The 72,089-nt window shown below is 46.5% G+C and overlaps 1 protein-coding gene and 1 long non-coding RNA gene across 3 annotated transcripts; both read right to left on the bottom strand.

Annotated features, from left to right (window-relative positions):
• Positions 1-17,527: 17,527 nt before the first annotated feature.
• On the bottom strand, positions 17,528-36,923 carry LOC120935855 (zinc finger protein 84-like). 2 transcript variants are annotated; one of them, XM_040347902.1, is made up of 2 exons: positions 36,856-36,923; positions 17,528-18,945 (listed from the first exon to the last, which is right to left on the bottom strand). In XM_040347902.1, the coding sequence occupies exon 2, from the start codon at positions 18,615-18,617 to the stop codon at positions 17,655-17,657; it is 963 nt and encodes a 320-aa protein (XP_040203836.1). In that variant the 5' UTR covers positions 18,618-18,945; positions 36,856-36,923; the 3' UTR covers positions 17,528-17,654. The 2 variants fall into 2 exon arrangements, with proteins under 2 accessions (XP_040203836.1, XP_040203837.1); XM_040347903.1 differs by lacking the exon at positions 36,856-36,923 and adding an exon at positions 30,008-30,091.
• Positions 36,924-56,774: 19,851 nt separating this feature from the next.
• Positions 56,775-58,996, bottom strand: LOC120935861. Its single transcript, XR_005748545.1, has 3 exons — positions 58,967-58,996; positions 56,894-56,991; positions 56,775-56,814 (listed from the first exon to the last, which is right to left on the bottom strand). It is a non-coding gene; the product is annotated as an uncharacterized LOC120935861 (long non-coding RNA).
• Between the last annotated feature and the right edge of the window lie 13,093 nt (positions 58,997-72,089).

Below are 72,089 nucleotides of genomic sequence, written 5' to 3'. Positions count from 1 at the left end.
GGGATTCCACACAGGAAGGTCACACCATCCCCCACCATCATCAGGTAGATGAGGAACAATCACTGATAGTATCATTAGGATCTGTACATTATCTGCATTGTTACCATTGATGTCATTTTTATTCAGAGTGGAAACCTCGGGGATGATAATATTGATGTTAAAGAAGAGTATAAAGAGGAGGATGAGGAGTATGGAGTGATGGGGGAACTATTAGATGGACACAAGGATATGATGGAGCCACCTAATACCAGGAACCCCCCAGAGAGATGTCCCCGTCCTCTGTACTCCCGGGATTCCACACAGGAAGGTCACACCATCCCTCACTGTTACAAGGTTGGTGGGACGGAGCATCTAGAACATGGACTCATGGAGAAAATGTGTGGAGTGATATCAAGATATTAAAGCTTTTATTTTACCGATGATATTTCCTTGGTTTAGGGTGAAGATCTGATGGATATAAAAGTTGTGGTTAAAGCAGAAGAAGAGGAAGAGAGGTATGTGAGGGATGATAAGCAGTCTATGGAGGAGGATGGAATAACGGGGACATTTATAGAGGAGGACACTCCTACAGAGATCAGCACAGGTGGGTCATTAACACTAAATACATTCCTCCACCCATACTGCTCACTGATTGGTCCAGAGTAGGGCGGGGACTGGGGTATATCAGCCTGTAATCCCCTGGTCACTTTCCTGAGCTGTGTTCCCCGTCCTGTATTCCTGTATTTCTCTCGGATAATCTTCCTTCTCTGTGCTGCAGACACAATTTATGTATCTAGACTGGATTTATGGAGATTCTAGGATTCAGCTGGCAGCAAAATGTTGATTTATGGGCATTACTTGATCTTGGTACCAGGTTATGTGATGTGGGTCTTCTGCCCCATGCACAGGTCTAGTGAGATCTCTGACAGAACAATTCTCCCAGGGTTACTTGCTCTGTAATTTGCTGGCTGTGTTGGGTGGAGGGATATGTCTGTATAGTGTCAGACCCAAGTCACTGAGTGCAGTCTCAGGAGATGGGAGGCAGCGGTGTGGGATCTCTGCAACTTGTCTCATGTAAAAATTTTAAGTGATACAAAAAGTAAAAATTAAAAAAAAATAACAAACATGTTCTAATTACCTGCTCTGTGCAATGGCTCTCTTCTTGGGTCCTGCGAGTGCACTCCTGGCTATTCCCCACTGCGGTGTGCCTTCATAGCAAGACACTTGCTATGGGGAACTCGTACTTGCTCGCTCCAAAGCTTTGCTCTGTCCATAAAACACATATAGGTGGATTATGGACAGAGCACAACATCCCTTGTAATAGGAATGGTGTGTGACAGGTCCTCTTTATGGAGAGATGTGGGGTCAATAAGATCCCACATCTCTCCTCCAGGCTGGAAAGCATGAGATTGTGAAAAATTCACCGATCTCATGCTTACTAGACGCAATCGCTGCTTTGTTTACTTCTGGGTAGAAGAATCGTCTGGCGCCGGATGGGAAGCATAGAGATGACTGGCGACCAGAAGGTCACCAGTCATCTCTATGACCGTCGGAAGCCCGTGCGCGATGTGATGACGTCATGCCCGAGCCTCTGATGGTCATAGAGATGACTGGTGACCATCATCTCTATGCTTCCCATCCAGTGCCGGACGATTCTCTCTCCGGGCCCCCGATGGCACGGGAGAGCCCGGAAAATCACTGGATGGCAGTGGGAGGGGGGTTTCAAGCGGTGGAACCGCCGCTATGATCATTCTTATGGTGCGCAGAATCGCCACTGTCAAATAATGATATCTGAATGATGCCTTCAGATATCCCCTCACAAAGCCCAGGACGTCATATGACGTCCACCCAGGATGGGAGATCCCATCTGTGGACGTCGTATTGCAATGGGCCAGTATTGAAGTGGTTAAATATAACAAAATATAAAATGTTATAAAAATAAATTTACATAATATACCTAAAACGCTGTACCTGGTGGAGTTATGGACAATACAGCCCTAGGGAAAGAACTGTACTTTGCATGATTAGTGTGTGTTTTTAAGTGTTCTAATATCTTTTGTCTGATGGCAACGGCACAGACACACTATAACCTGGGTGGGTTGGATCACCATTAATAGCTTTTGCCCACTTTTTTAATCATCTGGCATATGCAGTGTCCAAATTTGGTAACTCCGTACCTATGATCCTCTGTGCTGTTTTTACCACACGAGACAGGCACTTCCTATCCTCTGCCCTGTAGCTGGCATACCGCAGTGGTACAATGATTGAAATTGACCAGAAGCTTTGGGGGCAATCAAGTTGGCAAAAAGCCTCTTGTTAAACCTATGTCAGATGTCGCAGCTGCCGTCGGTTGCTGTCTGGTTGAAAAAAATAGCCAAAATCAATGCAATGGAGGACTTAGTGACCACGGAGAAGGGCCTTTGTGAGAAGTTCCTCCAAAAATTGTTATTGGCACAAGTTAATTTATTCTGAGGAGCATGCAGAGCTAGTGACTTCACTTCCCTGAGTGGAGATAAATGAGAAGGCTCCCTAGGCATAGATGGAGTGATTGGCTGGTGGCCCCCCCCCCCTTCCTTCCTCTTTCTTTTTTCTTTTGCTGCTTGGCCCTTTGGGTCATACCTGCTCTTTCCACACTTGGAATTGCATCCTGTCAAAATACTGTGCGGGATGCAGAGACTTCCTAGACCTTGAAGTCCACTATCTGGTTTTCAATTATTTGTTTATCATTTACTAAAATGTGCTGTTTGTGCATATGGTCTTGTTCATGGAAGAGATCCACTGTATGCTCACCAATGCTGAGGTTTCTGTGTATGCCTTATCTAAATAAAGATTTAAAAAAAAAAACGTATGACAGATGGAGAGTTCACACACTCCAGCAAACAGCGGCCATCCTTGGGGTGCGGGCGAGTGGCTGGGGGATCTGTCACACGGTGGTGATCAGCGAGGGGCCAAGGGCAGATAGGCCTGAGAGCCAGGACTCGGGAGAATAGTTTCACTGTGGCTTTCTCCTCATTGACCCACCCCCCTGAAGAGGCGAGAAGCAGCAGGCGCAACATCTCCCATTGTTAGATTTTAAATTCATCAATATTTTTATGTAATAAATGTATCTGAATCAATTCTTAAGACATGGTAGCTTTGAGGGCAAACAAGGTTAGTTATAGGACAGAACAACTGGTGTAGGTTAGGCCACATCTATTCTTGAAGCATACGTCAAGAAAGAGGGTGGAGATGTTACTTAAATACACACAAATGGGTGTATGCATTTGTGACAGAAGCTTGCCACCATCCTTGCAGCTAAGCTATATATGAATTATCCTAAGTTTGGCTTTTAAATCGGTATATAAGAACACATGGGTAGTATAGTGAGGTAGGATCTTCAGGGTCACCCGGCCCGACGGGGGTCTCGGGGTCATCGGACTCTGCAGAGAGATGGGGTTGGAACCCAACATGCTAGGAGGGACTCTATCCAGCAGAGAAGATGTAACATCTATTTCCTCCTTCTGTAACTTCTGAAGTATCTACCTGCCATGATGTTTGACTAAGCTGTAACAACGTAAGCATTAATCTGTTTGCTGTCATATCTTTGGAGAATAAACATTGTATAATGAAGGAACATATGTCTGTATTTTGGAAGCAACGCCTGGAGTAGGAGAGGTTTTGACACATAGCATGACATGTGTTAGAGGAATATGTCCCCTCTGTCCTCTGTGTTCTCTTTTCTATCTATCTGTCTATATCTCTCCCTCCCCTACATTTTTACACCCATGCATCTAGAGCAAGGACTGCTCAAACCTCCTCTCCACAGTAACATGAGGCTCGGAAAACAGGCTGACGTAGAGGATGGGCGGGAAGCGCACGGTGCCAGGGAGCCGCTGGAAGGATCAAAGCACCCCCAGATCAATACATACAGAGACTGGAACAGAGGAGGGACTGCAGATAGAAATAGAACTAGAGGTCTCTCTTATCTCCCCCTCATGCCCCTTTACCTTTCTCTCTCGCCCGTCTCTCAGCTCCCTGCTCTCTCTCTCGCCCATCTCTCAGCTCCCTGCTCTCTCTCTCGCCCGTCTCTCAGCTCCCTGCTCTCTCTCTCGCCCGTCTCTCAGCTCCCTGCTCTCTCTATCTCTATCGCCCGTCTCTCAGCTCCCTGCTCTCTCTCTCGCCCGTCTCTCAGCTCTCTGCTCTCTCTCTCGCCCGTCTCTCAGCTCCCTGCTCTCTCTCTCGCCCGTCTCTCAGCTCCCTGATCGCTCTCTCTCTCGCCCGTCTCTCAGCTCCCTGCTCTCTCTCTCGCCCGTCTCTCTCGGCTCTCTCTCTCTCGCCCATCTCTCAGCTCCCTGCTCTCTCTCTCTCGCCCGTCTCTCAGCTCCCTGCTCTCTCTCTCTCGCCCGTCTCTCAGCTCCCTGCTCTCTCTCTCTCGCCCGTCTCTCAGCTCCCTGCTCTCTCTCTCTCGCCCGTCTCTCAGCTCCCTGCTCTCTCTCTCTCGCCCGTCTCTCAGCTCCCTGCTCTCTCTCTCTCGCCCGTCTCTCAGCTCCCTGCTCTCTCTCTCGCCCGTCTCTCAGCTCCCTGCTCTCTCTCTCGCCCGTCTCTCAGCTCCCTGCTCTCTCTCTCGCCCGTCTCTCAGCTCCCTGCTCTCTCTCTCGCCCGTCTCTCAGCTCCCTGCTCTCTCTCTCGCCCGTCTCTCAGCTCCCTGCTCTCTCTCTCGCCCGTCTCTCAGCTCCCTGCTCTCTCTCTCGCCCGTCTCTCAGCTCCCTGCTCTCTCTCTCGCCCGTCTCTCAGCTCCCTGCTCTCTCTCTCGCCCGTCTCTCAGCTCCCTGCTCTCTCTCTCGCCCGTCTCTCAGCTCCCTGCTCTCTCTCGCCCGTCTCTCAGCTCCCTGCTCTCTCTCTCGCCCGTCTCTCAGCTCTCTCTCTTGCCCGTCTCTTTTACCCCTCTCTCAGCCCTCTCCCTTCTCTCCCATCGCCCCTCTTTGTGCTGTATTAGTGTCATCAGTGTCAGCGTTAATTAACCACTTTATGAAGGCCAGTGGCCACTACACTGCGAGTGGCCACTAATGCAGCACAAAGGATTTAATTAACTCCACCAATAGGGTGAGTTTAAAGTCGAATTTCCAGTTCAAAACTTACTAGCCTTAAAAATGTTCCCATCCCCCCTGTTCATGCCTATGATGGCTAACCTATGTTGAAAAGATGTAAACACCTCTTTTCAGGCTGTCCGGTCATGTTATCCCCTGTGTGAGCCAGTGGTGTATGCAGGGGAGAGGAGGGAGCATTAACAACAGATGGGACATAGGAATCTATAAGTGATGTCACAACTCCATTGCCAAGCACGCTCTCCTCTCCCCTGCAGCCACAGCTAACTAACATAAGGTATCATGTGACCAGACCAGAGCTAGCTTAAAATAGGTAAGTCTATAGGTTAGGAAGGCACAAATTGCCTGACTTGCCCCTGGCGCTGACAACCCACGCTACTTCACTATATGTTGTAGCTTATACATTACATAGGCCTGACTTCTGCTCTCTCCCCTCTGCTATATATACACATAATATGTATTCTCTTTTGTTACACCCATTTTCTATCAAGTGGTAAGATGGCAATGAGTGATAGAGGGGGTGGGGACACTCATCCTATAATCCTCTCATCACTGTCACTCCTATAATAGACAGTTCTCATTGTCTCCTCACTCTCTGATTGATTAAGGTCCATGAATAAAGAAATGAACTGGAAGGAGATCAGAGGACCCATTTACTAGTTACCTTGAGGGGGGAATTGTAAGATCCTCAGAGACAAAGCTGCCTGATGTGGGCGGAGTCCTGGTTTAGGGGAACCAATCAGCTCATGTCTAGTAATAATCTTTTTATCTCTATTTTAGTAGATGGACGGGAGGTGAGGAAAACCTCAGAGGATTGTCTCACTTTGTCTCCAAACTGTAAAGTAGAAGATGAGGACATCACACAGTATAGTCCAGGAGAAAACCCGACTACCTCAAATGTCCATCCGGGACCACACAGTGTAGATGGACCATCGTATTCCTCTTATCCTGAGGAGCCTCAGACTGTGAGGGACGGTGCCGGACCATCGTATTCCTCTTATCCTGAGGAACCTCAGACTGTGTGGGACGTTGCCGTCCTTCCAACAGAGAAGAGGTTTTCCTGTACTGAGTGCGGGAAGCGTTTCCGTTTTAAATCCCATTTTAATGTACATCAGACATCTCACACGGGGGAGAAGTCATATTCCTGTCCTGAGTGCGCTAAATGTTTTGTAACAAAAACAGATCTTGTTAAGCATCAGAGATCTCACACACGGGAGAAGCCGTATTCTTGTCCTGAGTGCGGGAAATGTTTTTCAAGCAAGTCCAATCTCTACACACATCAGAGATCTCACACAGGGGAGAAGCCATATTCCTGTCCTGAGTGTGGGAAATGTTTTTCAAGCAAGTCCGATCTTTCCAAACATCAGAGATCTCACACAGGAGAGAAGCCGTATTCCTGTCCTGAGTGTGGGAAATGTTTTTCAGACATATCCAATGTTTACAAACATCAGAGATCTCACACGGGGGAGAAGCCGTATTCCTGTCCTGAGTGCGGGAAATGTTTTACAGTGAAGTCCACTCTTTACAAACATCAGAGATCTCACACGGGGGAGAAGCCACTTTCCTGTCCTGAGTGAGGGAATTGTTACTCACTGAAGTCCTGTCTTCCTGTACATCAGGGATCCCACACAACCCTCGAGGTGTATTGAGTTGCCTTGAGTGCGGGAAATGTCTTCTATATGAATGTTGCTGGACATCACAGCTCTCATGTGGGGAAGAAGCACACCCTGATATACACCTCAGATATATTCCATGGCTGATCTTCATCATGTAAGAAACAGTTCATAAGGAGATCAGAGATCTCCATAGACATGGATGAAGTGTTTTACCGTGTTGGCCATTGATAGCAGTAGAAAAATAAAAATGGAGTCACATTACCTTTCATTGGCTGAGCACATTTTGTGGTGTAAGATTTCACAAATGCTTAGAGGTCTAGTTGAATAAATGTGAGCAGCATTCACCCAACCAATATGAATTTTGGTCATATTTTATTTTATACCATGTTTTATTTGGCTCCATCTAGTGGCCATAATGCAGTATTGTGCTATATTTACTGATTAAGGCAGGTATGTCCAAAATCCGGCCCGTGGTCCGGTTTTGAACGGCCCGCCTGGTTATCTAAACATATATATATATATATATATATATATATATATATATATATATATATATATATATTTTGTGGCCCCCGATGGTCTCCCAGCGCCGCCGCCACACAAGATATATAGGCTGGCTTCCTTGGAGGAGGTGGGACGAGGGCCGTGCATACAGGACTTTCTCTTAAAGAGGCCGCTGTGTAAACAGGAGATTCTCCTGTAGGTAATCTTTGGCGCCCGTCTCGCCCCCTCCAAGGCTGCACTGATGGCAATGGTGGGTGCTGCATTCATGGCAATTGGGGGTCGGCAGATGGGCACTGACCCTTATTTTGCTTTACAGTATTTTATTTATATATTTTTTTTCCTGAAACTTCCTTCTTAAAGTGAAGGTGCGTCGTATACGCCAATAAATAAGGTATATCTAAATAGTACACCTGAGCTAATCTCTTTACTCACACACAGCCACAAAGGCAGGATAATTCTTGTTGGGCAGTGTATTAGTGCTCAAACCAACACACTTATAGGTAGATTCAGGTACATTGGAATAACTTTAGGGCGGCGTAGCCTAGCCTGTTTAGGCTACACCGCCGTAAATTAGCTAGGCTAGTAGTCATTTTCAATCTATTTACCTGCTAATCTAGCCTCAACATGCAGAGAAATTAGTGGATTGGATGACCAAGCCGTCCTCATCCTCCTCATCCTCTCTCACACAGACTGATCATAGTTTGTCTGGCAAAGCAGCTGCCAAGGCGTCCTCTTCCCTCTGCACAATGGCATCACACAATCCTTCCCTAGTCCCACCGTGTCCTCCTGAGGAGTCCCCCGAACTGTTCCAACACAGTGTTGGGTACATGCTGCATGAAGATGCGCAGCGTTTTGAAGACTCCGATGACGGAACACAGATAGAGGAAGGCATTGATGTGAGCCCAGGGAGAGGGGGTGGCCGAGAGGAGTGATGTTCCCCCAGCTGGAGCATACTGCCAGGTTGTCGACAGTGATGATGAGGAGGGAGGGGATGATGAGGTCACTGACTCTACCTGGGTGCCTGATAGGAGAGAGGAGGAGGCACAGGCACATCTCCAAAGAGGCAGGATGCCCTCCAGGGGTCAGCTTAAGGGCAGCACACCAACTGCATTACGTGGCACTGCTGTGTCTCAACGGTACAGCAAAAGTTCTTTGGTGTGGGCCTTTTTTGAAACATGTGCATCAGAACGTACCTTTGCTGTTTGCAACATATGTCTCAAGCGTATCTCGCGTGGCCAAAACATCACCCGCTTGGGCACCACATGCTTGTCCAGACATATGTCGAGCTGCATGCAGCTCGTTGGCAAGCATACCAGAAAGACCCACACAAAAGACCAAAGCGTACCTCCCCTTGCCCTTCTGTGACCTCCAACCCCACTAGACCCCCAGTCCTCTCTGAAGCCTGCACTGAAGTTGTAGAAATAGGCGTGTCACAACCTAGTAGTGGTAGTACGTGCGGGCAATCTACTGATAGTACCAGACAAATTTCCCTGCCCCAGCTGCTGCAGCGCCGAAAAAAGTACACTCCCAGCCATCCTCATGCCCAGCGGTTGAATGCTAGCTTAGCAAAATTACTAGCACTTCAACTGTTACCTTTCCAGTTGGTAGATTCTGCCCCCTTCCGTGAGTTTGTGGAATGTGCAGTACCTCAGTGGCAAGTACCCAAACGCCACTTTTTCTCACGGAAGGCGATTCCGGCTCTCTACCGGCATGTGGAAGGCAATGTCCATGCCTCGCTGGACAGGGCGGTCAGTGGTAAGGTGCATCTTACCGCTGACTCATGTTCCAGCAGGCATGGACAGGGACGTTACCTGTCTTTTAAGGCCCATTGGGTGACTCTGCTGGCAGCTGGGAAGGACGCAGGACAAGGTACAGTAGTTTTGGAGGTTGTTCCGCCACCACGCCTCCAAAACACTACTACTGCTTGTGACACACCTCTCTCCTCCACCCCCTCCTCTTCTTCTTCCTCTGTGGCCTCTTCCTGTGGTGATGTTTGCTCAGAAGCAGCCGTGCTCCGTAGGCGTACGAGGGGCGAATGCAGGCCAAGAGATGCCATGCGGTGCTAGAGCTAGTGTGCTTGGGAGACAGGAGCCACACTGGGGAAGAGGTTCTTTCAGCTCTGCAGGGGCAGGCTCAGAGGTGGTTGACGCCACGCCAGCTGAAGCCTGGAATGGTGGTCAGCGATAATGGCACCAACCTCCTCTCTGCCCTGCGACAGGGAAAACTCACCCATGTGCCCTGTTTTGCGCATGTTCTCAATTTGGTGGTGCAGCGGTTCTTGGGCAGGTACCCGGGCTTACAGGATGTCCTGAAGCAGGCCAGGAAAGTCTGTGTGCATTTCCGGAGGTCATATAATGCCACTGCTCGGCTGACAGACCTCCAGAGGGAATACAACCTGCCCAAGAACCGCCTAATCTGTGACATGCCCACCAGATGGAACTCTACGTTGGCCATGCTGCAGCGGCTGCACACTCAGCAGAGGGCCATCAATGAGTACCTGTGCCAATATGGCAGCAGAACTGGCTCAGGGGAGCTTGGTTTTTTTTCACCACGCCAGTGGGCCTTGATCAGGGATGCATGCACTGCCCTGTCACCATTTGAGGAGGCCACGAGGATGGTGAGCAGTGACAGTGCATGCATCAGTGAGACTGTCCCGCTTATTCACATGTTGGAGCACACCCTACATGGAATAATGGACAGGGCCCTTGAGGAAGAAGAGGACTTCCTTACCTCTCAAGGCCCCCTTTATCCAGACACTGTTCCTGCTTGCCCACCTAGAACACAGGAAGAGGAGGAGGAGGATTGTATCAGCAGCATGGAGGTGGAGCCTAGCACTTAGCATCAACAGCAGCAGTCTTCAAGGGATCATTTACAGTCCCAAGGAACACGTGGACTTTTACGTGGCTGGGATGAGGTGGCTGCGGATCCTGTCATCCTCAGTGACCCAGAGGACTCTGCCCCGAATGCCTCTGCAAACCTACGCTGCATGGCCTCCCTGATCCAGCAAAGCCTGCGTAAGGATCCTTGTGTACGTACTATCAAGGAGAGGGATCATTACTGGCTGGCAACTCTCCTTGATCCACGTTACAAGAGTAAGGTAGCGGACCTTATGTTGCCATCGCAGAGGGAGCAGAAGATGAAACTTCTGCGGGAGGCCTTGCAGAAGGGTCTGTGCAATGCGTTCCCAGAACCGGGGGGATTACCAAAACCTGGCCCTGGACAACGTTTTGCTGAGGCTTCGGTGAGTCAGAGAAGGAGCGGTGGAGAAGGTGGCCATCTGACCGATGCGTTCAGACAATTTTTTAATCCGCAGCCCCAAGGTCTGACTGGTTCCAGCAACCATCGCCAGCGTCTGGTTTACATGGTCCGGGAATACCTAGCGGCAAGATCCGACTTGGACACCTTCCCCACGGAAAATCCTCTGGCTTACTGGGTCTTGAGGATGGATCACTGGCCAGAGCTTGCACAGTACGCAATTGAGCTACTGGCTTGCCCTGCATCCAGTGCTCTTTCAGAACGCACATTCAGTGCTGCTGGAGGCTTTGTGACCGATCACAGGGTGCGCCTCTCCACCGACTCTGTTGATCGACTGACCTTCATCAAAATGAATCAGGCTTGGATCAACACCAGCTACCAAGCACCTGATGCTGATGTTACTGAATAATAATTTTTTGTTGAAATGTCAGATCCCTTTGAGACTGCTGATGCTGAGTGACTGTCCTGTTATGCTGCTGATGGAATATCCTTCTCCTCCTCACTTTTCTTGCTGATAGCTAGTAAGAAATTTTGTTTTTCTGTGCTCCGCCACCAGTGCCTAAGGCCTAATTTTTCACCTAATAACAATTTTTGATGCAAAACTTTGCACGTGGCTCCTTGTTGCACTCCAATTAAAGATATTGGGAGGGGTTGCAGTGTTGTGTTGTGCCTAAGGCCTAATTTTTCTGTCCCTGTGTAACAGGGGCGTCTGATACCAATTTTTGATGCAATACTTTGCACGTGGCTCCTTGTTGCGCTCCAATTACAGATATTGGGAGGGGTTGTTGTGTTGTGCCTACGGACACATTTTTGTGCCCCTGTGTAACAGGGGCGTCTAATAACAATTTTTGATGCAATACTTTGCACATGGCCTAAGGCACAACGTTTGTGCCCCTGTGTAACAGGGGTGCCTAATAACAATTTTTGATGCAATACTTTGCACGTGGCTCCTTGTTGTGCTCCAATTACAGATATTGGGAGGGGTTGCAGTGTTGTGTTGTGCCTACGGACAAATGTTTGTGCCCCTGTGTAACAGGGGCGCCTAATAACAATTTTTGATGCAATACTTTGCACGTGGCTCTTTGTTGCGCTCCAATTACAGTATGTTTGAGGGGTGCCCTTTTTTCTACAATTTTGCTTTCACAAAAAAATAATGGCCCCCCCCCACCACCCCTAAAATAATCGAGATATTGTTGCCACACAGCACGTGCGCAAGCAGTGTTAAATTACTTTGTTCTTATAATAATTTCATGTTGTGCAGGGACATTTCTAAACACGTGCCACTACTATAGACACACAGCAGGTGTGATATTTGAAGGAATTTTTCATTTTTTTTTTCACTTTAAGCATCATTTAAATCGCTGCTCCGGAAAAACGGCCGTTTTAAAAAAAAAAATTTCCATTGATACATGTTCCCTGGGGCAAGACCCGGGTTCTGGACGACGTTTTCCAACATTAAATTGAATATCGGTCTTTAAAATGAGCGTTTTTGAATTTGAACGTTCGAATGAACGAATGTTCGGCTCATCCCTAGTCCAGAGAGAACCAATGCCAGAGAGTCCGGAGACCACTGGTGAAGTGTATCTAAAGAGATGGACACCCAGGAAAAAAATCCTCCAGCCAGTGTGAATGACCTAAAATGTAGTGCTTCAATGTTCGGTTTACATTGGGAAGGTAATAATGTCACACGTGGGGTCAAGACATCACATTCCATACAGGATAGGGACAGATCTGTTCTTCCTCCCACTGTAGCAATAGGTCACTTCTAGTTGCAATTAGCAATAGTCAATTATTAGAAGTGACCTGCTGCTGCACAGATTTCTAATATATACAGTATATTACATACAGTAAAACCTTGGTTTGAGAGTGTTTTGCAAGACAAGCAAAATGTTTTAATAAATTTTGACTTGAAATACAAGCAATGTCTTGATATAAGAGTAGCATCATGTCACAACGAAGTATAAGGCCCCTTTCACATTAGCGGACCGTTCGTCCGCTTTTTACAAGTCTGTTTCCCTATGGGATCGCGTCTGTTAGCGGATGGAGCATCCACTAACGTCCGCAACCATCCGCGTCCGTCAGGATCCGGTTTTTCGGACGGAAGAAAACCCTATTTTTCTTCCGTCCGGCGGAACGGATCGGATGAAGATGGACAGACGGTCTGTCTTCATCCGATTCTCCATAGGGGAGAGCGGAGAAGAGACAGGGCGGTCTCTGCACAGTGTGCGGGGACCGCCCTATCCGCCGACATCTCAGCGGGGATTACGGATGATCCCCGCTGAGCCGCCGGACACACACGGAGCGCACACAAAAACGGTCCGCTCCATGTGAAAGAGGCCTAAAAGAGAAGAGAGGCGCCTCTAAGTGTAGCAATATGGTTACATTTAATGAAGGTACAACATTTAGCAACTCACATTGTTGATTATTAAAAGAGGCACATCTAAGTACACAGGCATCCGGGGTAAAGATGTCCACATAAACCATCCTCCACACTGCCATCAATGTCATCTCTTCCACTCTGTACTCAACAAGTGCTTCAAGCCTCACTTTCAGATCGCTCTACTGCAGGGTTGTCTTTATGATCACGATTGCAGACAAATAGTGGTGAGAGCCGGAAGATATCATTTAAAGCCCCAAAACCTCCCCCCCTTCTATCCATTTACAGGGATGGAGGCCTATGGTTGTTTATCATATGCCTCATGTAAAGTCTCAACCTTATCCCCCTCTTTTTTTTACATTATCCAGGGATGGAGATGCGTTTCAGGAGTGGAATAAAGTGCCTCCACAGATTTACCACTGACAGTCGATTGTGCATTGTCATTTATTGACTAGCTGACCCAGGTTGATGTGGTCCGCTTCTAGTTCGGTGGTGTTTTGGTTTGGAAGGCATGAATATTTTTACTCCTGTATTTCCTTGTGATATCTTCGTATATACACATACGTTTTTTTCAGTGCGCTTAATTGTTAAACCAGCCATAGGTAGTGGCATGGTCAGGTAGCACGCCAGCACCTTTGCTTCTATGCGCTGGGTGTGCACCTGCCCCTTTAGGGGGGCTGGGTTACCCCCAGTCACCTGCCCCTTATCTATTGATTAGCACACCTGTGCTCCTACTAAGGAGACTTTAAAATTCATAGTTAGGAACTGCAGTACACAGAGAGCCTTGGTGGGGCCTGCAGCTTACACAGGTATTTGCAAATGCGTGCAACTAAACCCCTGTTTTTAATGCTTACAGTTAGACAGGTTCATTTGGTTTGTTGCTTTTTTGTTTGGTTAACTTTAAACCTGGTTATTATAGAAACGTTTTTTATATTTCCTATATATATTTAATTATTTTTGAATAATTGCATATTGCTAAAAACGCATCTCATTTAAAGTCACAAAACCCTCCTTCTATTGAAATACAAGCAATGTCTTGATATAAGAGTAGCATCATGTCACAACGAAGTATAAAAGAGAAGAAAGGCACCTCTAAGTGTAGCAATATGGTTACATTTAACCACTTCCCGGACCGCCTCCTGCACATATACGTCGGCAGAATGGCACGGCTGGGCACATGTACGTACAGGTACGTCCTGTACTAGTACCCAGCCGTGGGTCGCGGGCGCGCTCCCGCGACCCGGTCCGAAGCTCCGGGACCGCGGGTCGAGCGGACCCGATCGCCGCTGGAGTGCGGCGATCGGTCCCCGGAGCTGAAGAACGGGGAGAGCCGTGTGTAAACACGGCTTCCCCGTTCTTCAATGTGGCGGCTGCATCGATCGTGTGATCCCTTTTATAGGGAGACACGATCGATGACGTCACACCTACAGCCACACCCCCCTACAGTAGTAAACACACACTAGGTGAAACGAAACTCCTTCAGCGCCCCCTTGTGGTTAACTCCCAAACTGCAACTGTCATTTTCACAATAAAAAATGCAATTTAAATGCATTTTTTGCTGTGAAAATGACAATGGTCCCAAAAATGTGTCAAAATTGTCCGAAGTGTCCGCCATAATGTCGCAGTCACAAAAAAAAAAATCGCTGATCGCCGCCATAAGTAGTAAAAAAAAAAAATTATAAAAATGCAATAAAACTATCCCCTATTTTGTAAACGCTATAAATTTTGCGCAAACCAACCGATAAACGCTTATTGCGATTTTTTTTACCAAAAATAGGTAGAATACGTATCGGCCTAAACTGAGGAAAAATTTTTTTTTTTTATATATTTTTGGGAGATATTTATTACAGCAAAAAGTAAAAAATATTGCATTTTTTTCAAAATTGTCGCTCTATTTTAATTTATAGCGCAAAAAATAAAAACCGCAGAGGTGATCAAATACCACCAAAAGAAAGCTCTATTTGTGGGAAAAAAAGGACGCCAATTTTGTTTGGGAGCCACATCGCACGACCGCGCAATTGTCTGTTAAAGCGACGCAGTCCCGAATTGTAAAAACCCCTTGGGTCATTTAGCAGCATATTGGTCCGGTCCTTAAGTGGTTAATGAAGGTACAACATTTAGCAAACCCATATTGTTGATGATTAAAAGAGGCACATCTAAGTACACAAGCATCCGGGGTAAAGATGTCCACATAAACCATCCTCCACACTGCCATCAATGTCATCTCTTCCACTCTGCACTCAACAAGCGCTTCAAGCCTCACTTTCAGATCGCTCTACTGCAGGGTTGTCTTTACGATCACGATTGCAGACTGACAGTGGTGAGAGCCGACGGTGGGGAGGACAGTCTATGTGGACAGTTTTTCTCAGGATGCCTGCATACTTAAATGTGCCATTTGAGTTGCTAAATGTTGTACCTTCATTAAATGTAACCAGATTTGCTGAACTTAGAGGCGCTTCTCTTCTCTTTTATAGTCTGTAGCTCCTGCTGGATTTTGCTTCTAATCCCCTTGTGGATGGACATTTTATGGTTACACAACCTGGTCACATTGCTATAATCTTTTTATATGGACTATAAACTGAAGGACTTATGAATAAATGGTTGTGGAACGAATCATTTGATTTTCCATTATTTCTTATAGGGAAATTCGCTTTGATATAAGAGTGCTTTGGATTACAAGCATGCGTCCGGAACGAATTATGCTTGCAATTTAAGGTTTTACTGTATGTGTAATCTATAATGCAATCACAATCCCATGGTTGTGCCAAATTGTGTGCATAGCAACAAAACTTAATGTTATATTAACAATCTAACAACTTACACAGACATTGTGTGCCTCACATTGTAGTGTTGAAAGGTAGCTCTTCTAAAGTAAAATGCAGACATTCACTTCTAGCTACACTAACAGATGTGATATTATTGTAATCCACAGATTTTGTTTATTATATTTTGCAAAAGTGCACAAACTAAATAAATGCTGAATTTGGATAAATTACAGGAAAAGGCTTAATTTTTTATTATGTATTCCCAATAAAACAAAGGAAATAAAAATATATCTACCCAGATTTCCTACAAAATGAAAGCTCTATCTGTTCCGATAAGCTGATGTATAATTAATTTGGATAGACTACAAATGTTAAAGGTATAATGTGTAGAACTGATTTATGGATAAAATAAAAACAATCTGGGACTCAAGGGGCCAGATTCTTGTATAATCTGCGGCGGCGTAGCGTAAGCCATTTACACTACGCCGCCGCAAATTACTGGAGCAAGTGCCGTATTCTCCAAGCACTTGCTCCGTAATTTGCGGCGTCGTTGTGTAAATGGCCCGGCGTAAGGCCGCGTAATTTAAAGGGGGCGGCTTGTATTTAAATTAAGCGCGCCCCCGCGACGATTAAACTGCGCATGCGCCAGGCATAAAAATAGCCCCGTGCGCATGCTCCAGCTCACGACGGAAAACGTCAATGACGCCGACGTGAGCGTCATTGACGTAAAGTCGTATTCGCGAACGACTTACATAAACGACGTTAACAACGGAAAAAGACGACGCTGACCCGACGCCATACGACGGACCTACGTATATCCTCATATAGCAGGGGCAAGTTTACGCTTACGGAAACGTTGTAAATTCACTGCGTCGTCTGCGCGTACGTTCGGGAATCGTCGTAAAAAGCTAATTTGCATAGACGACGGGGAAAACGACGAGGCAACACCTAGCGGCGGGAAAAAAAATTGCATTTAAGATCTGACAGCGTAAGAGCCTTACGCCTGTCAGATCTAAGGGATATCTATGCGTAACTGATTCTAAGAATCAGTCGCATAGATAGGCCGGGCCAGATTAGGACTTACGACGGTGCAAATGGCGTTTTGCTCCGTCGTAAGCCTTTTAAGAATCTGGCCCAAGGAGTTTAGTGAGAGAAAGGCCCAGGGACTAAAATGGTTAATGTCAGATTTAAGCTTTGATGCCATTATTCATTTTCCCATAGTTACACTTTAAGGCCAACATTATAATCGAAACATTGTAATGATTCCAGGGTCAAAAAGTGTTCTTCACAAAGTTTACTCAAAAATGAGATTTGTCTGCTCAGAGTCATTAGAAAACCTAAATCAGAAGAATTTCAGTTACCCAGAAGTTCATCAGTTTTTAAGTTCAGATCTCTTACAGTTGTATTGTGTGATTGGACTATGGAGATAAGCAATAGCTGGACAAAAAAATAAGATAATACGAACATCCAATCTTTACCTGGTGGAATCTCTTATGCCGCGTACACACGACCGTTTTTCGGGTTCTAAAAAATTACTTTTTTTTAATCTCATTAAAAACGATCGTGTGTGGGCTCCAGAGCATTTTTCACGATCTAAAAAATGGGCATTAAAAATTTCGAACATGCTCTATTTTTTCACAACGTTTTTAACGTCGTTGTTTTTAAGGTTGTAAAAAATGGTCGTGTGTGGGCTTTAACGACGTAAAAAAAACATGCATGCTCAGAAGCAAGTTATAAAACGGGAGTGCTCGTTCTGGTAAAACTAGCGTTCGTAATGGAGATAGCGAATCGTCTTTTACAAACACAAAATCAGCTAAAGCAGCCCAAAGGGTGGTGCCATCAGCATGGGACTTCCCCTTTATAGTGCCGTTGTACATCACCACGCTTTGCTAGAGCATTTTTTTTTCATGATCGTGTGTAGGCAAGGCCATATATAGTTTTTTCTAGACCCTTAAAAACGTCATTTTTTACAACCGGAAAAATGGTCATGTGTACGTGGCATTAGACTTGTGGTCAAGTCAAGGTTCCACAAAAAAAAGATAAAGATGAAAATCATAAAGAAACAGTTCAGTCGTTAATGATTGTCTGAAAAAATAATCAAATTGTCATTCGTGTGGACACTTTGGTGTGTAACGAGCTCTCTCTGGCTTGGCAAAGCTTTGTTATATTCTGAACACTGATATGGCCTCTTTTTAATGTGAACCCACTGGTGCGAGTTAAGATCGGTCTTCTGTTTAAAAGCTTTATCACATTCTGAACACTGATATGGCCTTTCTCCAGTGTGAACCCTCTGATGTCTAATAAGGATTGCCTTCTGTGTAAAAGCTTTGTCGCATTCAGAACATTGATACGGCTTCTCCCCAGTGTGGACCCTCTCGTGTTTGATAAGGTGTTCTCTTGTTGTAAAAGCTTTGTCACATTTTGAACACTGATATGGCCTTTCACCAGTATGAATCCTCTGATGTCTGATAAGGTGTGACTTATCTGAAAAATCTTTATTACACACAAAACACTGGAACGGCTTCTCTCTAGTGTGCACCCTCTCATGTTTGATAAGGTGTTCTCTCACTGTAAAAGCTTTGTTACATTGAGAACACTGATATGGCTTCTCTCCAGTGTGAATCCTCTGGTGTTTGTCAAGCCTGATCTTGGTTATAAAAGCTTTATCACATTCAGAACACTCATACGGTTTCTCTCCAGTGTGACTCCTCTGGTGTCTGCTAAGCTGTGACTTCGATGTGAAAGCATTCTCACATTCAGAACACTGATATGGCTTCTCCCCAGTGTGAATCCTCTGGTGTGTGATAAGATTTGCCTTCACTCTAAAATCTTTGCCACAATCCAAACACGGATACAGCATTGCTCCAGTGTGAATGCTCATGTGTAAGTTAAGATTACTCTTCTGTGTAAAAGTTTTGTCACATTCGGGACACTCAAATGGCTTCTCTCCAGTGTGAACTATCTGGTGTTTCAAAAGATTTGACTTGTTTTTAAAAGATTTGCCACATTCAGAACACGGAAATGGTTTCTCCTCCATTGTGAGCCAGATGTGTGATAAAATTTCCCTTCACGGTAAAACCTTTATCACAATCCAAAGATGAAATGACTTCTCCTGCGTAGAAATGTGTTGGACTTTACTATAAAGCCGTAGTCACTTCCAGAACATTGAAATTACTTGTCTGCCGTTGTCCCCTGAGACTGAATCAATTTTTAAGAGTATCCAAACTATTTACAACCCCAATATTTCTTGTGTCCTGTGTGAATCCTCCAGTGAACTGCAATAAACTCTTTTAATTACGTAAGACACCCATATGGCTCGTTTCCCATGCGACTTTGTTGTGTTTATGAAGACAAATATAATCCACCTGTAAAAATAAATAAAAGTCAGAATTCTATGTAATTCTATGTAAAGGACTGAATAAAGTTGGTTTCTATTTCTAACAATCATTATTAGATACGGTATCTCACAAATGTAAGTACACTCTCACATTTTTGTAAATATTTTATTATATCTTTTCATGTGACAACACTAAAGAAATAAAAACATTGGTACAATCTAAAGTAGTGAGTGTACAGCTTGTATAACAGTGTAAATATTCTGTCATCTCAAAATAACTCAGCACACAGCCATTATTGTCTAAACCACTGGAAACAAAAGTAAGTACACCCCTAAGTGAAAATGTCCAAATTGGGCCTAGCCATTTTCCCTCCCAAGTGTCATGTGACTCAGTGTTACAAGGTTTCAGGTGTGTTAAATTTGGGAAGGTGACGTGCTGATGTATGACGCGACGGTCCGAGCGGACGGGCGTTCGAGTAAGCCGGCCGGCTTTACATTTTCCTTACTTTTTTGTAAGTGCAACTTATTTTTATTAAACATGGCAATACTTTTACGTACTTCACTATGTGAGCCCTTTTTGGTATACCATCGATGACAGGTTATCAGGACATCTGAGTCTGCTGCTGGTTCATACAAAGGCCCTGGCTTGGGTTATAGCCACAAGCTGGTTATATTTGCCTTTTGGTAAGCCTCCAACTTATAAGGTGTTTTCTGGTGGTGGTTATCTACATCCAAGTCACGACTGTTTGTATTTGCACCCTTTGCCTGCTGAACTTCACTATGTGAGCTTATTGTTGTTTTTTGGGCATACATAACTGCTGACGACCTACCTGGAGGATCCTTAGTGTATCCGTGTCTGCTGCTGTTTCACATAAAGGCCCTGGCTGGGGTTTACAGCCGCAAGCTGGTTACGCTTGCCTTCCGGTAAGCCTCTACTCTACAAGGTGTTTTTTGGTGGTGGTAATTGAATTTGCACCGTCTTGCTGAACTTTAGTGATCATCAGGATTATTTCTAATGCCTAGGATGTATTTACTTTTCATCAGATTTGATTTTCTGGACTCAACTGGACTAATAATCACAAATGTGTTAATTATTCCATTTTTTTCACATGGTTTATCACCATTTTATATTTTAGTAATATATCTTAGCTTTTATTATTTTTCACACAGCGCAACTCTGTTTTTTTCCTTTGCAATTTTGGTGTGTATATCACTTTGTTGTTGCAGCTTATGTTAGTTTTATTTTTAGCACGGTAATTCTTTTCCTTTTTTACATTATCACTCTAATGCCGCGTACAGACGGTAATTTTTTGTGATGAAATAAAATGACATTTTTAAAAATGTCAATTAAAATGATCGTGTGTGGGCAAAATGTCATTTTATGTCTTCTGAAAAATGACAAAAAAAAAATTCGAACATGCTCGAATTTTTTGTGTCGTTTTTCAAAATGTAATTTTTTGTGTCAATGAAAATGATAGTGTGTGGGCAAAACGACGTTTTTAAACCCACACATGCCCAGAAGCAAGTTTTGAGACGGGAGGTAAAACTACCATTCATAATGGAGTAAGCACATTCATCACGCTGTAACAGACAAAAAAGCACGAATCGTCTTTTACTAACAAGTAACCAGCTAAAAGCAGCCTCAAGGCGAATAGAACTTCCCCTTTAGAGTGCCATCACTTTGTTCATCACTTTTCAAAATGATGGTGTGTATGCTACATCGTTTTTGAAAATGAAGTTTTCATGACATCGCTGAGAGCCCTGCATTGGCTACCCGTGAAGGAACGGGTTCTGTTTAAGACTGGATGCATGGTGCACAGGGCTACCCATGGCAAGGGGCCAGTGTACCTGCAGGAAAAATTCACCAAGTATGTGCCCAACCGTACCTTAAGGTCGGCTAATTTGGAAACTTTGGTGATTCCTAAATTTCGTAAGAAAAAATGCGGAGGGAGGACGAGTGCGGTCCAGGGAGCACAGTTTTGGAACTCCCTGCCTCTAAAATTAAGGCTTGAGAATGATCTTTTTAAGTTCAGGAAGCTTTTAAAAACTGAGCTTTTCAGTCTAGCCTATGGAATTACATAGGTTTTTATAGTTCTTTGATCTGCTACTATTTTAAATTTGATCTGTTCCGCTGCCTGTGTGTGTTTTTTTGGTTGTTGCTGTATGGTTGTTCTCGGCGCATCGAGGCCTACGGGTAACTGACTGCGTTTTGTACTTTTTTGTACTTTTAAGAATTTTAATAAATAAATAAATAAATAAAAATGTCGTTTTTTTTCATCACTTCAAACGTCATTTTTTTTTCATCACAAAAAATGACCCTCTGTATGCGGCATTACTCTCTCATACTGGTCACTGGCAGTTCAACAAGGCATCTCATGGCAAAGAACTCTCTGAGGATCTGAAAAAAATAAATGAATGGTTGCTCTACATAAAGATGGTCTAGGCTATAAGATGATGGCCAAGGCCCTGAAACTGAGCTGCAGCACAGTGGCCAAGACCATACAGCGGTTTAACAGGACAGGTTCCACTCAGAACAGGCCTCGCCATGGTTGACCAAAGACGTTGAGTGCACGTGCTCAGCGTCATATCCAGAGGTTGTCTTTGGGAAATAGACATAGTGCATAGTGAGTGCTGCCAGCATTGCTGCAGAGGTTGAAGGGGTGGGGGGTCAACCTGTCAGTGCTCAGACCATACGCCTCACACTGCATCAAACTGGTCTGCAGGGCTGTTGTCCCAAAAGGAAGCCTCTTCTAAAGATGATTTACAAGAAAGTCTGCATACAGTGTGCTGAAGACAAGCAGACTAAGGTCATGGATTACTGGAAACATGTCCTGTAGTCTGATGAGACCAAGATAAACTTATTTGGTTCAGATGGTGTCAAGCATGTGTGGCGGCAACCAGGTGAGGAGTACAAAGACAAGTGTGTCTTGCCTACAGTCAAGCATGGTGGTGGGAGTGTCATGGTCTGGGACTACATGAGTGCTGCCGGCACTGGGGAGCTACAGTTCATTGAGGGGACCATGAATGCCAACATGTACTGTGACATACTGAAGCAGAGCATGATCCCCTCCCTTAGGAGACTGGACCGCAGGGCAGTATTCCCACACAATAATGACCCCAAACACACCTCCAAGACGACCACTGCCTTGCTAAAGAATCTGAGGGTAAAGGTGATGAACTGGCCAAGCATGTCTCCAGACCTAAACCCTATTGAGCCACTGTAGGGCATTCTCAAATGAAAGGAGGAGGAGCGCAAGGTCTCCAACATCCATCAGCTCCGTGATTTCATCATGGAGGAGTGGAAGAAGACTCCATTGGAATCCTGTGAAGCTCTGGTGAACGCCATGCCCAAGCGGGTTAAAGCAGTGCTAGAAAATAATGGTGGCCACACAAAATATTGACACTTGGGCCCAATTTGGACATTTTCACTTAGGGGTGTACCCACTTTTGTTGTCAACAGTTTAGACATTAATGACTGTGTGTTGAGTTATTTTGAGGGGACAGCAAATTTACACTGTTATACAAGCTGTACACTCACTACTTTACATTCTAGCAAAGTGTAATTTCTTCAGTGTTCTCACATGAAAAGATAGAAGAAAATATTTACAAAAATGTGAGGGGTGTACTCACTTTTGTGAGATACTGTATATCTAATATATAGAAAGAATATGTACAATATTATACATGTTTGTATTTTAGTTTGATTGAGGACACTATATTATTCCCATTGACTGGTAAACTTGACAGTTTATTACAAGCTTTAAAGCGAAACATTGAAAATACCTTTGAACAACACGCTTGGGTGATGCCTAAAACCTACCTGTGAAAAAGGCGTATGGTGTAAAATGTAGAGAAGCGAGTGACATAAAAAAAATAAAAAAATACAAAGCAGCAGGGATTTCCCTCAACATCCATATCAGTTCCTTATCCTTGATGAGGGTCTATTATGAATTGTAAGAGAGACCCCCCAGAAATCCATAGCAGATCCCAATCTATGCATACAATCAGCAAGCATTCACCCTCCACCTAAACCATACAAGGCCACTTGCCCTCAGCATGGGAAGGGTACACTTCCAGAAGCCCCGTAGCAAAGCACTATGCTCCTGTGTTCATGGGGACAAGGTATCTTCCCCACAACTCTGTGAGGGGGGGATTTATCAGAATCTGGGGGGGGAAGCTCCCAGATATCCAGCTCCCCATACATTAATTAATCATTGTATTTAGTGATGTAGATCCCTCTTACACACGGACCACCAAGACTTTCTGTTCCGAACAGATTCTCGCTGAAATTTACATTTCCTGAGCTGGCAGTTAAATATAAAATAAGGGGCACCCAGGTGACTATATGGACTACATTTTACCTGTGTCCTAGTAACCAGTGACATCATCAGTTACTAGGAAGGCATACTTGCCAACAGTCCCGATTTTCCCAGGACAATTACGATTTTGGGACCCTCATCCCGATCGGCGGCCATCCCGATAAAAATCCACGGATTTTGCCTTTGTCCTGGGAAATCGGGAATGTTTTTGGCTCCGCAGCTGCTTCTGGCTCCAGAAAAATGGCCGTCGGCGCTGCCGCAAAATCTCTTTCTGGGCTAGCAGGTTCTTTAAGAATAATAATAATAATGATGATGTTTACACCGCCGGGATTGAACCTGCAACCCTTGGGACTAGGGGTGCAACGAATCGTCATTGATCCGTGATCCGAACCGAAAAAGATTGATCCGAACCGCACACACGTGATCCGAGGATTGTTTTCTAAAAAAAATAATAATAATTTGCGCATGTTCAGTCCACACACAGCGTGGTAATGGTGAACAGAGGAGCTTGAATGCCCCGCGTCATTTAAATCCCCTGTATGGGAGCATTTTGGCTTCCCTGTCAAATATAATGATGAAGGAAAGAGGTTAGTGGATAAAATCGTGACGGTGTGTAGGCACTGTGGCCCAAGAATGCCATATGACAGTGGGAACACATCAAGTATTGTCACTAGGGGTGCAACTGATCTGTACAGATCAGCACCTTCGGGTCGGGACACACGGCGATCCACGGGCCTCCCGGTCCATAGGAAAGGCAGCGGGATCGGCCTAGCTATCGAAGCGGCGGCCATCGAGGTCCACCCGGCGCGGGGGATGCAGGCTGCTCCTCGGAAGTTTGTGGGCACTTGAGCTCAATATGTCATTGACTCCTAACAGCCCAGCGATGAGCTCCATGCTGCACCACACAGGGAGCCGCTGCCGCCGCCGCACCGGGCGTCTTGCTGCTTGCCAGAGAAGAGAGAGGAGGCGATCGGGGGGGATCTGTATGGACTGAGCACGTAGGGGGGATTTTCACTAGACACTCAGCCCGCCGATCAATGACACTAAAGGGATCTGATGATTGGGATAGTTCAGGTCACAGTAGGGAACTGATGACACCACTTTCGTACATGGGGCTGCGACTTCCACTTGGCTGCACATATAAGTATTGCGAGATGCAGTTATTTCAACACAAAACAGAGCTTATACGCTTAAATACAGTATTTGTAAATCTGACGGACTGTTTAAATGTGAAAATCAGAGGTGTTCTGTCACATTAGCAATAAAAAGCTCTGTTTTGTGTTGAGAAGAACTGTGAAATCTAAAACTCTGGTGGGTGTAACAAGATTTGTCTTTTTTTTTTGCTGATCCGAAAATGATCCGATCCGTGACTCCTGATCCGAGGATCGATCCGATCCGTGAGTTTTTTGATCCGTTGCACCCCTACTTGGGACACAGGCAATCACAGACTGCTGCAAAGGAGCATTAGCCCCATGCGCTATCTTTCCCCTTGTGTTCAGTGAAGAGGGGAGGGGCCTCGATCAATGCAGCCAATGAATCGGCTTCTCTCTTCACAATTCTCCTGCACACTGAAGCTGGGGTTAGCTGCATGGGTCGGCCCCCCCCTCTCCACTGAACATGAGGAACGAGACAGACACATGGAGCTGCAGCCAACCCTCTGTCTCATGGCTGTGGAGTGTGACAGGTTGGAGCTTTTGACAGAACAATGATCTGTAAGGAGAGACTCCGCTGGGGACGCCTGGTGGCAGGCGGCATGGCAGGGAACACACTCGGGGCTCCCACTGATTCTACATTATGGTGAGTTGAACGATTTAATTTTATATTACAATGTAATAATAATAATAATAATGTGCTTCAATCATCCTGACACCATAACAACCATGGTGCCGGGATAATTGAAACACCAACACCAGATGTTTGGAGTATCATTATCTGCTGATTGGTAAACTTTATGGAATACACATATTTCTATTGTGGTGTAGGATCTGGGCCTGCTGTCCCTCCCTATTTCTTTCTCCCACCATCCCTCGTTCATCTTACACGAACCACACCCATTTGAGCCACACCCGTTTAAGCCACGCCCACTATTCCGTTGAAACCACACCCATTTTTGCCGCTGCACACATATTTTCTTTTCCCCTCTATGCCACAACACACATGCCCTGTCCCGTAATTATAATAAGACTCCGCCTACAGACAAAAAAAGTGTCCCTATAAATTATTTTACAATGTTGGCAACTATAGGAAGGAAGGGCCAGATTCACATATAAATGCGGCGGCGTAACGTATCGTAGATACGTTACACCGCCGCAAGTTTTCATCGCAAGTGCCTGATTCACCAAGCACTTGCGATGAAATCCTCCGCCGGCGGCCTCCGGTGCAAGGCGGGCCAATTTAAATGGGCGTGTGCCATTCAAAATTAGGCGCGCTCCCGCGCCGGACCTACTGCACATGCTCCGTTTCGTAATTTCCGTTGTGCTTTGCGCGCCGTGACGTCATTTTTTCAAACGGCGACGCGCGTAGCGCAATTCCGTATTCCCGGACGGCTTACGCAAACGACGTTATTTTTTAAATTTCGACACAGGAACGACGGCCATACTTTATACAGCAATACGATTGCTGCGTAAAGTTAAGGCACTAAAAAAACCGACTAACTTTGCGACGGGAAACTAGACTAGCGGCGGCGTAGCGAACGCGAAAATCCGTCGGGAATCGCCGTAACTCCTAATTTGCATACCCGACGCTGGTTTACGACGCAAACTCCCCCCAGCGGCGGCCGTGGTATTGCAGCCTAAGATCCGACAGTGTAAAACAATTACACCTGTCGGATCTTAGGGATATCTATGCGTAACTGGTTCTATGAATCAGTCACATAGATAGAAACAGAGATACGACGGCGTATCAGCAGATACGCCGTCGTATCTCTTATGTGAATCTGGCACGAAATTTTTATTTAGTGGCAGTAGGGAAACTGCCATTACATCTATGAGTTCTGGCTGCAGCAGAGTTTTCACAGGTGGATGAACAAACAGAAGAAACTAGCCAATGGGTCAACCTTGAAAAACGGCAAAGAATGTGCAAACAGAAGACCACAGAAGCCTGATGATGAAAAGCACAAGTGTTCACTATTCTAGTGGTGTGGATTTTAAAACGGGAAAAGGAGGCTGTTCTGGTCTCCATACAGTATAGATGTAAATAGGTTACTGTTACTTTAAGCTGGCATCCATTGCTGGCAGGAAACTGTAGTATATTACTCCCACTTCCTGTTCAGCAGACATTTTGCTTAAACCTCATGAGAAGGAAGCATGGCATTATGCCCTGTACACACGATCGGTCCATCCGATGAAAACGGTCTGATGGACCGTTTTCATTGGTTAACCGATGAAGCTGACTGATGGTCAGTCGTGCCTACACACCATCGGTTAAAAAAACTATCGTGTCAGAACGCTGTGATGTAAAACACAACGACGTGCTGAAAAAAAACAACGTTCAATGCTTCCAAGCATGCGTCGACTTGATTCTGAGCATGCGTGGATTTTTAACCGATGGTCGTGCCTACTAACGATCGTTTTTTTTCTATCGGTTAGGAATCCATCGGTTGAATTTAAAACAAGTTGGCTTATTTTTAACCGATGGATAAATAACCGATGGCGCCCACACACGATCGGTTTGGACCAATGAAAACGGTCCATCAGACCATTCTCATCAGTTTAACCGATCGTGTGTACGAGGCCTTAGAGTTCCATCATTTCTTAAAACTGGGCTGTCATCGGTATTCAATCAAGTAGTATGTGTTCTACTAATTCAACTGCATTTTTGTGTGTGTGTTTGATAGTACTTTTCTGGCAGGGAGTTATTTTCAGCTAGGGCCTTACACTAGAGAAGCATGCCTGACTGTATTTGCATTTTGTAATGTAATGTTCAATGCTAATGTATACTTTATAAATTGTGTTTTGCAGTTTTACAAAAATATCTCAGTAAAGATTACAGCTGTTTACTCTTCGGCCTCTATCTTTATTGGGAAATTGTTAGCTGTCTCCCAAGCCTTGTACAGTGGAAACTTTGAATTACGAGCATAATCCGTTCCAGGAGAATGCTCGCAATCCAAGCGAGTTTCCCCATTGAAGTCAATGGAAACTAAAATTATTTTTTCCGTATTGATTTCAATGGCATGCAATACCACATGCGGCCAGAGGCGGGGGGCCAGAGAGCCTCGGAAACGGGCGAAAAGGCCCCGAGGACAGTTTGGCAAACCTCAGAAAGACTCCGTTCACGAGCCCTTCCGAGGTCAGCCAAGCTGTCCTCGGGCTTTTCCGTGCATTTACAAACGGTGCCGATCGGCTCCGGCGCCCCCCACCTCAGGCCAAATGCGGTACTGAATCGTGCTAGTTTTAAGAGACAACACTTGCAATCCGAGTTAGGATTTTTAGAAATACAGTGCTCGTATTGTGAAATGCTTGTTAACCGTGTTACTCACAATCCGAGGTTCCACTGTACTTCAGACACATTGTGAGGGCAGAACAGAGGCACTTTAATACACATCTCATAGACCAGTGATGGCGAACCTTGGCACCCCAGATGTTTTGGAACTACATTTCCCATGATGCTCAACTACATTGCAGAGTGCATGAACATCATGGGAAATGTAGTTCCAAAACATCTGGGGTGCCAAGGTTCGCCATCACTGTCATAGACCTACAAAGACCAGTCTGGGTAAAATAAAAAGGGATCCTTGGTCTAAAAAACAATCTTGTGACCTTTTACTCAAAGTGAGGGTCACAAGTAAGAACACCTTATGAAATAACAATTTCATATATATGTCCCAAATAGGTTCAAAAATGTAGATCTTTACAAAACACTTTAAAGCTAGTATTGTTGGTGTTACAAAGTTACTTAAAATAATAACAAACATGCACATACTTACCTGTAAGAGCCGATTCACACTGGGGCGGCACGACTTCGGGGGCGACTCGGCAAGGCGTCCTGAAGACGACTTCAGAGGCGACTTGCAAAATGACTTCTGTATAGAAGTCAATGCAAGTCGCCCCGAGTCGCCCCCAAAGTCGTACAAGAACCTTTTTCTAAGTCGGAGCAACTTGCGTCGCTCCTATTAGAACGGTTCTATTGAATAGAATGGGACGCGACTTGTCAGGCGGCTGAGTCGCCCGACGAGTCGCCCCATTGTGAACTGGCACTCACGCATTATGGTTAAATAAAAAAAAAGTATAGGCTTTAGAACAAAATTTAAACTACCATGATTTGAGTAGGGTGGAACAGGGGGAGCAACATCTGAAACCTCTTGAATAAAAGTACATATTTAGCAAGGGACTATTGAAAAAGTACAGACAGGGCAGACATGTGACCCTTGATCTTTCTATGTGCTAAATATGATTCTACCTCAAAACAAATGGAAAGAGAGAGGTGTGTGCGGGGGTATGACAGTGGGGAGTACTGTATGTACAGGAGTGAAGTGTATGACAGTATGTACAGGAGAGAAGTGTGGAGGGTATGACAGTGGGCAGTATGTACAGGAGAGGAGTGTGGAGGGTATGACAGTGGGCAGTATGTACATGAGGAGTGTGGAGGGTATGACAGTGGGCAGTATGTACAGGAGAGGAGTGTGGAGGGCATGACAGAGAGCAGTATGTACAGGAGAGGAGTATGGAGGGTATGACAGTGGGCATTATGTACAGGAGAGGAGTGTTGAGCATATGACAGTGGGCAGTATGTACAGGAGAGGATATAACAGTGGGCAGTATGTACAGGAGAGGAGTGTTGAGCATATGACAGTGGACAGTATGTACAGGAGAGGAGTGTGGAGGGCATGACAGAGAGCTATATGTAGAGGAGAGAGGAGGGTATGACAGTGGGCAGCATATACAGGGGAGGTGCGTTAGGGGTATGACAGTGGGCAGCATGTACAGGAGAGCGTGAAGGGTATGAGAGTTAGCAGTATGTACAGGAGAGGAGGGTATGACAGTAGGCAGTATGTACAGGAGAGGAGGGTATGACAGTAGGCAGTATGTACAGGAGAGGAGGGTATGACAGTGGGCAGTATGTACAAGAGAGGAGGGTATGACAGTGGGCAGTATGTACAAGAGAGGAGGGTATGACAGTGGGCAGTATGTACAAGAGAGGAGGGTATGACAGTGGGCAGTATGTACAAGAGAGGAGGGTATGACAGTGGGCAGTATGTACAAGAGAGGAGGGTATGACAGTATGTACAGGAGAGGAGGGTATGACAGTAGGCAGTATGTACAGGAGGGTATGACAGTGGGCAGTATGTACAGGAGAGGAGGGTATGACAGTGGGCAGTATGTACAAGAGAGGAGGGTATGACAGTGGGCAGTATGTACAAGAGAGGAGGGTATGACAGTGGGCAGTATGTACAAGAGAGGAGGGTATGACAGTGGGCAGTATGTACAAGAGAGGAGGGTATGACAGTAGGCAGTATGTACAAGAGAGGAGGGTATGACAGTGGGCAGTATGTACAAGAGAGGAAGGTATGACAGTGGGCAGTATGTACAAGAGAGGAGGGTATGACAGTGGGCAGTATGTACAGGAGAGGAGGGTATGACAGTAGGCAGTATGTACAAGAGAGGAGTGTGGAGGGTATGACAGTGGGCAATATGTACAGGAGAGGAGTATACAGACACATACACAGGTATATCCTTATTACTCACAGGGAGGAAGAGCCAGTCACAGATGATTGATATGTCTATAGCAGGGACAGAAGCCCTGTACCATAACTGGGACACAAAATTGACTTACTTGTGTGATCTGACATAAAGAAAATCCCATGCTGTACCTATGGTGGCCGTGTGGTCAGCCTGTTTGAACTGGTTTTAAAATGGCTGAAAACAGGAAAAGTGTTCCAGGGACAGGAAGTGACACGGAACAGGAAGTGACACAGAACTGATTAATACAGAGGGTGCAGTATAGAGAGCAGACACCAGATGGTGCTGGTCCAAATAGCTGAAAAGCATAAACCAATGCAGAAAAATAAAAAAAGTTGAAAAACAAAAAAGGCAAAAGAAGATGAGAAATGTGAAAAGACCACAATAAAAACGACAAAATGCATTCCTATTGGGAATCCATGCTTTCACATTTCACTTTTTAATACACGGCTTTCTTCATTACCTTTACATTATGGTCATTGGACCATATTTACATTATTTATTTTACTTTTTTTTCGCACTTATTGACACGAATGTCATCTTCCACACAACACTGTCATGGTGTACACAATGTTACCATTTATTTTCTTTTTTCCCTTCCTTTTATGGTGTATTGCAATAGTATATACATAATATTTTGAAGTCTGGTTCACATATACTTACATAATACTCTATCCAGCCATAATGGCTCGGACATATTCCATATTACTTATATGTACTCGTGTCTTCATTCACTCAGTCAGTCACCATAATTGGAAGGATTCTTCACACATATATATATTTTTGTACACATTTCATATACCGTATTTAATCGGCATATACCGCACACTTTTTTGCCCTTAAAATCAGGGCAAAATCGCGGGGGCACGATATACGCCGATACTCGCCTCCAGCGCTGTATTTGAACCACTGCGCCGACATATACCGAGCGCAGTACACTCGGGTATACTCGGGCAGGCTCGGCTCCTCTCGCGGTCACGTCCTGTGCGTCCTTTACGCGAGAGGAGCCGAGCCTGCCCGAGTATACCCGAGTGTACTGCGCTCGGTATATGTCGGCGGAGTGGTTCAAACACAGCGCGGGAAGCAGGAATCGGCTGAAAAACACAGCGGGGAGGACACCACGATGGCCGCAGAAGGACGCCGGACAAGACACCGACAAGGGGCATCCAAACTGTAAGTATTTCTTTTTTTTCCATGAATTTTCCTCCCAGGTTGGGGGGGCGCGTTATATGAAGATAAATACGGTATATATTTCTCACATTTGTGTTTAGTGACGATATGTTTTATTTGAAAGTATCTTTTATGTATATGTGCATTTTTTAGATTTCTTCTGTGTGCACAGGTGACCATTGTTACTGATTCAGGCTAGGGTGTGCCCTTAATTAATTGGCCTCCACCCGCCAGTGGTCAGCAGTGGTCACGTGTTTTTTACAGGAATCATATATATTTTAAGTGTGTTTTATCTGCATGTTAGCCATGACTAAGCACTGAACCAGTGTGAAACACGTAGGCTGTTCTTTTCCCGATTTTTGCTGTTTTCCTGTGGTGCATTTTCTATTGATTTTACCAATAAAGGCAACTTAAAAGTTTTTTTTTAGAGTGCGGCTGTCCATCCTTTTGAAATTTCTACCATTTGGGAATCCATGCTGTCCATACTTAACTGTTGGGGAACAGCCAAAAAACAGCAAAATAATAAAATGAAAATAACGAAGAAAAATAAAGAAGGGATGTGATTGGTATGTGAGGTCAGGTGACTGGAGAGACAGAACATAAAATGCAATTGTGTGAATATCAGCAAGTTCTATGTATGAAAAAATAAATGAAACAATGAAGTTATAAGCAGAAATTATGGAAATTAGGTTCTGGTAAGAAGCACGATAGTGATAACTTGGTATGTACAGGATGTGGAAACCTTGCAAGAAGATCTGAACAAATTAATGGGGTGGGCAACTACATGGCAAATGAGGTTTAATGTAGAAAAATGTAAAATAATGCATTTGGTTGACAAAAATATGAATGCATTTTATACACTGGGGGGAGAACCTCTGGGGGAATCTAGGATAGAAAGCGACCTGGGGGTCCTAGTAGATGATAGGCTTGGCAATGGCATGCAATGCCAAGCTGTTGCTAACAAAGAAAACAAAATATTGGCATTAAAAATGGGTTCAACTCCAGGGATAAAAAGATTATTCTCCCGCTCTACAAGACTCTGGTCCGACCGCACCTGGAGTATGCTGTCTAGTTCTGGGCACCAGTCCTCAGGAAGGATGTGCTGGAAATGGAGAGAGTACAAAGAAGGGCAACAAAGCTAATAAAGGGTCTGGAGGATATTGGTTATGAGGAAAGGTTGCGAGCACTGAACTTATCCCCTCTCAAGCGCCTCTTCTCCAGAGAAAATATGATTTCAATTTACAAATACCATGCTGGTGACCCCACAATAGGGATAAAACTTTTTCGTAGAAGGGAGTTTAATAAGACACGTGACATGGCCACTCATTAAAATTAGAAGAAAAGAGGTTTCACCTTAAACTACGTAGAGGGTTCTTTACTGAAAGAGCGGCAAGGATGTGGAATTCCCTTCCACAGGCGGTGGTCTCAGCAAGGTAAATTGATAGTTTAAAAAAAAACTATTAGACAAGTACCTGGGGGTGTGTCCAAGATGGTGACCGGAGCGGCAGCACAATAGGAGAGCTCCTGCCGTATCTCCCGTTTCTTCACCCTTGTCCCTGCAGTCTCACACCTGAAACTTACTGAAGGGGGAGACCCTGGTGCCTGGCGTGGCATACCCAAGGGGAGAAGATCCACTGTCCCACGCAACGCCGGAAAAAGCTCCAAACCCACCGGCGTTGTGACCGCCTCTTCTGCTGTGGGATCCAACATGGCGACACAGACAGAAGAGATGAACCCGGACCCTGCCCTGCTGGAACAGAGCAACTACACCGCTCTCATGCAGGAAATTACAGATTGCAAATCCACCCTCACAGGGAAGATTGACTCGCTGCAGCTGGAACTCGGCTTAATCCGCAAAAAGATGTTGACAATATTTGCTCTGGGGTGACTACATTGGAGCACAGGGTGAGTGACTCTGAAGACATGTTGCATTACCATGCGGCCTCTATGCACACCCTTAAAGCAAAGGTGAAAAGCCTGGCTCCTCCCCACTCCCTCTCCATCTGGAAGTGACGTGTCCAGCCGCTCCTGAGACGATTCTGAGAACCGGGAAAGGTTGGGAGCCAACAGTGAAGCCGGAAACATCAGATGTCTCTTCACCTGCGAGCCTACCGCCTTCCCCCAGGAGTGGATGAACCTCTTATACCTTCCTACATGCACTGTGATGTCTACGATCTTGTGAGTTCCAAATTGTCTGTCCTATATTAAAAATGTTTTAACATTGCTGCACTTAGATGGCGCTGCTCTCTTTTGTGTTTTTGAGCTGAGGATGCTGAGAATAGAAATCGGAGGAACAATCTCCGCATTGTGGGTCTTTCAGAGGACGCTGAGGGGACTGATCCTACAACCTTCACGGAGGTGGATGCTTCATTCACTGCTACTCCAGACTCCATTCTCAGCCCACTTTGTGGTAGAACGGGTGCATAGAATGCCAGCTGCCAGACCCCTGCAGGAAGCCCCCTATGCACATTTATACTGGAACTCCTCAACTTCAGGGACAGGGAACTGGTTCTGAGAGAAGCCAGACAAATTGATGTTCTGCGGTATGAGTCCACTAAATTCATGACCTTCCCTGCCTATTCCATTGACACCCAGAGGAGGTAATTTAATCATGTCAAGCTTAATCTTAGTAACAAGAACATTAAATACAGCATGCTCTTCCCAGCAAGACTATGGGTGCAAGATGGCGAAACTGTACATTTTATCACATCTCTGAGTAAGGATGAGCTCTGGCGTGTTCGCATAGTACACGTGCAGAGCCCGCCAGGAAGTGTGCACGGCGCTGCGCTAATCACAGCCAGGGAGACATGCTCGGCTGCAGAGATCAGGAAATGTCTCCCTGGCTGTGATTAGCGCAGCGCCGTGCACACTTCCTGGCGGGCTCTGCACGTGTACTATGCGAACACGCCAGAGCTCATTCTTACTTCTGAGGATGCCTCCCAGCGGCTGGATAGCCTTCCTAGAGGCTGACAACCTCCAGATCCTGTCCCCTTAATTCACTGGCTTACACCCTTGCACAAGTAAGCATTCGGGCTATTTCAACCCTGCTGCCCTGACTATATGGTGTAATGTTGGGACCTGGCCATGTGTATAATGCCTGAACGCTTTGCTGCTTGAATTGCTTTGGTTCCTGCTCCTACTCTGGTGAAACATGGAGCAGCAGCTGCTGCCGTGTACAGAGCTGCAATGCACAGGGCATCAGGAGCAAAGATCTCACCTACTAGCAGCTGGCGGAACCCAAATGCTCCCTCTGCATATACCTTTGAGGCAGACGAGAATTGTTGAAGCCTTTTATTCGCTTTGGCCCCGTCTTGCTTCTTCTTCCCTTTTTTTCGATGTTTGGCCTGTACGGCCAATATTTTTTACTTTCTGTTATAAAACACCCAATAGGTGATCTGTGTGTGTGTGTGTGTGGGGGGGGGGGTATGTGATCTGTGTGAAGGAGAGAAATAGGTAGGTGAACTGTGTGTGGGGGAAGTTTCATGTACTGCCCCTCCCCCAAATAGTGACCCATCCCCCCTGTACTCCCCTCCATGGTGCCCATCCCAGTGTCCCACCTGTACTCCCCTCCATGGTCCCTCATCCTAGTGTCCCCCCTGTACTCCCCTCCATAGTCCCTCATCCCAGTGTCCCCCCCCCTGTACTCCCTCCATGTTTCCCCATCACAGTGTGCCCCCTGTACTCTCTCAATGTTCCCCCATCCCAGTGTCCCCCCTGTACTCCCCTCCATGGTCCCTTATCCCGATGTCCCCCCACCTCTACTCCCCTCCATGGTCCCTCATCCCAGTGTCCCCCCACTTGTACTCCCCTCCATGGTCCCTCATCCCAGTGTCCCCCCACTTGTACTCCCCTCCATGGTCCCTCATCCCAGTGTCCCCCCTGTACTCCCTCCATCTTCCCTTATCCTAATGTCCCCCCCTGTACTCCCTCCATCTTCCCTCATCCCAGTGTCCCCCCTGTACTCCCTCCATCTTCCCTTATCCTTATGTCCCCCCCTGTACTCCCTCCATCTTCCCTCATCCCAGTGTCCCCCCTGTACTCCCTCCATGTTTCCCCATCACAGTGTCCCCCCTGTACTCTCTCAATGTTCCCCCATCCCAGTGTCCCCCCTGTACTCCCCTCCATGGTCCCTTATCCCGGTGTCCCCCCACCTGTACTCCCCTCCATGGTCCCTCATCCCAGTATCCACCCACTTGTACTCCCCTCCATGGTCCCTCATCCCAGTGCCCCCCCTGTACTCCCCTCCATGGTCCCTCATCCTAGTGTCCCCCTGTACTCCCCTCCATGGTCCCTCATCCCAGTGTCCCCCTTGTACTCCCCTCCATGGTCCCTCATCCCAGTGTCCCCCTTGTACTCCCTCCATGGTTTCCCCATCCCAGTGTCCCCCCTGTACTCCCTCCATGTTCCCCCATCCCAGTGTCCCCCTGTACTTCCTCCATCTTCCCTCATCCCAATGTCCCCCCCTGTACTCCCTCCAATTTCCCTCATCCCAGTGCCCCCCCTGTACTCCCTCCAATTTCCCTCATCCCAGTGCCCCCCCGTACTCCCCTCCATGGTCCCCCATCCCAGTGTACCCCCTGTACTCCCCTCCATGGTCCCTCATCCCAGCATCCCCCCACCTGTACTCCCCTCCATGGTCCCTCATCCCAATGCCCCCCCTGTACTCCCCTCCATGGTCCCTCATCCCAGTGTCCCCTCCATGGTTCCCCATCCCAGTGTCCCCTCCATGGTTCCCCATCCCAGTGTCCCCTTGTACTCCCTCCATGGTCCCTCATCCCAGTGTCCCCCCACATGTACTCCCCTAAATGGTCCCTCATCCCAATGCCCCCCCCCTGTACTCCCCTCTATGGTCCCTTACCCCAGTGTCCCCCCCTGTACTCCCCTCCATGGTCCCTCATCCAAGTGTCCCCCCCTGTACTCCCCTCCATGGTCCCTTACCCCAGTGTACCCCCCTGTACTCCCCTCTGTGGTTCCTCATCCCAATGCCCCCCCTGTACTCCCCTCCATGGTCCCTCATCCCAGTGTCCCCCCCTGTACTCCCCTCCATGGTCCCTCACCCCAGTGTCCCCCCCTGTACTCCCCTCCATGGTCCCTCATCCCAGTGTCCCCCCCATTGATCCCCATCCCAGTGTCCCCCTGTACTCCCTCCATGGTTCCCCATCCCAGTGTCCCCTCCATGGTTCCCCATCCCAGTGTCCCCTTGTACTCCCTCCATGGTCCCTCATCCCAGTGTCCCCCCACATGTACTCCCCTAAATGGTCCCTCATCCCAATGCCCCCCCCCTGTACTCCCCTCTATGGTCCCTTACCCCAGTGTCCCCCCCTGTACTCCCCTCCATGGTCCCTCATCCAAGTGTCCCCCCCTGTACTCCCCTCCATGGTCCCTTACCCCAGTGTACCCCCTGTACTCCCCTCTGTGGTTCCTCATCCCAATGCCCCCCCTGTACTCCCCTCCATGGTCCCTCATCCCAGTGTCCCCCCCTGTACTCCCCTCCATGGTCCCTCACCCCAGTGTCCCCCCCTGTACTCCCCTCCATGGTCCCTCACCCCAGTGTCCCCCCCTGTACTCCCCTCCATGGTCCCTCATCCCAGTGTCCCCCCCATTGATCCCCATCCCAGTGTCCCCCTGTACTCCCTCCATGGTCTCCTATCCCAGTGTCCCACCCTGTACTCCCCTCCATGGTCCCCCATCCCAGTGTCCCCCCTGTACTCACCTTCATGGTCCCTAATCCCAGTGCCCCCCTGTGCTCCCCTCCATGGTCCCCCATCTTACCCAATCCATCTGGAAGATTCTCCTTCAACTTCTTGTCTGTCTCTGACTGCAGCTCCAAGTGACAGGAGGTGCACCTTCCCCCCTATTTTCTTGTAGCTCAGGGCGTAGGGGTGTCCTCCATTTTCTAGGAGCTCAGAGAGGAGGAGTGTCCTCCATTTTCTTGTAGCTCAGAGAGGGGAAGGGGTATCCTCCATTTTCTTATAGCTCAGATAGGGGGCGGGGTATCCTCTATTTTCATGTAGCTCAGAGAGGGGGAGGAATAGCCTCCATTTTCTTGTAACTCAGGCCAAACCGAATAAAAGGCTTCAACAATTCTCGTCTATGTATATGCAGAGGGAGCATTTGGGTTACACCAGCTGCTAGTAGGTGAGACCTTTGCTCCTGATGCCCTGCGCATGGCAGCTCTGCCCTTGTCTTGTAGCTCAGGGAGGGGTAGGGGTGTCTCTCCATTTTCTTGGAGCTCAGAGAGAGGGAGGAGTGTCCTCCATTTTCTTGTAGCTCAGATAGGGGGCGGAGTATCCTCCATTTTCTTGGAACTCAGAGAGAGGGAGGAGTGTCCTCCATTTTCTTGTAGCTCAGATAGGGGGCGGGGTATCCTCCATTTTCTTGTAGCTCAGGGATTCACTCTTCATGTAATGACACAAGGACTTCTCATTGTTTAAAAGAAATGTGTCCATTGATAAAGATCTTCCTCTTTTTCTATACAATGTATGTATCTATGGAGAGGGGGTGTTTCATCAGATTAAGAGACCTGTCAGAATGTGACATTCTGTCGTTGCCATCTTGCTACACCCCGCACTCCTCCAGAGTGGTGATACACTGAGAAGAGGGAAAGCGGACATCTTGTTACACCCACCGGAGTTTTTCATTTTACACGCATTTTTAACTGTAAAGTGACTTTATATAGGGAAATACAGGACATATGCCGCATACACACGATAATTTTTCGGCATGAAAAAAATATCGTTTTTAAAAAATGTAATTTAAAATGATCGTGTGTGGGTTTCACATCATTTTTCGGGCTCTGAAAAACGACAAAAAAAAAAAAATTCGAACATGCTGCATTTTTTAACGACGTTTTAAGCAATGTCGTTTTTCGGGTTGTAAAAAATGATCGTGTGTGGGCTAAAACAACGTTAAAAACCCACGCATGCTCAGAAGCAAGTTATGAGACGGGAGCACTCGTTCTGGTAAAACTACCATTCGTAATGGAGTAAGCACATTCATCACGCTGTAACAGACAGAAAAGCGCAAATCGTCTTTTACTAACACGGAATCAGATAAAGCAGCCCCAAGGGTGGCATCATCCGCATGGAACTTCCCCTTTAGAGTGCCGTTGTACGTGTTGTACGTCACCGCGCTTTGCTAGAGCATTTTTTAAAAACGATGGTGAGCGGGCAACGTCGTTTTAATGATGAAGTTGGACAAACGTTGTTTTTTCTACATGCCGAAAAACGTAAGGTATTTCACTTTACTATTAAAAATAAGTGTAAAATGCAAAACTCTGGTGGGTGTAACAATAAGTCCGCTTTCCCCTTTCTCAGTGTATCCTCCTTACTATGGAGGAGTGCGGGGTGTAGCAAGATGGCGGCGACGAAACCTCACTTCTTTTACACATTCTGACGAAACAGGGGGTGTCCTCTATTTTCTTCTAGATCAGAGAGAGGAGAGGTGACATCCCCCATTTTCTTGTAGCTCAGAGAGGGTTAGGTCTGTCTTCCATTTTCCTGTAGTTCAGAGAGGGGAGGGGGTGTCCTCCATTTTCTTGTAGTTCAGAGAGGGGAGGGAGTGTCTTCCATTTTCTTGTAACTCAGGGATTCAATCTTCCTGTAATGACACAATGACTTATCATTGTTTAAAACAAATGTGTTCATTGAGAAAGATCTTCCTCCGTTATATACAATGTATCCATGGGGAGGGAGGTGTCCTCCATTTTCTTCTAGATCAGAGAGAGGAGAGGTGATATCCTCCATTTTCTTGAAGCTTAGAAAGGGGGAGGGATGTCATCCATTTTCTTGTAGCTCAGAAAAGAGGGGTTGTATCCTCCATTTTCTTGTAGCTAAAAGAGGGGGAGGAGTTCCTCCATTTCCTTGAAAGTTTAGAGGAAGGGTGTCTTCGATTTTCTTGAAGTTTAGGGTGGGGGGGGGGGGTCCTCGATTTTCTTGTAGCTCAATGAGGGGGTGTCCTCAATTTACTTGTAGCTTAGTGAGGGGGGTGTTCTCAATTTTCTTGTAGCTCAATGAGGGGGTGTCCTCAATTTTCTTGTAGCTCAGTGAGGGGGTGTCCTCAATTTACTTGTAGCTTAGTGAGGGGGGTGTTCTCAATTTTCTTGTAGCTCAGTGAGGGGGTGTGTCCTCAATTTTCTTGTAGCTCAGTGAGGGGGGTGTCCTCAATTTTCTTGTAGCTCAGTGAGAGGGGGGTGTCCAGGAGGAGTAGTATAGAAGAGTGTCTAGTGCATGTTTTAGAGAGTTGGGGAAGATGCCACAAGAGACGGAGAGATTGAAGATGTGGGTTAGAGAGTGTAGAATGGAGACAAAGGGTGACTGTAGCATTTGAGAGAGCATTGTCCAGGGGACAGGTGGTTAGGTGGGCGTTAGATAAAAGTTTAGCAACCTCATCAATAGTAACAGGGTTGAATGAGGGAAGTAATGATTGTACCTCTGGACTTGGTGTTAAGTGGAGAAGGTATCTGCGCGTTGGAGATCTCCTCACGAATTGCATCAATCTTATGTTTGAAGTGATTGGCGATGTCCTGGGAAGCGAGTGAGTTAGTGGGTGGAGGACGAAGTAGAGAGTTAAAGGTAGAGAAGAGTTGATAGGGATGGAATGAGAAGCTTTTAATGAGTGATAAAATAGGCTTGACAGTGTGGCGGCAAGAATTGTATTTTTGGATGGCAGATTTATATTGGTTGAGGTCTTTGTGAGACTTAGTTTATGCCACAGATGCGAAATAGCAAAAAAAAAGCAAAAAATAAAAAATGGCGTGGGGATCCCCCCAAATCCATACCAGGCCCTTCAGGTCTGGTATGGATTTTAAGTGGAACCCTGTGGCAAAATAAAAACAATGGCTTGGGGGTCCCCCCCCCCCCCAAAATCCATACCAGGAAAAAGAGGGTACTGAACCGTACCAGGCCACATGCCCTCAACATGGGGAGGGTGCCAAATCGCCTTGTACCCATGTTGATGGGGATAAGGGCCTCGTCCCCACAACCCTTGCCCGATGGTTGTGGGGGCCTGCAGGCGGGGGTGCTTATCGGAATCTGGAAGCATTGGAATCTGGTCATGTGATGTCAGAGGGGCCCCACCCGTGGCTATATAACAGCTGTCACCAAAAAGACTGCAGGCGGCGGGACACCTCCCGTGGAGGCGGAGTTTCTCTGTGTGTAAACACACAGATTCACGTCCGGTCAGGGAGAGAGGAGACTGATGCTGTCTCCCTTGTACATAGGGACACAGATCGGTCACCTCCCCCAGTCAGTCACCTCCCCCTACAGTTAGAAACACTAACAGGGCACACATTTAACCCCTTACCTGCCAGTCACATTTATACAGTAATCAGTGCATATTTATAAATGTGAATGGTCCCAAAAATGTGTCAAAAGTGTCCGATGTGTCCGTCATAATGTCGCAGTCCCAATAAAAATTGCAGATCGCCGCCATTACTAGTAAAAAAAATAATAATAAATAATAATAATAAAAAAAAAAAACAAAAAAAAAAATTCTGTCCCCTATTTTGTAGGCGCTATAACTTTTGCACAAACCAGTCGCTTATTGCGTTGTTTTTTTTTTACCAAAAATATGTAGAAGAATACGTATCGGCCTAAACGGAGAATTTTTTTTTTTAAATTGGTATATTTATTATAGCAAAAAGTAAAAAATATTGTGGTGTTTTTTTTTCTCAAAATTGTTGCTCTTTTTTTGTTTATAGCGCAAAAAATAAAAACCGCAGAGGTGATCAAATACCACCAAAAGAAAGCTCTATTTGTATGGACGTCAATTTTGTATGGAAGACCACGTTGCACGGCCGCGCAATTGTCAGTTAAAGCGACGCAGTGCCGGAAGCTGAAATTTTGCCTGTATACAACACGTGTCAAAAAGAGGCTCGGTCCTTAATTAATTAATTAATATATCTTGGATCCAAAGCTGGCCATACTTGGTTTTGTTTTATTGTTCAGCCATTGGGATGAGTGAAAAAACTGAACCAATTCTCCCCATCCACACATTGGAGGGGGGTGAGGGAATCCTCCCCCTTCACTATGGTATTCTGACAATGGGGGGCACTCCTCCTCTCTCAGAATACACAGATCAGTGATAAAGCTATTGGCTGCAGCCGCTGATCGAGTGACTTTATCCGGCAGTGACCACACATGGATAGAAATGTGACCGATTCCTGCTGAACCAGCTGAATTTCCATGTATCTATGGTCACCTTAAGTGACTTCCTCCCCTCCCCCTCATCTCCTTCATTATGCAAGTCATGCTGAGTAGGGATGAGCCAAACACCCCCCTGTTTGGTTCGCACCAGAACCTTTGAACGGACCGAACGTTTGCGCAAACTTTTAGAACCCCATTGAAGTCTATGGGACTCGAAGGTTCGAATTAAAAAAAAATTCAAAAGTGCCAATTTTAAAGGCTAATATGCAAGTTATTGTCGTAAAACGGGTTTGAGGACCCAAGTCTTGCGCCAGGGAACATGTATCAATGGAAAACAGTTTTAAAAACGTTTTTTTTTTTTTTTTGGGAGTAGTGATTTTAATGAAAAAAGGTGATTTTTTTTAGAAAAATTCCTTTAAATAATCGTACCTGCTGAGTGTCTATAGTATGCCTGTGAAGTGGCACGTGTTCAGAACTGTCCCTGCACAAAATGAGATTACTATAAGAAATGTCATTTAAAACTGCTTGTGGCTTTATGTAATGTCTGGTCCCTGCAATATAGATGGAAATCATTGAGAAAAATAGCATGGGTTTCCCCCCTCCCCCCAGGTCATTACAAGCCCCTTTGGCTCTATATACTCTGAACAGCAGTATACAGGCATTGCAAACAAGACAGGGACTGTAGGTTTGTTGTTAAGTAGAATCTGTTTGTAATTTTTTTTTTTTTTTATTCTTTATTTTCATTTTTTTTAAATAGAAAAGAAAAAAACAGACAGGGTGTATAAATATTACATTACAGCTTCATCGTCAGCTAATATCTCATATACTATTCATATTATTTACATATTATTTAATACATCCAGAAGTCCTTAAATTCAAATTTAGCTGGCAAAAGATAAAAAAAATAACAAAGATACTATTCCTTCTTCAAATTATGTCTATTTTACCCCAATTACTATATCCACCGGCCAAATTAATCCGTATATTCCACTCTTTTTAGTCTCTTATTTTAGCCGCTTCTTCCTTTAACTAAATTTTTTTTTCATTCCCTGTTTCCTTTCCCCCGCTCCCTAACCCCTTATCCCCTCCTCAAGACCCCAATCTCCTCCATTTCCCATCTCCACTATATGTGGAAAAATGGGAAAAGGAGGAAAAAACACGTTGTCTGCTCTGATGCATGATGTCCAAACGACCTTCCTTTTACTCTCTCTCCCTGCCAGACTAATTGTTGCTCCCCTAATAATTTGTTGCCTTCCTCTGATTGTACAAATATCTCCCATGGTGCCCATATTATTTTGATTTGTTCTTTCTTATCTATCGTCATTGGCAAACGTTTCTCCATTATTCCTACTCTTCTGACTTTGAGCCACATTGATATGGAGGGTGCTTTTGGAACACAGCAAACCAAAACTTCACCCCAAACAAACCAGAGTTCCTCAAGGGAGGAACTTCAACCTTAAACAGCCGCCTGTAAAACCTTGCAGCCAAAAGGAGGCATCGGAAGATGCATTCACATCCACCTTGTAAAACTTTGAGATGGTGTGAATTGATGACCAGGTCGCTGCCTTACACTGTAAAACAGACGCTTGATGGTGGAAAGCCCAAGAAGCACCAATCGCCCTGGTCGAATGCGCCGTAACCGGGAAGGGGGGTCGCCCGCCACTTTAGGGCATAGGCCTGAAGCACGACCTGTCGGATCCACCTAGAAATGGTGGCCGACTAGACCGCCAGACCCTTCTTAAGACCAGTCACCGACACGAACAGTGAATCCGACCTCCGAAACGGAGCCGTCGCAGACAAATAAACCCGTAGGGCTCGAACCACGTCCAAGGAATGTAACGTTGCTTCCTTCGGGTTCTTCGGCCGAGGACATAAGGATGGAAGAACAATGTCCTCAATGTGAAAAGCCGAAACAACCTTAGGAAGGAATGACGGCTGCGGCCGCAGCACCACTTTATCCCTGTGGATGACCAAGTAGGGAGCCTTGCAAGACAAGGCCGCTAGTTCAGAGACTCGTCTTACCGAAGTAATTGCCACCAGAAAAACGACCTTCCGGGACAGAGTCAACAACGGAATTTTCCGAATGTCCTCAAACGGAGACTCTTGAAACATCGAGGGGATTAAATTCAAGTCCCATGGAGGCATGGTGCACCGCCAAGGGTCGCTGAAAGTCAACAGCCAAGGCCGAGATCTGACCCTTAATCGTATTTAAGGCGAGAGCCTGATCTACTCCACGCTGTAAGAACAGCAAAATCCGGGACATCACGTATGTACGGGGGTGCCAATTCATCTCCTCACACAGAGATGTAGGCCTTCCACGTACAATGGTAAATCTTCCGCGAAGTAGACTTCCGTGCTCGTAGCATGGTAGAAATCACCGAGTCCGACAAGTCTCGGTCCTTAAGCACCTGGCTCTCAAAAGCCAACGACTGTAAAGCAGGGTGAAAGATCGGACCCTGTGACAGCAGATCTTCTCGTAGAGGTAGACGCCAAAGAACATCTGCCACCAGACGCACCAGGGACAGCACGGCCAATCCGGAGCGATCAGGATCGTTGGTATCACCTCGGCTTCCACTCTGCGCAGCATGCGAGGAAGAAGCTTCAGAGGAGTGAAGGCATAGATTGGGCGATAGTGGCGCCACCAACGCGTCCACTCACGGGTCTCTTGATCTCGCCACGAACCGTGACACCTTCTGATTGAGATGGGACGCCAGAAGATCCACATCTGGAGTACCCCATTTCAGACACAGACTGTGAAACACATCCGGGTGAAGCGACCATTCTCCTTGGTCTAGCGTTTGGCGACTTAAAGCGGGGGTTCACCCAAAAAAATGTTTTTTTAACATTACATTCAGCCGAGTTGTCAGAATGACAATCGGCTGGGCGTTCCTAATTAATTGACAGGCTTCCGACCTGCGCATACAGCGCGTCACAAGTTGCCGAACGAAGCCGGACTGCGAGTCGGCTCTATACGGCGCCTGCACATCGTTTTCTGCTTCTTTCGGCAACTCGTGACGCTCAGTATGCGACGGTCGAAAGCCTGTCAATTAGAAACGCCCAGTCCCGCAGAAGACATACCCGGAAGCGGCGGTGAAAATACGGTATGTACGGGGATATTATAAAAAAAAAATGGAATGTTGACCAACACTTCAGCCACACAAGGCGGCGCAGCACCACCGCGCAGGTGAAGGCCCTGGAAAGCAGGGGAAGCGTATCCAGGGTCGAATCACAGACAAATTTCAGGCCCTGCACAAACTGGTCGGCCAGCGCCACACAGACCTCAGAGGCATTATGCACCTCCAACTCCTGAAGCAACAACTTTGCTCGTTCAGTAAGTGTCTGACACTAGAGCCCCGGCCAAGACCGGTCTCACCGCCGACCCCACCACTGTGAACATGGAGCGGGCCATAGCCTCAGCTCTATCTGCGGGGTCCTTAAAAGCGGGAGCCCCTTCCACAGGCAACGTGGTCGCCTTGTTCAGTCTGGACACAGGGGGGTCCACTGACGGAGGAGAGGTCCACTTTTTTATGAAATCCTCCTCAAACGGATAACGGACCGCAAAGCATTTAGGAACAGAAAAAACTTTCTGCGGCCGATCCCATTCCTTGTACAATATTTTGTCCAGATATGGAACACAAGGAAACACTTTTACGTTGTGGGCCGGCTTGCGGAACCCAAAAGGGACCGGCATGTCTGATGCCTCCGCCGAATCCTCAAGTTTGAGTATCCCGCACCGCAGTGATAAGAGCTCCAACAAGCGCTTTATTATGTGCTGACCCTGAAGCAGAGTCATCCTCACTGTCCGTGTGGATTAGGCCTGCATCCTCTGACATCACAAGACCAGGGCCGGACGCAGTAGCAGGGCCCGATTCAGTGTCAGAGACATCTCCAGAAGAAGGCGGGGGAGGGGGTGCTTTTTACCCCCCTTCTGGCCACTCGCCGCTTCAATCCTGACAACAAACGCCTCAAGGACTGCCGTCATAGCATCCATGGAGGCCGTAGGAACAGGGGCACTAAGGGTTAACTCCGGCATGTCTGGGGGAGAAGCCTCCGGTTCGGACGCCATGCTGACCCACTCCAATGCCACCCTTGTACTGCAAGGCAAGACCCACAGGCCACCCTCCCGGCCGCAACAGAGAGCAGGGGACCCCCCCCAGAGGACTCACCACCCGACCAGACTGTAGCGCTGCTGTGTAAGCTAGAACGCTGGCCTTGCTATGCCGTCCCTCAGGAAGTGTGCTGGAGCCGTTCGCGCCGTTATTTCGGTCACTAGAGGCAAAAACCACCTCCAAAATGGCCACGACATGCACAAAACAGCATGTGGGCTACAAGAAAATGGCCGCCGATCGTTAATAAAGTCGGCCGCCCCCGGCAAAATGGCGGCCAAGCACGTTTAAAAACACACACACACACAGTGAAAGAAACCCAGTAAAAAAACGGCAAACAATAGAGGACCCTGTGACGGTATCGGTATGATATCCCCGTCAACGTTCCCTCCTTCCCATAACGAAAATCACCCCAATATTCCACGAGGAGGGATATCCCTGGAATCGCCCAGAAAGCCACACATGAGACCAGCTTACTGCTTGAACAACACAGACTTTAATGTTATAACACACACAGCATATATGTCATTTCCAAAACTGTTACAATGACAAATCTCCGCCCCCCTCACACTGGGGCTTCCATACAGATGACTAGGTAGACGCGACGGGGCCGATGCTGAAACACATTTTCTTTAGACAATGACATCAATGACGCTGAGCACTAGCTGTACTGAATACATCAACCAGACCGCTCGACCCCGCATATAGAGAGATAATTACCACAATGAAGCAATCAGAATAATTAACACAAGCCACTTAAACCCAGCTCTCCTTCACACAACACAATAGATCAATTAACCTTTAGAAATAGTGAGGGGACATTAGCACATCAATAACCTGGCTAGCAGGGAGCAGTAAACTGAGACATATAGGTAAATGTATCACAATGGCCCCCCTTTTTCTCCCTGCTCCGGCAAACCCGGTTGGACCTTCCCTGGTCCAGTAGGGTTGACGGGTTCAGAGCTATTAGTCAGAGGTTAACTCCGTTTGGCATGACTGACCTCCCTTGGCAACTGCTTCAGACTCAGGTATGTCACCGGGTCATCAGATCACACGCCGGTCAGTCCCCAAGTCTTTGTGCGATCTGCAAAGTCACCAGAAGTCAGTGTGAAGACAGCGAATGGGTCTGTGCGCCGCCGTCTAGGTGTCCCGCTATGGGAGGGGGCAGGTTATGGCTCTGAAGTGACAATCCCAGGAGATTCATAAAAAGAAAAAGTTATATTTGTTGAAATGCTGTAGCACTGGTGCTCAGAGTCCGGGGGGGGGGGGGAGGGGAATCAGAGCCCCATAAGGTCAGCCACCCCCTGCTCCCTCCGCAGCCGCCGGTTCTCCTCTTGGAGCTTCTCCAGCTCCATCTCCAGTTCATGCTGCTGTGACCTCAGGTGGTTGTTCTCCTCCTCCATGCGGCTTATGCACTCCTCCAGCTCTATGTACTCACGGATCAGCTCCTGCTTGCTCATGTCCTGCAGGCTCTCCACATGGTCCTTCATCATCAGGAACTGGGTGGTGGTGTAAGGGGCCACCGGTGGGCCCTTGGCGAACATCTTGGCACGCATCTGGGACGCCCGCTGCGACTCCCTCTCCTCCAGTCGCTTCTTCTCCTCCCAGGTCAGCTTGTTATACGGCTTCCAGGACCTCTTCTTCTTGAAGGGTGGCCGGCGGTGCCTCTTTCTGCCCAGCTCCCTCCAGGGCCCCTCCGGCTCAGGGCTGTCGCCCATGACCAGCTGACAATGGTGTTCCCTGTTGTCCGTAATAACAGATTGTACCATGAGGGCTTCGTAAGGGGTGCCCAATGGTTCTTCCTGACCCAGCTCCTTTGGATCCCAAGCCGAGTCTACACAATGGGCTGCTGCTGGTGGGCGGTACCCAGGTTGAGACCAATTTGACCTGGTGTTGTCATTCATGGGGCAATTCTGCTTGAAGTGACCCAGCTGTTTGCACCGGAAGCAGCGTTGTTCGTTGCCCTCCTGGCGATGATAGCGAGGGCTAGATGTCACCGGTCTGTTAGGAGGTTGGTATCTAGCGGTTGGTGGGTGTGAGGGCACCATTTGTGGTGGAGGTTGTTCCTGTGGTGTGACCTGGTTCGTCTTGCGAGTATCTGCATATTCATCCGCCAACTTCGCGGCCTCTGGTAGAGTCATGGGCCTGCGATCTCTCACCCAATCTTTGACGTCCGTCTGGATGTGATTGTAAAATTGCTCCAGGAGCATTAGTTGCAAAATGTCCTCTGCGGTGGTGGCCTGGCTGCTGTTAGCCCAGTTAGAGGCCGACCGGGACAATTGGCATGCCCATTCCGCATAAGAGTCTTTCGTGGTTTTGCGTGAGTCCCTGAACTTCTGTCGGTGGGACTCTGGGGTTACTGCATAACGAGCCAGGAGCACTTCTTTAACCCTGGCGTAGCTATGGATATCCTGATCTGGCACGGTCCGGAAAGCATCAGAAGCTTTGCCTGACAGTTTGCCTGACAATATTGCAACCCAGTCTCCTCTAGCTATTCGGTGCAGGTTACATTGTCGCTCAAAATCCGCCAGGAAGTTATCAATCTCACAGTCCTTTTCATCAAAAGCTTTAAAAGCGCTAAACGGAATCTTCCTTGCGTCTGCTGTGCTGTACTCACTGTTTGGAGAATGTGCGGCTGCTTGTTGGACTGCTGCCAGTTTTAACTGTAGTTCTGCGTCCCTTATTTGTTTATCCTTCTGTAGTTCTGCGTCCCTTATTTGTTTATCCTTCTGTAGCTCCGCGTCTCTTATTTCTTTAGCCTCCTTCGCTAACAGGTCCATCACTTTCAGTACCACATCTGGCGTTGGGTTCTGGCCGAACCACGCTAGCTTCTCTCTCATTAGCTTGTTGGCTGGCAATTCCTCCTCCTGAATCACTGGTGTCTCCATCTCTTGTACTGCTGGCGTTGCTGCAATCCCGTCCTCCTGGTCTAGCTCCATTGATTCTGCTATGATGACCCGCTTGGTTTTGTTGCTAGCAATCCTTCCACGAACTTCCAGTAGTTCTTCCAGTGTCTGCTTGGAATCCGGGTGTGAAGGGGAATAGAAGGGAAAAATCCCACTGCTACCAACCAATTGTGACGGTATCGGTATGATATCCCCGTCAACGTTCCCTTCTTCCCATAACGAAAATCACCCCAATATTCCACGAGGAGGGATATCCCTGGAATCGCCCAGAAAGCCACACATGAGACCAGCTTACTGCTTGAACAACACAGACTTTAATGTTATAACACACACAGCTTATATGTCATTTCCAAAACTGTTACAATGACAAATCTCCGCCCCCCTCACACTGGGGCTTCCATACAGATGACTAGGTAGACGCGACGGGGCCGATGCTGAAACACATTTTCTTTAGACAATGACATCAATGACGCTGAGCACTAGCTGTACTGAATACATCAACCAGACCGCTCGACCCCGCATATAGAGAGATAATTACCACAATGAAGCAATCAGAATAATTAACACAAGCCACTTAAACCCAGCTCTCCTTCACACAACACAATAGATCAATTAACCTTTAGAAATAGTGAGGGGACATTAGCACATCAATAACCTGGCTAGCAGGGAGCAGTAAACTGAGACATATAGGTAAATGTATCACAGACCCCTGCAGGTCGCCCCCCCTGCACACAAAAAAAAAAAAAAAAACAAACACACACACACACACACAGCACCCCCTACAGCAGCCACAGCCCCTAGTTACAGGACGGAGCCCCCCCAGGCCGACCCACAACTCACGGCTGGCCACCCAGAATGCGGGGAAGGAGGGAGAGGAAAGGAGAAAATAAAGTAGGACGGACCCCCGATCAACCTCCCAGGAATGCACCAGCCAAACCACCATGCCAAGGCAAGGGGATGCTACTTACCCGTCCCGCGACCACCGGCTGGAGGCATCCCAGACAGAACCAACGTCCGCGCAGTTACGGCATGGCTGTCGGCCCAGCACACTGTGACACGGACATAGAGACCGGTCATATGTGTGCCCTGGAGCTTATAGCTCACCTGCCACCCCTGGAGCAACGGGGCGTGTTGTGGACGGCCCAGCGCGTAGCTAAAGGCCGGCACACGCTCGATGGCTGAACATGGGGGGACTGCAAGGTTTGAGGATCCAGACTGTCACCCAGTCGGCAGTTGATTGTAGATCCCAGGATCCAAAAATGCAGGAAAAAATAAAAGCGAGAAAATCGCAAATAAATCTCCAGAGCACATGGGCCCAGAAGAGCCATGTCATCTCCTTTTGCTAGGCAGAAAAAAAAACTGGGGCTGCATGAGGCAGAGAGAGGGATGTACCAGGGGGACCCGTCCCCTGGGAGGTACTGTACTGTGAGAAGTGTTTTTAACACTTAGTGCTGTTTTCTGCCTAGTCGATCTCCTAAAAGGAAGGATAATACCCTAAGGTCAATTGCTGCTGTGTCCGTCCATGAACGGAAGAGAAATGTGGAATACCACATTATGGACGTTAGATGGAGCGGATGATCATAGGAAATCACTATATTAAATACATATGACCAGCATTCCTTACAGATGGGCAAATACTTGCCATATGTGTTCAAATATTTTTTTATTTAAAACAGATCTCTAAGTGTTTGTGAAATCTTACACCACAAAATGTATTCAGCCAATAAGAGGGAAAAACTCAATTTTATTTTTCTACTGCTATCAATGGCCAACATGGTACAACACTTCATCCATGTGTTTGGTGATCTCTAATCTCCTTATGAACTGTTTCTTACATGATGACGATCAGCCATGGAGTATATAGAGAATTTGGGGTCTAAGGTCCCCGAACCAAAGAACCAAGGGGGGAAGAATGGGCCAATTAGGACTATCACGGTACTGATGCATAGGTGAAGAATAAGAGTAAATATTTAAAACAAAAAATAAACTTTATTCAAAACATGGACAAACATAATCACACAATTAAAATAATGATAACCAATGACAACACCATACTGAAGGTCCCCAGGTAGGGAGGAAAACACGATAGGTTGAAGGTTATGCCAGTCTCAACTAGTTTCGCGGAATATTCCGCTTCCTCAGGAGAAAATCTAAAAGTTATGGAGTATATCCATAGCCATGGAGTATATCTATATGAGGTGTATATCAGGGTGTGCTTCTTCCCCACATGAGAGCTCTGATGTCCAGCAACATTCATATAGAAAACATTTCCCACACTCAAGGCACTAATACACCTCAAGGGTTGTGCGAGATCCCCGATGTACAGGAAGACAGAACTTCAGTGAGGAACAATTCCCTCACTCAGGACATGAAGGTGGCTTCTCTCTCGTGTGAGATCTCCGATGTCTGGAAAGGTCTGAATTCTGCGAAAAACATTTCCCGCACTCAGGACAAGAATACGGTTTCTCCCCCGTGTGCAATCTCCGATGTTTGTGAATAGCAGTCCTCCGTGAAAAACATTTTCCGCACTCAGAACAGGAATACGGCTTCTCCCCTGTGTGAGATCTCTGATGTGTGCTAAGATCAGACTTCCATGAAAAACATTTCCCGCACACAGGACAAGAATACGGCTTCTCCCCGGTGTGAGATCTCTGATGTCTGTAAAGATGGGCCGTCTGTGAAAAACATTTCCCACACTCCGTACAGAAATACGGCCTTTCCCCTGTGTGAGATCTCTGATGTGCGTGAAGATGGGACTTCACTAAAAAACATTTCCCGCACTCAGAACAGGGAAACGGCTTCTCTCCTGTGTGAGATCTTTTATGCACATCAAGATTGGATTTATAAGGGAAAGACTTCCCACACTCAGTACAGGAAAGACTCTTATCTGTTGGAAGGACGGCACCGTCCCGCACAGTCTGAGGTTCCTCAGGATAAGAGGAATACGATGGTCCGGCACCATCCCTCACAGTCTGAGGTTCCTCAGGATAAGAGGAATACGATGGTCCATCTACACTGTGTGGTGCTGGATGGACATTCAAGGTAGTCGGGTTTTCTCCTGGACTATACTGTGTGATGTCCTCATCTTCTACTTTACAGTCTGGAGACAAAGTGAGACAATCCTCTGAGGTTTTCCTCATCTCCCGTCCATCTACTAAAATAGAAATAAAAAGATTACTAGACATGAGCAGATTGGTTCCCCTAAACCAGAACTCCGCCCACATCAGGCAGCTTTGTCTCTGAGGATCTTCCAATTCCCCCCTCAAGGTAACTAGTAAATGGGTCCTCTGATCTCCTACCGGTTCATTTCTTTATTCATGGACCTTAGTCAGAGAGTGAGGAAACAACGAGAACTGTCTTTTATAGGAGTGACAGTGATGAGGGGATTATAGGACGAGTGTCCCCACCCCCTCTATCACTCATTGCCATCTTCCCAACACAAGAAGTCCTGCACTTTCTTTAGTCCATGATTTAGTCATAAATAACAGCCCCACCAGATGTCAGAGAGTGAGGATTAGGGGAGAACAACCAAGATGAAGACTGGACTGATCCTGAAGACTACCATCATTGGGTTATTGACTCCTCCCTCATTATCACTTTCCGTTTAAGGTTCCAAAGTTTAACATTGTGCTCCAATCAAATCATCAGATATAAAAAGTTCCAACTGTTTATATATAGCAGTGGGTAGAGGGGAGAGAGCAGAAGTCAGGACTATGTAATGTACAAAATATTGTATAAGATACAACAGATAGGACTATACAGTATCAGAATGATATAATGTACAACACAGAGTATATAGTGCAGGGGTCAGGGATATATAATGTACTATATAAATGATATAGAGTTAGGGTCAGGACTCATAATATTGGTATTCAGTAATCAGTGGAAGCTTAAATGTTTACATGAGACAAGTTGCAGAGATCCCACACCGCTGCCTCCCATCTCCTGAGACTGCACTCAGTGACTTGGGTCTGAGACTATACAGACATATCCCTCCACCCGGCACAGCCAGCAGACAACAGAACAAATAACCCTGGGAGAATTGTTCTGCCAGAGATCTTGCCAGAACACCCAAATCACATACCCCAGGTGCCTAGGTCTAGTAACGTCTTTGGTGAAAATCCACATTTTCTGCCAGCTGAACCCCAAATCTCCATAAATCCAGTCTAGAGACATAAATTGTGTCTGCAGCACAGAGAAGGAATATTATCCGAGAGAAATACAGGAATACAGGGCGGGGAACACAGCTCAGGAAAGTGACAGGGGATTACAGGCTGATATCATCCAGTCCTTGCCCTACTCTGGACCAATCAGTGAGCAGTATGGGTGGAGGAATGCATTTAGTGTTAATGACCCACCTGTGCTGATCTCTGTAGGAGTGTCCTCCTCTATAAATGTCCCCGTTATTCCATCCTCCTCCATAGACTGCTGATCATCCCTCACATACGTCTCTTCTTCTTCTGCTTTACCCTCAAATTGGATTATATCTATCAGATCTTCACCCTGCACCAAGAAAATTAGAGAAAATATATGTAAAATATAAGCTTTATTATTACGTCCTTTCGTAAATAACCCCCAATGTGTGGATTTTTATGTAAGGCAAATCCACTTTGCACTACAAGTGCAAAGTGCACTTGAAATTGCAGTCGCTGTAAATCTCAGGGGTAGAGCTGAAATGAGGGGAAGCTCTGCTGATTTTATCATCCAAATATGTGCAAGATAAAATGCCGTTTATCAGAGGGGGTATTGGTCTCCCGGATTATGAAAAAAAAATTATTATTAACCCCGATTGCAAAAAATCCTGACTTCCTTCCTGGCCTGATCCGTGGAAATCTGCCACGACCAGAACCCCCTTCAAAGTTTTTAATTACTCATTGCATGATGGGGAACAAAGTCAAAACACTGTCCACACTTAGAACTGAATTCGGAGACTCACTCTCTGACCCCTGGTTCCACCTCCAACTGAAGGACTTTCTCATTAATAGCAAGCACAAAACTGCTTATTGCCAAAGAATGACCCCCTCTAGAAGAAATTTGCCTAAAAAGGTCCTTAGTCTTCAAAACGACGTCCCCAATCTACGCATGGTTGAGCTCATATGAAACAGGAGACGCGGACCTACATAAAGCCCGTTGGGAAAGAGATCTTGGGTTCACACTCAGTGACCGTCAATGGGAAAGAGCTTGTATATTTTCACATAAATGTTCACTCAGTACCAAGAAACCTCTTACAAACTATTGATGCAATGGTATGCAACTCCAAAAAAAAAAAAAGTAAAAAAAAAAATGGTCCCCAACAATCTCTGACACATGTTGGCGCTGTAACACGAATGTAGGCACCTTCCTACATATATAGTGGGAATGCCCCATAGTACACGATTATAGGACAGTAGGGTTGTCCCGATACCACTTTTTTTTTTTGAGACTGAGTACAAGTAACAGACCTCTGACATCTCCACTTTAAGACAGAGAAAGGGACTAAGGACACAGATTCCCCAGTCCCTTTCTCTGCAGCCTCAGCTGAAATGAATGGAGAGAATCTCCTCTCCATTCATAAACTGAAGCATCGTAAACACAGGTTACGATGCTCAGTTATGTAAATGGACAGAGTCAGTGATCACCGACTCTGTCCATTCAGAAAAGGTAGGATTTAGCGGCTCCTACCTCCGCTCTCCATCCTGACAAATTGGGCGGCACGGAGGGGGAGAAGACAGCACGGGGGAGAGCGGCACGGAGGGGGAGAAGACAGCACGGGGGAGAGCGGCACGGAGGGGGAGAAGACAGCACGGGGGGAGAGCGGCACGGAGGGGGAGAAGACAGCACGGGGGGAGAGCGGCACGGAGGGGGAGAAGACAGCACGGGGGGAGAGCGGCACTGAGGGGGAGAAGACAGCACGGGGGGAGAGCGGCACTGAGGGGGAGAAGACAGCACGGGGGGAGAGCGGCACGGAGGGGGAGAGCGGCACGGAGGGGGAGAAGACAGCACGGAGGGGGAGAAGACAGCACGGAGGGGGAGAAGACAGCACGGAGGGGGAGAAGACAGCACGGGGGGAGAGCGGCACGGAGGGAGAGCGGCACGGAGGGGGAGAAGACAGCACGGGGGGAGAAGACAGCACGGAGGGGGAGAAGACAGCACGGAGGGGGAGAAGACAGCACGGAGGGGGAGAAGACAGCACGGAGGGGGAGAAGACAGCACGGAGGGGGAGAAGACAGCACGGAGGGGGAGAAGACAGCACGGGGGGAGAGCGGCACGGGGGGAGAAGACAGCACGGAGGGGGAGAAGACAGCGCGGGGGGAGAAGACAGCACGGAGGGGGAGAAGACAGCACGGAGGGGGAGAAGACAGCACGGAGGGGGAGAAGACAGCACGGAGGGGGAGAAGACAGCACGGAGGGGGAGAAGACAGCACGGAGGGGGAGAAGACAGCACGGAGGGGGAGAAGACAGCACGGAGGGGGAGAAGACAGCACGGAGGGGGAGAAGACAGCACGGAGGGGGAGAAGACAGCACGGAGGGGGAGAAGACAGCACGGAGGGGGAGAAGACAGCACGGAGGGGGAGAAGACAGCACGGAGGGGGAGAAGACAGCACGGGGGGGGAGAAGACAGCACGGGGGGAGAACGGCACGGAGGGGGAGAACGGCACGGAGGGGGAGAACGGCACGGAGGGGGAGAACGGCACGGAGGGGGAGAACGGCACGGAGGGGGAGAAGACAGCACGGGGGGAGAGCGGCACGGAGGGGGAGAAGACAGCACGGCACGGAGGGGGAGAAGACAACACAGGGGGAGAGCGGCACGGAGAGGGAGAAGACAGCACAGGGGGAGAGACAGCACGGAGAAGACTTGTAAGCATCGGATCATTTCAGCCGAGTACAAGTACTCGGGAAATGCTCGGTATCGGGACATCCCTATTGACAGAAATCTCCAAGTGGATTAAACATGTTACAGATACCAAAATCACTCTTGATGCTGCTGCCTGTTTGCTACACATCAACTCTTTTTCGCTACAAAAAAGGTACAAAAAGTCTTTGACTAGACACTTAATAGTTAACCGCGGGCAAAATCGCTGATTTCGCTGCATTGGAAAACTGATCGTGTCCCAACTGTCAGAGATTGGCTGGATGAAGTCCGTTACATTTATAAAATGGAGGAATTAATCGCAATGAAAAAATGAATATAGCTCAAGCTTCATTGAGACGTGGCAACCCTGGGTCTCTTTCACCTATTCAAATGACTATGCGTCCCTATTTGCTTAATTATATCTCCAGACCTTGAGAAGTATTTTATATTTACTATTGGGCTCCCTTTCATAATTGTGGCCACATGACTGTGTAACGTTCTTAAACTTTTGATCACCTGCCCTTACCTCCCCCCTTTTTTCCTGCCTTCCTCACCCTCCCTTCCTCTCCTTATCTTACTCAAAGCTTCCTTACAGCTTTTTCTTATTACTCTTTAAATGTTCTTCTCAATTATGCCTTTTTATACTATTACAATAATTCCCCATGTATTTGTTAACTTTGTCACCAGATTTATTAATACCATTTATTTTACGGTTTTATTATTTGTTCATTGTATTTCTCTTTATGCTTCCAATAAACCTTGGATTGTGATATAAAAAAAAAAAAAAAAGATAAAAAAATGCTGTTTTTATTTTCCTTGTATGTCCCCCTTTGGATCTACAGCGCCTGCACTTCCAAGTGCACTTGTAGTGCAAAGTGGATTTGCCTTTCGTAAATAACCCAAATGTCTCCATGAGTCTGTTTTATGAGCTCCGTCCCACCAACCTTGTAACAGTGGGGGATGGTGTGACCTTCCTGTGTGGAATCCCGGGAATACAGAGGACGGGGACATCTCTCTGGTGGGTTCCTGGTATTAGGTGGCTCCATCATATCCTTGTGTCCTTCTGAAAACTCCTCCATCACTCCATACTCCTCTTTATACTCTTCTTTAACATCAATATTATAATCCCCGAGGTTTCCACTCTGGATATATAATAAAACATTCATTGTAACAAACATGCTGTGTATAAATCAGAACTACCAATAATTGTCTCTCATCTACCTGATGATGGTGGGGGATGGTGTGACCTTCCTGTGTGGAATCCCGGGAATACAGAGGACGGGGACATCTCTCTGGTGGGTTCCTGTAGCTGGATGACTCCACCATGGTGTCCTGGTACAGATCTTTGTGTTCTTTTAGAGACTCTGACTCCTCCATCACCCCATCCTCATCAGCCTCCTCTTTTATCTCTTCTTTAACTTCAACTTTAGAATCTCTCAGGTCTCCACTCTGAATATAGAATAAAAATGACATCTATGGTAACAATGCAGATAATGTACAGATCCTAATGATACTATCAGTGATTGTTCCTCATCTACCTGATGATGGTGAGGGATGGTGTGACCTTCCTGTGTGGAATCCCGGGAATACAGAGGACGGGGACATCTCTCTGGTGGGTTCCTGGTATTAGGTGGCTCCATCATATCCTTGTGTCCTTCTGAAAACTCCATCACTCCATACTCCTCATCCTCCTCTTTATACTCTTCTTTAACATCAATATTATCCTCCCCGAGGTTTCCAATCTGAATATATAATAAAACATTCATTGTAACAAACATGCTGTGTATAAATCAGAACTATCAATAATTGTCACTCATCTACCTGATGATGGTGGGGGATGGTGAGACCTTCCTGTGTAGAACCCTCAGAATACAGAGGACGGGGACATTTCTCTGGTGGGTTCCCATTACTGGATCCATCTGTAGGAAACACACACTGACTGAATACCAGTGACCCCAAACTCCATCCCAGGAGTTGATGTGGAGGTAGTAGAGAGTATCTGGAGGTTCACATAGATAATAAGCTGGACTGGAGCAAGAACACTGAGATGCTCTATAGGAAGGACCAAAGCCGCCTCTACATTTTGAGGAGACTGAGGTCCTTTAACATCTGCCAGACGATGCTGAAGAGGTTTTATACATCGGTGGTGGGCAGCACTCTCCTGTATGCAGTGGCATGCTGGGGAAGTAGGCTTAGGGTATCCAACATCAACAGACTCAACAAACTGATTTGCAAGGCCTGTGATGTTGTTGGATTGAAATTGGAGTCTTTTACAACAGAATTGGAGAGAAGAATGTTGTTCAAGTTACGTTCAATCTTGGACAACTCTTCCCATCCACTCCACAAAACGCTGGTCAGTCTGCAGAGTACCATCAGTGATAGATTGTTACATCCACGTTGCACCATAGAGCGACACAGGGAATAATTTGCCTATGGCGATCAAGATATACAATTAATTTCTGTGAGGGCTGGAGGTGAAGATTTAATTCTGGTTTATGATCAGGATTTTGTGTTGTTTTTATGGTATGTTGGTTATTATTTGGGTTGGTGTTAGAGACAGGGCAACCATCAGAAATATTGGGGCCCAATACATAGCTTTAGTACTGGACCCCCCCCCCCGGGCCTGACCACCAACATTCCCCAGGGTAGGCACACTGGCCATCTCACAGAATCTGCTGTAAATGGGGAGGAATACAATTTAAAGCTTACCAATACTTAGATATGGTGGCTGCATTCATTTTTATTTTTCCTTTTGGGATAAAGGTGTTTTTTGAATAAATAGAAAATGATCTATGTAAGCACCTCTGCCAGTGTTTAATGGAGAAAGAGAAAAAAAAAAAAAAAAAAAAAAAAAAAAAAGAGAAGGAGTGAGAGAGTGAGGACAGGGAAAGATAGGGCAGGGAGAGAGAGTGAGGGCAGAGAGAGAGGGGGGGTCAGAGAGATAGAGAGGGGGGTCAGAGAGATAGAGAGGGGGGGTCAGAGAGATAGAGAGGAGGGTCAGAGAGATAGAGAAAGGAAGGGTCAGGGAGATGGAGAGAGGGAGGGTCAGGGAGATGGAGAGAGGGAGGGTCAGGGAGATAGAGGGAGCAGGGTCTGGTCACAGTGCTCTCCCATGGATGGTCCCTGGGGGCTCTCAATTAGAGGCTTCTCTCAGTGTGGCTGTCGGCTCCTTAATCTTCCCGTCCTCACATCCCCAGCAGCACATGAGCAGGGAGAGGGGATGTCTGTCATACTATTTAGGCATGCTGGAGGGGGACTGAGCAGCGTGAGGATCCCCTCCTTCCAGGACAGCCGCACCTCCCGAGCTGCCTCTCACTGCACACTGATCCGCGGGACGGAGAGGCTCAGCGGCCATCAAAAGGAGGGGGAGGAGAGGAGCAGGTGGATTGAACCACAGATTTTTCTGGGGGGCCAACACTCTTTCTATGCTCACCAACTGACACTTCCGCCCCCCCCCCCCACTAGCATAGGAAAAGAGTAAAGGAAAGGTGCCAACTTGGGGCCCGGGACGCACGGGCCCCTTACACTTGTATGGGCTGTACCCCCCTGATGGCGGCCCTGGTTAGAGAAAGTGTTATATTTGTATTTGGTAGTTTGATTGTCTGTTATTTTAATCTGTCTCTAAGTTGTATTTTAATTGTATGGATGTTTTATTTAGTTTAGTTTTAATTTTGTTTAGTTGGTGCTAATGGCTGTTATTGGCAATTTTGTGTTTTTGCATCTTGTTCAGTTTATTGTTGTGATTTTGTGTTGTCTTGTTAAGTGTGTCAGTATTTCCCATTGGAATTAATAATGTATTCTGTAATATATTGTTTCTATGTGTTTATCAGATGATGGGGGATCTAGGTGGAGCCTCCGTACTGCTCTCTCCTTTACAATAAAGTCTCCTCTTACCCGGTGATGTGAGGGGCGGCTGATTGTCCATCATGACGTCCTTGTAGAGATCCTTGTGTCCTTCTAAATACTCCCACTCCTCCATGGAGAAATAGACAGTGACATCCTGACACCTTATAGGAACCTGACACACACAATGATACAGTCACCATCCAGACACATCCCTTGTCTGTTACTGGATAATGTCCCAGAATTCCCGGCACCGCTCACCTCTCTTGTCAGCAGCTCCATCATCTTCTTGGTGACTTCTAGAATCTTCTCCATGTTGTATCTCTCAGGTTTTAGGGAGTCACATGGAGGCACTGTGATGGCCATATGATCACCTGACTTCACAAGAGGAAATCTCTGTAATAAGGAACCAATAGGAATATCATGTTAGACTCCCAGAATCCTCCTCTTTTATTAATAGCGAAAACAATGATTTCATGCAGGCTCCCAGAATCCTCCTCACCTCTCCGGTCAGCAGGTAGATGATCTCCAGGGTGAGGTTTAGTATCTTCTCAGTCATGTGACTCCGGTCCTCCTCCATCTTTATTGGTCCCGTCATTTGATCTATACAGGTCTCCTTGTAGATGGATAACTGTGAAACAAAAATAAAATTATTTGGATGGTATCGGTCACACAATAATAGGATGTGGATGGAGGGGGGGGGGGGGTAATAGGAGGGTTGCTACACATTTAACAACTACTGCCCCAATAAGAACACATTCAGTTTGGACTATTTAGTGCTTGTAAATATTTGAGGACTATGGTAGGGTGACCAGACATCCCCAGTTTCAGGGGACAGTCCCCGGATCAAGTCTGTCCCCGGTTTTGTCCCCGGATTGGATTTGAACAGGGGTTTGGGCAATTTCAAAGACAGTCAGTGCAGAATTAAAAAAAAAAAAAAAAAATCCGAATTACACCCCCCCCCCCCCCCCCCGCTCCGCCACTCCTACGAGCTTAGGGGGTGTATTTTTTTCCCCCCATTACCTGTGCTCACCTCTCCTCGATCTCTCTGGTGACTTCTAGAATCTTCTTTGTATTTCTCTATTCTATCAGGGAGGGAGGTGGAGGCAATGTGATGGTGATATGATCTCCAGACTTCACAGGAGGAAAACTCTAGATCTGAACACACATAGTAAAATCAAATAATATTCTTAGAATCCTCCTCTCCGATACAATCTGCCTAAAGCTCCACTTCAGGCAGAGGTATAATTTATTCATACAGGACCCACCACACACTGCAGGTTAAAAGCTTGTTTCAGGCTGATGCCATTACATACAACGCAGGACCAACAGTCCCACTTTTCTAGTGAGGATGTCAAGAGCCCGCTCACATCCTAGGAGCATCAGAAAAAAAAAAAAAACACCTTAGTTATGCCCCGTACACACGGTCGGAATTTCCGGCAAGAAAAAGTCCGATGTGAGCTTTTGGTCGGAAATTTCGATCGTGTGTAGGCTCCATCCAACTTTTCCTGTCGGAATTTCCGGCAACAAAAATTTGAGAGGCGGTTTTCAAATTTTCAGACAGAAAAAAATTCCAATCGGAAATTCTGATCATCTGTAGCAATTCTGACACGCAAAATTCCGACGCATGCTTGGAAACAATGCAACGCATGGTTTCTGTAACGGTCACCACCGTTTACGACCTTCCATCCCAGTCACGACAGCTTATCGACACTCCAACCGACAGGACCCGATCCCATTTCATTTGCCCAGAATCAAGACGAGACACAGCTCTGTGCTTGTTCCAAATGTAATGATACTTTAATGGTTTCTTCTCAGCTTTTTATACAGTACAAGGCATTAAAGCAACAATGAGATCTCCACCCCCCTAATCACACACCAAGGCTAATTACTTAAACATTCTAGACAGGTCGGCACCGGCCTATAATTATCATGTCCAATCACTGCACATTCCTTAATTAACAGCATAACAAACAAACCCATCACACACACACACACACACACACACACACACACACACACACACACCGAGTTCCTTAGGCAGATGTTTCGTCTCCGCATACAGCTTGACACCTATTCACACCTCTGAGCATCAATAGGTTTTAGACAGTGTTATCACACAATTAAAGGCCTTTCAAAAGCCAGCCTTATTTAACATATTAACAGTCTTCACAGAGAGATGAGTCACTATTGACTGGTTGGGGTCACAATTAACCAACATCTTGCAGTGTCTCAAAATCCTGCAATACGAACTATCAGTGATGTCAAATCTCATGCAATACATGAATTATGATTCACTTGCCACCCCATGCCCAAAGGGCACAGAGTGGACCCAAGAGTTATCAGTGACGCTGACACAGGAGTATCCTCCATCCTCACAAAGTCTTTGGGTGTCACGGGTCATTCCGTTACAGTTTCCAAGCTCGAAAGCATTGAACACTGCTCGTCGTAGCGTTGTACGTCACCGCGTTCTTGATTGTCGAAAGTTTTAGAGAACTTGTGTGACCGTGTGTATGCAAGCCAAGCTTGAGCAGAATTCCATCAGAAAAAACAGAGGTTTTTTTCCGACAGAAAATCCGATTGTGTGTACGCGGCATTAGACTTACCGTTAACAGTATAACGCGCACTTTTTTCAGAGGAAAATCGTGGGTGCGCGTTATACGCCGAACCCCACTGTCTGAGCGCCGCCGACATATACCGAGCGCAGTACACTCGGCTAAGCTCGCGGTCACGCTCTGTCCCGCCTCCTAGCCTTTATGCGAGAGGAGCCGAGCTTAGCCGAGTGTACTGCGCTCGGTATATGTCGGCGGCGGCGCTCAGAGACAGCGTGGGAGAAGCGGGAAGGACACCAAGGCCGCAGACGGACGCCGGACCAGACACCGACGAGGGGCGTGCAAAGTATTTCTTTTTTTCCTTAAAATTCCCTTCTAGGTTTGGGGTGCACACTATACACCGGTGCGTGCTTTACCCCGATAAATACGGTTTTTAAACGAGTCCCTCCAGCCGTGCTGAACAATATAAACAAAAACGTAGCAATAATGCTATAGTAAAAATCATAATCAAGGGAGGGTCATAGGTGCCGTCCTGAAAAACGCCTCGAAATACCGTTACTGGTAAGCCTAACTAAGTTTTTTCCAAATGGTCTTTCAGGACAGCACCTGGAGATGATCTGCAAGTACTTACTTTGTCTAGGGTGAGACCACCGCCTGCAGGACTTTTCTACTGAAATATTGCTCTGCAGCTGAGAGCAAGTCTATCCTATAGTGACGGGTGAAAGTGGAGAAACTCATCCACGTGGCTGCTCTGCAGGATGCTGCCACAACACGGGTTGAATGAGCCGCCACCCCTGCAGGAGGTTCTACTTCCGAGGCCCTATAAGCTTTTTTCATGGCCAACCAAAACCATCTTCCTATTGTGTTTTTAGAAGCTCTGCAACCTTTATGCGTCCCGGGAACAGTATAAACAGAGAGTTTGATTTTCTGAACCCCTTTGTAACCTCAGGATAATGTAACAAGCACCTTCTCACATCCAAACTTTGGAACACCCTTTCCTTAAGACAGGACAGGGATGGGCAGAAAGTTGTCAGAATGGACTACTGGGATCTATGGAAAACAAAACAGAGACCTTTGGCAAAAAAAATAAAAAATAACTGGGTCTGTCCTCAGAACTACCCGGTCTGGAAAAAAGTAAAACGGAGGATTACGTTTACCATACTTCACTAATAATTTAGTTTAGTATGGTAACGGCGAAAACAGCCAACTACACAGAGGCCTGGTTGGGAAGGACACTCGGTACAATAATAAACGGAGTCTCGTCTGACTCCTTCACTGGCACACAACTTACATATTTTTTTACCTCGTCGGCCTGTTGCTGTGGGAGGGAAAATGTATTGTGGAAAAATTTCCGTGTCCACCTGGACTCCTGGCTGGGCAGTAAAAGGGGGAATATTGGCTTCTCCTGAATTAGGAGGAAGCCACAAGGGGTTCTGAAGGGCATAAAGAAGGCCGGCATGGGTCCTTGGCCTTTCTTGCCGAGGTACTGCGGTGCTGGTGGACGGCACTGCAGTGCCACCAGAGCGCCTTCGTTTGGCGGGCTGACTATCTTCCCCCTCTGAGCCTGTCACTGTTGCACTACTGTAGACTGGCTCATAGTTTACGTCCGACTCAGAATCCGAAAAAGAGCTCCCCGTAGCTCTCGTCAAGCGTGGAAAGAATTTGATATGCCTCCTCGGCGGAAAAGCAATGTTTTGACATGGTTGCTGGCAGTGGTGATGCGACTTCACAGGTGTGTGGCACAGATGTGCACTGATTGATTGCACAGATGTGCCCTAATGAGGTGGCATCGATGGGCACTGAGGTGGTACAGATGTACACCGATGAGGCAGCACAGATGTGTACTGATTGCACAGGTGGCACGTTGAGGCGGCACAGGTGGCACGTTGAGGGGACACAGGTGGGCCCTGATTGTTTGCACAGATGGGCACCAATTAAGCGGCACAGATGGGTACTGATGAGGCGGCACAGATGGGTACTGATGAGGCGGCACAGAGGTGGCACAGATGTGCACCAATGAGGCAGCACAGGTGGGCACTAATGAGGTGGCAGATGTGCACTGAGGCGGCAAATGGGCACTGATCACAGGTGGCACTGGTGGGCACCAAGTGTTTCCCTGGCACCGATATGTCACTTTGTCACTGTATGTCACGCACTTTGTATAAAACTCACAGATCGCTCTCCCTCCTCACACGCGGTGTCTGTGTGAGGAGGGAGAGCCAGCAATGAGAGATGATCTCATGTTTACATTTGAGATCATCTCTCATTGGCCACGACGATCGCGCTGTAAATAGCCGCTGTGATTGGCTATTTACCGCGACCTGTGATTGGCTGTGTCCAAGGGACACGGCCAGCACAGAAGTTCCCCAATGCGCGCTCTGGAGCGCGAGCGGGGGAACGAGGAAAGGGGCGGCCGTGTATAGACGGCCTCCCGGCAAATCAGGTCTGCGCTGTAGCCGTATTTCGGCTATAGCGCGGATGGGAAGAGGTTAAAGACTAATCTTTAATCATAGGGTCTCTGGTGGTTTAAAGGCCCTTTTAGTCAGACCTTGTAAAACCACAGACAAAATCATTTTGGGAAAGAATTTAAACAGCACTGGCCTGGCCTGAAAGAACCCCAATGATCAAAGGGACCCAAGAGAACTGTCCCTCTAAAAATACAGACAAAACGGCCACCTGAAACTTCAAGGTACCGGCCGCCAAACCCTTATTTATTCCATCCTGGAGGAACTCTAGGATGGAAATGACCTGCCATGGAAAAAAAATTTGAAGTGCACCAGGAGTTGAAACATTTCCATGTTTTAAAATAAATAGTGTCGAAATTAATTTGTTGGACAAAACCTTTTTCTTCAGGATCTGTTCCTCAGTATCCAGGTTGCTAACCTGAGATGTCCTACATTGAGATAAAGGAGGGGTCCCTGACTCAGCAGGTCGTGTCACAAGGGCAGCAAACACTGGGGTTCGGCTAACTTTAGCAGGGTTGAGAAACATGCCCTTTTGGGCCAATAGGGGGCTACTAGAATTAGGCTTGTGGCTTCTTCCTGCAACTTTTTGAGCACTAATTCTAATGCCGCATACACACCATTGTTTTTTCAAAATGCTCTAGCAAAGCGCGGTTACGTTCAGCACGTACGACGGCACTCGGTTCCATTCAAGCTCGCGTCATAACTTGCTTCTGAGCATGCGCGGGTTTAAAAACGTTGTTTTAAACGTCGTTTTACCCACACACTATCATTTTAAATTACACAAAAAACAACGTTTTGAAAAACGACATCAAAAAATTGAAGCATGTTCGAATTTAGTTGTTTTTCAGAAGACAAAACAACGTTTTCCCCACACACGGTCATTTTAAATGACGTTTTTAAAAAGGTCGTTTTTTTTCCATCACAAAAAACGACCGTGTGTACGCGGCATAACACTTGTCTCCTGCTTAAAGTGGAAGTAAACCCTCCTATCTTTTTTAAGGCAAGGAAGCGGCCATCTTGACCTCTGTTTAATCTGCAACTGCCATGATGCTGTACATGTGACCTGTTATGAAACCAGCCATTGGATGGTTTGGCAGTTTGGTTGAGAGCACAAACAAATGTGACAGCTAGCATTTCCGGCATGCCGGGAATGTTAACTGTTTTTGTAACTATGAAATTGAAGGGTTTACTTCCACTTTAAGAGGTCTGCTACCTGATTTAGGCTGCCTTTTAAAAGGCACTGCTGTCAGAGATGCTATGCCGATGTCAGGATATTGAGGGATGAGGCCAGAAGAACCTTGCTTCTTGTGCCTCCCTGCTTTGAGACGTAGGCTACCATCGTGGCATTGTCGGATAATACTTGAATGTGATGGCATTTGAATATTTCCTTGAATGATGAAAGTCCCAGGAGAATGACCCCCAGGTCTCTCTAATTGGAGGACCTCTTGGCCTCCCTGTTTGTCTAATACCCTTGAGAAATCTGGCCCTCGAGATGTGTACCCCAACTCCAGGAGCTTGCTTCCATTGTTACCTTCTTTGCTGCCAGAAATTTCCAGAACAAGCCCCTGTTTAAATTTGTTTGACTCCTCCACCACCACAATTTCCTCTTGACCCGAGAAGGAATCTGTCACGGAAGGTCCCCGCACTCAGAACGAATGCTTCCGTCATACAGCGCTTCCCATCAGTCTGGACATAGATACCGGATATTTTAGTTGCCTTGAAACACACAACGAGACGAGACTTGTATGTGTGCTAAGTATGGAATACTTTAATGGTACATTCGCCTGGTTTATATCTAGTTACAAGCTTGTGAGTAATCAAAGGAACAATGAAACTCTCCGCCCCCTCCTCACACAGGGGGCTTCAATACAGATTTTCGGTGCCAAAGTGTCTACCTGTCTAAAGAAGTCACATTCCTTTAGATAATGACGTTGAGTTAATTACTAATTGTAACAAAATGTGTTACCCAGACAGCCTGGATCAACATAGCTTGTCAAGTTCCCCTGAACATAATTGACATGTTAATTCAATACACCTGGAAGGAGACTTCTGACCTTTTTGACTTAAAGCGGGAGTTCACCCAATTAGGTTTTTTTTTCTTTTCCCCTTAGATTCCTGCTCGTTTTGTCTAGGGGAATCGGCTAGTTGTTTTAAAATATGAGCCGTACTTACCGTTTTCGAGATGCATCTTCTCCGTCGCTTCCGGGTATGGGTCTTCGGGAGCGAGCGTTCCTTCTTGATTGACAGTCTTCCGAGAGGCTTCCGACGGTCGCATCCATCGCGTCACTAGTAGCCGAAAGAAGCCGAACGTCGGTGCGGCTCTATACTGCGCCTGCGCACCGACGTTCGGCTTCTTTCGGAAAATCGTGACGCGATGGATGCGACCGTTGGAAGCCTCTCGGAAGACTGTCAATCAAAATAGGAACGCCCAGTCCCGCAGCCCATACCCAGAGAAGATGCATCTCGTAAACGGCAAGTACGGATCATATTTTAAAACAACTAGCCGATTCCCCTAGACAAAACGAGCATGAAGCGAAGGGGAAAAAGTGTCATGTGCGGGTGAACCTCCGCTTTAATCAGTTACAACAGTATTGGCATCACACAATAGAAAATGGAATGTCTTTCAGGAGCCAGGCTGACTCTCAGTTCCAATCCACAACAGCCTTACACAATGGACAACAAAAGGTCTTGGAGCAGATGCAATTTAACCCTTTGAGTTCAGAATCAGCAACCTTAAAATAATCCTACAGATATCTCAGAATATAATGTGGATAATACATACATAATAATCCCATCTCAGGTAGTCTAAGATATCAGTCTTCAGTTCATCCTATGCCCCTAGTGGTCATAGGATGATTTTAGACATAAGAGAATCTGAGTCTGTCACAGAATCCTAATTTGTTTTTCTAATGACTCCTCGTAAAACCAATTCTGCAGAATTACCTGCTGGAGATCTTTTGGATGGAGGTGGGCCCACTGAACAGCTGGGATCGAGGCTGTGAAAAGGCCTAGCGTTGACGTGGCTGCCCGAACTGTAATTGGTAAGCTTGTCTAGACCTTCTTTACTGCGTTCTGAACTTTCATTATTTCTCTGTGAGAATTTTTTTTTCCCTGAACTGAAGATGCGATACTAATCCCAAATCCTGACTGGCAATCGAATTACTTTTGTGATGCTGGTTCTATGGGGACATGTAGGCAAGCATACCCAAGGTCTATGGCCGCTAGGAAGCATCCTGCCGTAAGAAATCTCCTCACTGAAAAAAATCATATCCACATGGAACTTCTTGTACCGAATAGACTTGTTCAAGACCTTTAAATTCAGAATTAACCAAAACTTCCGACGACTTCCTGACTAGGGACTAGTGAATAGAACCCTAGTCCTTCCTCGTCCCGGGGAACTGGGATTAATACTACCTGGTATAGAAGTTCCTGCAAGAGAGATTTCTCTTGACCTCTGGGAACCCGAGCTACATAAAACCAACTTGTCAGGTTTTTAGAGAATTCCAGTTTGTAGCCCTCCGATATCACCCTGGAAAACAAACAAATTGAATGTTGCCATCTTCCATTGGGAAAAAGGACTGCAGCCTTCCTCCGACAGTTGGAAAATCATCACTGGTTTTGGCAGGTTGGTTGGGAGGTCAAAACACCACCCCTGTCCTACCTCAACCCCTTTGAGACCTCCAGGGTCTCTTGTGTCCCACCTCCTTAGAATCCTGTGTTTGATGAAAAGGACGAAAATTATTTTTAACCTGTGGGGTAACCTTAGCTGGAAAGACCTTTTTATCCGCCATTCTGTCTAAAATGCTGTCAAAATCGGGGCGAAACACCAGATCCCCCTCAAAGGGAAGACCACACAGCTTCACTTTTGAGGCCGAATCCCTTGACCACGTTTTAACCTACAATGCCCTATGTGCTGAGTTTACTAGTGTCGAAGATCTGGCAGACATTCTCATGGATTCTGCTGAGGCATCTGCCATGTATCCCACTGCCTTTTGTAAGATTGGCAAACTGTCAAGCAGATCCTTGACCGAGTTCTCTGCCTCAACATGCCCTTTTAACTGTTCTAACCAGTATTCCCGATTCCTGGCTACTAACAGTTGATGCCACTGGTGGCTTTAGATTAGCTAGTCTTGAGTCCCAGAACTTTTTTTTATTAGGGAATCAGCTCTCTTATCCATGGTGTCATTCAGGAACCCCATATCCCGAACGATAGGTCTGTATTTCGTGAGACCTGTGAGAAAGCTGCATCAAACTTAGATTTTTTTGTTCCAAACCTGCGCACTATTCTCATCAAAAGTGAATCCTCTTTTAAGCAATATTGACCTCTCTGGGTCTTTCCATACCCTTTTTAAAAAAATCTGACAGGATGCACCAGAAACACCCAAAGCTTGACCTCACCCATACCCTGGTACATTTTATCATGCAGGGATAATTGAGCCTGATCCTCCTTGATTTTCAGGGTGATATGGATGGTTTTCAACGGGTCATCCACCTCTTCCAGGGACAGCCTGTATCGGGAGGAAGATACTGCCTATTCTTCACCCACCTCCACATCTGACCCTGGGGAGTCACTTCCCTCCTCCTCCAAATCGCTGACCTCCCTAACAGCCAAAGTGGATGGGCGAGGGCTGATTGGTGGATTACCCCTAGTCTGTGCCACTGGACGCTTATCCAGAGAAGATCGGAAAGACTGAAACGTGTCTGCCAACTCTTCCTGAAAAAATATTATTGATGCCACAATCAAACGCAATATTTGTTACTTATGTAACTTACTCAAATTCCAAAATGTAATTAATATCTCAACATTTTGCCTTGTAGTAATTACCACAAGGTGCAGTCCATGCGACCAGAAAACGCATATATCAAGAAAGGAAGGGAAAGACCCTCCAAGAAGGTTACTACTGCAGGACACTATGGTTAATTTTAATAAATTTAAAATTGTAGAAAAAAAAAAAAAAAAAAAAAAAAAAAAAAAAACACACACCATGATATTAAAGCGGGGGTTCACCCTAAATAACACGTTTCTACCTTGCCATTCAGCATACTAGCGTCAGCTAAAGTATGCCTTTATTTTTAATTTTTTTTATGCGCCGTACTCACAGTTTAATCCCCTAGTTAAATTTCAGACACCCGCGGGGAATGGGCGTTCCTAGGCAGAGGGGAAGATGATTGACGGCCGGCTATGGCGCATCACGCTTCCCGAGAAGAGCCGGAGTAGGACTCGGCTCTTCACGGCACTATACGGCGCCTGCGCACAGACTAGGAGCTGACTGCGCAGGCGCCGTGAAGAGCCAAGTCCTATTTCGGCTATTTCCGGGAAGCGTGGCGCGCCATAGCTGGCCGTCAATCATTTTCCCTCTTGATAGGAACGCCTACTCCCCGAGGGAGTCTGAAACGGATTAAACAGTGAGTACAGCGGAAAAAAATAAAATAAATGCATACTCTAGCTGACGCTAGTATGCTGCATGGCATGATCGACAATTTAGGGTGAACCCCCGCTTTAAGCACAAAAAAACAAACAAACAATCTAAGTATATACCTTTCAGAATATTTAAAAAGACAACGTCGTCATTAAAGTGGTTGTAAACTCTCTAGTTCAACTTTAGGCCATTGTAATCTGCACTAATAATGCTGTGGATCGGTGCCTGTAAAACCTCACTTGTAAAATCTGCCCACAATATTTTCTACAATCATTTATGACGTCGCTGACGCGGGTGCAGTCCGTCAATCGAGTCACGGCATGCTATGTATGCCGTTTCCGTGCCAATGGCATTCTTTTCCCCATTAACGGCACAGCACGCGAGCCTTGCTATACTGTGGCTTCCCCCATCTGTTTCCTGGGTCTCCCCATGTGACTGAGACGTCACTCGGGGGAGTGAACTAGGGCATCTCAGAGATGTCTATACAAACAAGCAACTTGAGATGGAGGCTTGGATAGCATGCGATAGAGCATGCGCGAGATTTCAACTGGAGACGAAAGGAAAGGCGGAAATGACGTCACAACAGACAGCAAAAGGAAGTGGATATAATTTCCAAAGCGAGAAAAAAGGTAAAATGCAAAGCTCTTAACTACCTATAAATGTGCGATGCATGCAAATGATGAATTATTGGAGAATATTAAAATTAAAAAAAACGCAAAAATCCTGAGTTTACTTCCTCTTTAACTTATTGCCTACCGCTGTATAGTAAAATGATGGTAGCATGCACCCTCCCTCCGGGTGGGCGTCATATGACGTCCTTGTATTCCCGGGGTTCTAGCGAGAGTGCGCGTGCTCGCGGCATCACAGGGTACTCGGTGCACGTGCCCGGCGGCCGCCAGGCACCTGCGATTGCTCATCACAGAGCATGGACGTGAAGCTGTGTGTGTGTAAACACACAGCTCCACGTCCTGTCAGGGGAGAGGAGAACTGATTGTATGTTCCTTGTATATAGGAACAACGACCGGTTTCCTCCTCTCATCAGTCCCCTACAGTTAGAAGCACACACTAGGGAACATATTAACCCCTTGATCGCCCCCTAGTGTTAACCCCTTCCCTGCCAGTCACATTTATACAGTAATCAGCGCATTTTTATAGCACTGATCGCTGTATAATTGTGAATGGTCCCAAAATAGTGTCAAAAGTGTCCGCTATAATGTCGCAGTCACGGAAAAAAAAAAAAAAAAAAAAAAAAAAAAAAAATCGCTGATCGCCGCCATTACTAATTACAAAAAATATTTTTTTATAAAAATGACATTAAACTATCCCCTATTTTGTAGACGCTATAACTTTTGCACAAACCAAATCACTATACGCTTATTGCAATTTTTTTTTTTTTAACAAAAATATGAAGAATACGTATCGGCCTAAACTGAGGAAAAAAAGGATTTTTATAACAGCTTACCTGTAAAAATCCTTTTCTTGGAGTACATCACGGGACACAGAGTCTGAGTCATTACTAAATGGGTTATATTCCACCTTCAGGTGATGGACACTGGTGTAATCAATTAAAAACAGGAAGTTCCCTCCCTATATAACCCCTCCCATACTGGGAGCACCTCAGTTTTTGTAGCCAAGCAATAAGTGTCCCAATATCCCCAAACAAGAGGGGTGGGAGCTCTGTGTCCCGTGATGTACTCCAAGAAAAGGATTTTACAGGTAAGCTGTTATAAAAATCCTATTTTCTTTATCGTACATCACGGGACACAGAGTCTAGTAATTACTAAGTGGGATGTTCCAAAGCAATGCTTACTGAGGGGAGGGAGACACCAACAACGCAGACCGTCTTCAGACGTGACGACCTATAATGCTGCCTGCAGCATACTGCGCCAAAAAAGCTGCATCCTCTTGCCGTCTTATGTTCACCTGATAGAACTTAGTGAACGTAAGCACCGACAACCAAGTTGCGGCCTTGCAAATCTGAGTCATAAAGGCTTGGTAATGCACCACGCATGAAGCGCTTACTATCCCGGTAGGGTGCACCCCAAAATGAAACAGGGGGAGCCCTCTACCTAAACCACAAGCCTGAATAATAACCTGATGAATCAACATTGAAAATAGTTGATCTAGACGCTACCTGCCCTCTCCTGGGGCTTCCTGGTAGCGTAACATCAGTTTTCCGTATCCGAGCAGCCGCTTCAGATAGGCCTTGACCATTCTTGCACTAACGAGAGAGAGTGTAACTATTTTAATAGCTGATCTGAACACTGCCTGCCGACATCTAGGGTCTTCTGGCAGCACACCAAAACGTCAGATTTCTATATCCGAAACCTTCAGATAGATTAACTGCTCTCAACTCTATTGAGAGAAAAGCAATAACCTTTCCTTCCGCGGACCAAGGTCTTGAAAAAAAAGGAAGGCAAGAATATCTTGATTCAAATGAACACTAGATCCTTCTAGTAAATAAGGCTAGGTGAGGATTAACATCACCCTACTTGCAAGAATAATTAAGCAAGGCTCTATACAAAGAAAGATGCAAATACTGAAAACTCTCTTGCGGAGGCTACCGCAACCAAGAACACCAATTCCCTTGTTAGAAGGACGAAGGGAAATATGGTGCATCGGCCCAAGGTGCTGACCCTGTAAGCCGACAAAACTATACCCAATCCTCCGAGCCCAAGGGCGACCAAACTGGCGGACTTATACACGTTACCCCTTGTATAACGTCCCAGATCAGGAG

The sequence above is a fragment of the Rana temporaria genome, chromosome 4 (assembly GCF_905171775.1).
Source record: "Rana temporaria chromosome 4, aRanTem1.1, whole genome shotgun sequence".
Classification (NCBI taxonomy): Eukaryota; Metazoa; Chordata; class Amphibia; order Anura; family Ranidae; genus Rana; species Rana temporaria.
The sequence above is the reverse complement of the archived record's forward strand: the minus strand, read 5'-3'. Positions and strand labels throughout refer to the sequence as shown.

Excerpts from the sequence above, each read along its gene's own strand:
- LOC120935855 (XM_040347902.1), bottom strand. The coding sequence starts at position 18,617 with ATGGAGGAGAAACCATTTCCGTGTTCTGAATGTGGCAAATCTTTTAAA.